At 43.3% G+C, this 57,184-nt stretch overlaps 1 protein-coding gene and 1 long non-coding RNA gene across 2 annotated transcripts; both read right to left on the bottom strand.

The window, feature by feature from the left end:
- Positions 1-26,170: 26,170 nt before the first annotated feature.
- LOC137356516 (histone H2A-like) lies at positions 26,171-26,576 on the bottom strand. The gene has a single exon (XM_068022403.1). It carries the CDS (start codon positions 26,574-26,576, stop codon positions 26,187-26,189), a length of 390 nt encoding a protein of 129 aa, XP_067878504.1. The 3' UTR covers positions 26,171-26,186.
- Positions 26,577-28,701: 2,125 nt separating this feature from the next.
- On the bottom strand, positions 28,702-55,366 carry LOC137356377 (uncharacterized). Its single transcript, XR_010971041.1, has 4 exons — positions 55,287-55,366; positions 48,465-48,548; positions 39,821-39,904; positions 28,702-28,931 (listed from the first exon to the last, which is right to left on the bottom strand). It is a non-coding gene; the product is annotated as an uncharacterized lncRNA (long non-coding RNA).
- Between the last annotated feature and the right edge of the window lie 1,818 nt (positions 55,367-57,184).

Here is a 57,184-nt window from a genome sequence, read left to right as displayed (position 1 = left end):
TTCTGAGTCCCTCTTCCTCATCAACCATTTCTATTTTGCTAGTTCGAACTCGTCTCTTTTTTCACTCTCGATAGTTCCCTTCCTTATCAGGATGTAGCGCCCCTCTGCACTTCCGTCCATCAACAGGACCGAATCGTCCAGTATAGTGGGTGTCAGATACATAAATGATTTGGAGGAAAGTATAGGTGGTCTGATTAGCAAGTTTGCAGACGACACTAAGATTGGTGGTGTCGCAGATAGTGAAGGGGACTGTCAGAGAATACAGCAGAATATAAATAGATTGGAGAGTTGGGCAGAAAAATGGCAGATGGAGTTCAATCAGGGCAAATGCGAGGTGATGCATTTTGGAAGATCCAATTCAAGAGTGAATTATACAGTAAATGGAAAAGTCCTGGGGAAAATTGATGTACAGAGAGACTTGGGTGTTCAGGTCCATTGTTCCCTGAAGGTGGCAAAGCAGGTCAATAGAGTGGTCAAGAAGGCATACGGCATGCTTTCCTTCATTGGACGGGGTATTGAGTACAAGGGTTGGCAGGTCATGTTACAGTTGTCTAAGACTTTGGTTCGGCCACATTTGGAATACTGCGTGCAGTTCTGGTCGCCACATTACCAAAAGGATGTAGATGCTTTGGAGAGGGTGCAGAGGAGGTTCACCAGGATGTTGCCTGGTATGGAGGGCGTTAGCTATGAAGAGAGGTTGAGCAGATTAGGATTATTTTCATTAGAAAGACGGAGGTTGAGGGGGGACCTGATTGAGGTGTACAAAATCATGAGAGGTATAGACAGGGTGGATAGCAAGAAGCTTTTTCCCCAGAGTGGGGGACTCAATTACTAGGGGTCACAAGTTCAAAGTGAGAGGAGAAAAGTTTAGGGGGGATATGCGTGAAAAGTTCTTTACACAGAGGGTGGTGGGTGCCTGGAACGTGTTGCCAGCGGAGGTGGTAGACGCGGGCACGATAGCGTCTTTTAAGATGTATCTAGACAGATACATGAATGGGCAGGAAGCAAAGAGATACAGACCCTAAGAAAATAGCCGACATGTTTAGATAGAGGATCTGGATCGGCGCAGGCTTGGAGGGCCGAAGGGCCTGTTCCTGTGCTGTAATTTTCTTTGTTCTTTGAGTGGGGCAAATGCGAGCATTGAAGTGCAAGTCCTTATCTCCATGTAGCGTGCCAAATAAGGTTGGTCAGCTGCAGTCAAAAGTAACCACATGAAAGATTTATATGACAGCGCTTCTGATATGTCTTCCTTTTTCCTCAACCGAGGATACCCATGTCCTCACTTTCCACCCCATCAGCCTCCACATCCAAAGAATCATCCTCCGCCATTTCTGCCACCTCCAGCGTGATGCCACTATCAAATACATCTACCCCTCCCTTCCCCTGTCAGCATTCCGAAGGGATCATTCCCTCCGCGACACCCTGGTCCACTCCTCCATTACCCCCACCACCTTGTCCCCTTCACACGGCACCTTCCCCTGCAATCACAGGAGATGTAATACCTGCCCATTTTACTCCTCTCTACTCACAATCCCAGGCCCCAAACACTCCTTTCGAGTGAAGCAACGATTTACTTGTACTTCTTTCAATATGGTATACTGTATTCGCTACTCACAATGTGGTCTCCTCTACATTGGGGAGACCAAACATATACTGGGTGACCGCTTTGCGTAACACCTCCGCTCAGTCCGAAAGCATGACCCCGAGCTTCCGGTTGCTTGTCATTACAACACTACCCCCTGCTTACATCTCTGTCCTGGGATTGCTGCAGTGTTCCAGTGAACATCAAGGTAAGCTCGAAGAACAGCATCTCATTTACCGATTCGGCACAATGCAGCCTGCCAGACTGAGCATTGAGTTCAATAATTTCAGAGCATGACGGGCCCCCCAATTTACTTTTATTTTTAGTTATTCTTTCCTTTTTATCTTTATTTTTATATTTATTTTATTTTATATCACCTCAGTTGGTTCAGTTTGCTTACCCACTTTTTTTCATATTTGTACTTGCGGCTGTTCAATTTTCATCCATTAACACCCTATCTGTACGAATGCTTTGACTTTCAACACACCATTAACATAATGTTTGCCTTTGCTCCATGACCTTCTGGTCAGCTATTCTGTGACATTTTCCTTTCTACACCTTCTCCCTTGTTATCTCTTGCCCCACCCCCGCTTTACTTGCTTAACACTTTTCACATTTCTAATATTTACTAGTTCTGAAGAAGGGTCACTGACCTGAAATGTTAACTCTGCTTCTCGCTCCACAGATGCTGCCAAACCAGCTGAGTATATCCAGCATTTCTTGTTTTCATTATGAAAGATTTATATCGTGACCATTACATAATTCTGGCTGAAACTAGGCGAGGCAAGGGAACTTATTATTACTGGCGACAAATATTCAGGAAAGACAGGTCTGAAAAAATATGGAGGGTTGTGGAGTTGAAATAATTGATCAAATATAATATGATAACACTGGCAGGGATGATGTTTTTGAGGTGTTAACAAAAGAATCTATTTGGTCACATATGTGGAATATGGCAGGAGGAAATGCATAGACATTCTGGGTCGTGAAATATTTGTCCTTCCCTGCCGGACATGTGAGTGTGGGATTCATTCTGTGCCCATCAGTACGTGATATTTACCCGTGGCTTTTACTCCATATCTGTCAATCTATGGTCAATGATTTGGTCATTTCATTCAATAATTTCAATCTTCAATAGGTGATTCTGTTTTATTTTTCTCCGTAACATTCAGTTTCTAAATGGGTGATGATGGGTTTTGTTCTGTGAGTGTGGGTTTTGTTATGCATCTGTTAATATCTGATTTTGGAGTCTGGGCATTTCTCTTTATCTGTTAATTTCTGAATTGTGAATTTGGATTTTAATCTGCACCTGTCAGTTTCTGGTATAAAAGGCTGTTTGATTTTGTCTCTGTACCTGTTAGTAAGTGGCATTTTTGTGTAGCTTTACACTGCACATGTTAATTGATGACATGCCAGCGTTGTTTTCACTCGACATGTCAGTCTCTGGTTTGGAGACCTCAACTGTGTTCTGTACCCATCAGATGTCTACATATAAGGATGGGTTTTAACCTGTTTCTTTCAATCTGTTGTATGTAAGTACTGTTTATTATCTGTATCTGTAAGTTTCTGATGAACGAATGTGGACTGTATCGTCTCCCTGTTAGTGGTTCATTAAGAGATATTTTACACTGTACCTGCCCGTTCTGATATGTGAGTGTGGGTTGTGATCTACATCTGGCCGTTTCTGGTATGAGACATGAGCATTGTTTTCACTCTGTGTACGTTAGCCTCAAGTGTCAGAAGCTGGGTTTAGTCATACATCTCATTCTCTGCTGTATGATTGTGGATTTACATCTGTACAAGTTCGTTTCTGATACGGGCGTGTGAATTTTATTCTGTATGCCAATTTCTGGTATGTGAGTGTGTGTTTTTTCTGTCCTGTCACTTTCTGCTGAACTGGATGGTGGATTTGCTTTGGATCTGTGAATTTCTGCTATCTGAATGTTGGCTTTCCTTTACATTTGTCATAGAGTTATACAGCACAGAAACAGGCCCTTTGGCCCACTGTGTCTTTGCCTCCCATCAAGCATGAATCTATTCGAATCACATTTTCCAGCACTTGGCCCATAGTCTTGTATGCTATGACGTTTCACGTGTTCATCGAAATCCTTCTCAAATGCTATGAGGGGTCCTGCCTCTACCAGCCCTTCAGGTAGTGTGTTCCAGATTCCAACCACACTCTGCGTGAAATATTTTCACCTCAAGTCCCCTCTAAACCTGCTGCCCATTACTTAAATCTATCTCCCCTGGTTGTTGATCCCTCCACTGAGGGAACGTTTTCTTCCGATCTGTACTATCAATGTCCCGTGTAATTTTGTATACCTCAATCAGTTCCCCCCTCAGCCTTCTCTGCTCCAAGGAAAACAACCCTAGCCTATCCTGTCTCTCTTCATAACTGAAATGCCACAGCCCAGTAAACATCCTGGTGAATCTCCTCTGCACGCTCTCCATTGCAATCCCGTCCTTCCTTTGGTGAGTTGACCAGAACTGTACACAGTACTCCAGCTGTGGCCTAACTAGCATTTCATTCAGCTCCCTCATAACCTCCCTGCTCTTATATTCTATGCCTCAGCTAATAAAGACAAGTATCCCATATGTCTTCCTAACCACCTTATCTACCCGTGCTTCTGCCTTCAGTGATCTATGGACAAGTACACCAAGGTCCCTCAGTCCCTCTGTACATCTTAGGATCTGGCCATTCATTGTATATTCTCTTGCCTTGTTAGGCCTCCCAAAATGCATCACCTCACATTTTCGCACTTCTCTGGATTAAATTCCATTTGCCACTGCTCCACCCATCTTACCAGCCCATCTATATCATCCTGTAATCTAAGGCTTTCCTCCTCACTATTTATGACACCAATTTTCGTGTCATCTGCGAACTTACTGATCATCTCTACTACATTCACGTCTAAATCATTCATGTACACTACAAACAGCAATGGTCCCAGCACCGATCGCTGTGGTACACCACTGGTCACAAACTTTAACTCACAAAAACAACGCTCGACCATCACCCTCTGCCTCCTGCCACTAAGCCAATTTTGTATCCAATTTGCCAAATTGCCCTGGATCCCATGGGCTCTTACCTTCTTAACCAATCTCCCATGTGGGACCTTATCTGAAGCCTTACTGAAGTCCATGTAGACAACATCAACTGCCTTACCCTCATCTACACATCTAGTCACCTCCTCAAAAAATTCAATCAAGTTTGTTAGACACCATTTTTTTTTTCAAGTCACCTCCTCACTCTGCTTATTATTAAATATTTTTATTAATTACCACCTCCCCCCTCACCCACTCCCTGACATTTTCTATACTCCTCTGGCCTCCGCTGTTTTCTGCCCTAAGCCTCTTTTTTTTTCTTATCCAATCCTCTATATCCCTTGACATCCAGGGTTCCCTGGATTTGTTGGTCCTACGCTTCACCTTTATGGGAACATGTTGACCCTGAACTCTCATTATTTCCTTTTTGAATGACTCCCACTAGTCTGATGCAGACTTTCCTATAAGTAGCTTCTCACAGTCCACTTTGGCCAGATCCTGTTTTATCATATTGAAATCGGTCTTCCCCAAATTGAGTACATTTATTTCTGGTCCCTCTTTGTCCTTTTCCATAACTTCCTTAAATATTACAGAGTTAATGCCACTATCCCCGAAATGCTCCCCCACTGACACTCCTCCCACTTGTCCGGCTTCACTCCCTAGGATTAGGTCAAGCACGGCTCCTTCTTTGGTCGGACTTTCTACCTGCTGGCTCAAAAAGATCTCCTGTATGCACCTTAAGAATTCTGCCTCCTTTAAGCCATTTGCACTAAGACGATCCCAGTTGATATTGGGTAAGTTGAAATCCACTACAATTATTACCCTATTATTTTTAAACCTCTCTGAGATTTGCCTACATATCTGCTCCTCTATCTCTCACTGACTGTTTGGAGGCCTGTAGTACACTCCCAGCCAAGTGATTACCCCCTTTTTGTATTTATGTTCTACCCATATGGATCATTTGAGGAATGTTCGAAGATATCATCCCTCCTTATACAGTAATTGACTCTTTGATCAACTGTGCACTGCCACCTCCTATTTTATACCCTCCCCTGTCATGCCTTAAGATTCAATACCCTGGAATATTGAGCTACCAGTCCTGCCCTTCGCTCAACCATGTCTCCGTGAAAACAATAATATCATATTCCCATGTGTTAATAAATGGCCTCAATTCATCTGCCTTACTAGTAAGATTCCTTGTGTTAAAATAGATGCAATCCAGCCTTGCAGTGTTAGTTTGTGTCTTAACATGTCTGCAATTTTGCTGCCTTCCAGACTGACTCAGTTTCTCTTCTATATTTGACTGTGCATCAACCCTTACTGCACCTCCCCTCTGTATCCCACCCCCTTGCCAAATTAGTTTGCAACCACCCCTCACCCCCCTCCCCCAAAAGCACGTGCAAACCTCCCAGCAAGGCTGTTGGTCCTGATCCAGTTCAGGTGCAATCTGTCCAACTTGTACAATTCCCACCTTGGCCAGAAACAGACCCAGTGATCCAGGAAATTAAAGCCCTCCCTCCTGCACTATCTCTTCAGCCACACATTCATCTGCTCTATCCTCCTATTCCTATACTCACCTGCACGTGGCAGCGGGGGTAATCCAGCGATTACAACCTTTGTGGACCCCTTTTCTTTAATCTGCTACCTTGCTTTTGAAGTTCATGTTGCATGACCTCATCCCTCTTTGTAACTGTCAGTTTCTGGTATGGAATAAAGATCTTTACTCTGTACCTGCTAGTTGCTGGCAAGTGATTGTGACATCAATCCATATCTGTCAGAGTGTGATGTTACTTCAGATTTTACTCTTCAACTGTCAGTTTCTGACATGTGAATATGGATTTTCCTCATTCTGGTCACTTACTGCAATGTCAGTCGCTCCTTTATTCTGTGCCTGTCAGTTTCAGGTCTGGAAGAAAGATTTTTTTCATTACCTTTTATAATCTGGCAACTGAATGTGAGATCACCCTGTATCTGTCAGTTTGTGACATATTACTGTGACTTTTACTCTTCACTTGTCAGTTTCTGATACGTGAATGTGTATTTTATTCTGGGTACCTGTCAGATACTAAAATGCAAGTATGTATTCTATTCTGTTCTTGTTTGTTACTTGTAATTAATTGGAGTGTTTACTCTTGATCTGTCAGTCTCTGGAATGTGAATGTGGCTCTTACTCTGTGTCTGTCTGTATTGGATTTGCCAGCAAGTGTTTTTCTTTGCCTTTCTGTTCCTGACATGTGAATGTGAATTTTACTATGTACCTCTCAGTTACTGGTATGTGATTGTGGTTTTATTCTGTCTCCACGAACCTATGATTAATGATTGCAGCTTGTGTCCAAGGCATGTCAGTATCTTGTTTGCACATGACCATTCTTATGTGCATGTTGCTTTATGGGAAATGACTATAGGATTTACTCTTTTTTCTGCCATATTACTTCTATGGCTTCAAGGGCTGGTCAGAGACTGGGAATTCTGTGATGAGTAACTCATGTCCTAACTTCCCAAAGTCTTTCCACCACCTAAAAGCCACAAGTCAGAATTCTGATGGATTACTCTCCACTTGCTTGGTTGAGTGCAGCTCCAAAAACACTGAAGAAGCTTGATACCATCCAGGACAAATCAGCAGGCTTGATTATCTTACCATTCACCAGGTTATGTATTTACTCCCTCCACCCACCAGTGCACAGTGTGTCCCATCTAAAAGATGTACTGCATCAACCTGAGGAAGTACCGTACAACAGCACCTTCCAAACCCATGACATCTGCTACTGACTGGAACATGGGCAGCAAGCTTATAAGAACATTACCACCTGCAATTTCATCTCCAGTTTGCACAACATCCTGACTTCAAAAATATAACACCATTCCTTCATCATCACTCAGCCCAAATTCTGGAACTCCCACTTTTATGAATGACATTCATTCTGTAGCTGTTCATCAATGGTACAGTCTGAGTGTAGAACTTATTCTGCATCTGCCACTCTGAAAGACAGGATCTGTTTGTTTATATTTAAGGAACAATGAAGGATCTCTTACACACCTAGATCTGTCTAAGTATCTGTCCCTCTTTGTATGGTATGTGTGTGAGGGATTCATTCTTTATCTCAGAATGTGGAATGTGACTATATTTATCTCTGTCACTTACTGATATGTGCATGTGCACTTTTCACTCTATCTGCCAGCATCTGATGTGAGTGGATTTTTTAATGTACCTTTCATTTACTGATGAATTGAACGGTGGTTTTGGTTTGAATCGCTCACTTTCTGTTTACATGAATATGAGTATTCCTTCGTACTTGTCAATTACTGGTATTGAAGTAAGATCTTTAAACTGCACCTAATACAAAGCAAAATACTGTTAATGCTGGAAATTGGAAATAAAAGCAGAAAATTCTGTAAATACACAGCAGGACTGCCAGCATCTGTGGAGACACAAACAGAGTTAGCCTTTCAGGTCAATGACCTTTCATCAGAAAGGTCTGTCCTGATCAAAGGTCATTGACCTGAAATGTGAACGGAATTTCTCTCTCCACAGGTGCTGCCAGACTTGCAGAGTATTTCCAGCATTTTCCATTTACACTGTACATGGACATGTACATGTTCTGGCAAGTGAATGTGGGATCAATATTTAACCTTTCAGTTCTGATACGCAAATGAGGATTTTACCCAGCATGTTGTCAGTTCCTGCAGTGCAATTATCTGATTTATTCTGTAACTTTATGATTGTGGTAATTGATTGTGGGTTTGACCCTACACCTACCAGTCTCTGTAATGTGAATGTGGCTATTACTCTGTATTTATCGGTGTACAATTTGTGAGTGTGTGTTTTGCTCTCTGTGTCTGTTTCTGACATGTAAATGTGGATTTTGCTATGTACCTCAGTTACTTTATGTGTATGTGCTTCATTCTGTTTCTGTCCATCTGTGGTGAGCTTCACATTTTCCCTGTACCTATCAGCATCACACTTCTTTGTATGGCCATTATTCTGCACTTGTTGGTTTATGGTAGTGCTTGAATTACTCTTTCCCTCTCATTCCCTGATATGCTACTGTAAATTTTCCTCTGTACTTGTAAGATTCCACTCTGTGATAATGTTGTTTTTCTGTCTGTCTGCGTCTGGTATGCTATTGTAAGATTCACTGTGTGCCCATCAGCTTCTGGTATTTAAATATGAAGTTCACATTGTAACATTCAATTTGATCTGTGTGAATCTGCTTCTACCTTGAACTGACAGTTTCTATTCTGTGAGTGTACATTTGCAATTGCACTTGTTAATTTCTGCTAAATAACTGTTTGTTTTACTCTGTGCATGTCAGTTGCTGCAATGGGAAGATGGGAAAGGTTTTTAATTCTGAAAATGGCAATTACCGATAAGTAAATGTGGGTTTTACTCGGTAACCCTCATTCTCTGGTATTTGAGTTTGTGTCTTTTTATTCTGGTTAGCTGTCACACTCACTTCTCTGAAGTAAACATCTCATGAACCGTCTCCAACACATTTACTTCCTTCATTAAATAAGGAGTCCAAAACTGCACACAGTATTCTAGATTGGTCTCAGCAATGCCCTGTATAACTGAAGTACAACAGGCTTATTTTCATTTTCAATTCCTCTCGTAATACTGGATAGCATTCCATTTGCCTTCCTTCTGTCTTGCTGTAACTGCACCCTAACTTTTTTGACTCATGCACTAGAACACCTAGATCCCTCTCCAGAATTCTGCAGTCACTCAGCACTGAAGTATTTTTTAATCTTCCTGACAAAGTGAACAACTTCCCATTTTGCTTTTATCCCATTTTCTCACGTTGTACATCATCTGCCAGATTCCTGCCCACTCACTCAACCTATCGAAATCAGTCTTCAACTTCCTTATGTCCTCTTCACAACATACATTCCTACCTATCTTTGTTTCATCTGCAAATTTAGCTGCCATGTCATCACTCCCCTCATCTACGTCATTGATATAAATTGTAAAAGGTTGAGGCCCAGCACTCGTCACATCCTGCCAATCAGAAAAGGACCCATTTATGCATTCTGTGTGTTCTGCCAGCCAGTCAATCTTCTATCCATGCCAATATGTTACCCATGAGCTCCTACTTTGCACAATAACCTTTTATGTGGCAACTTGTCAAATGCCTTCTGGAAAACCAAGTACTGTATGTCAAACAGGTTCCCCTTTATCCACAGTGCATGTTAGTCCTTCAAGGAACTTCAATAAATAGGTTAAACATGATTTCCCCTTCACAAAACCATGCTGACTATTCCTGATGACCTTATGTTTTTCAAAATGCCCAGCTATAGCCTCCTCATCGATCAATTCTACCACCTTCCTCATGACAGGGGTCAAGCTAACTGGCCTATAGTTAATGTTAACTTTGCATCTCTCTCCACAGATGCTGCCAGACCTGAGTATTTCCAGCACTTTTTGTTTTGTTTCAAATTTCCAGCATCTGCAGTATTTTGCTTTTATATTACTGTAGTTACCCTGTCTCTGCTTCCACACCTTCTCGAATAGAGGGATTATATTTTCTACTTTCCAGTCTGATGTAACCCAGTTCACTTCAGCTAGCTCAACTTTCATGCCCACATAGCTGTCCTTATTTAAGTTTAAAATACTAGTCTTAGATCCACTCCTCTCATTTTCAAACTGGATGCAAAGCTCAATCATATTGTGATCATTGCTACCAAGAGGTGCAGATACTCTGAGGTCATTAATTAATCCTGTCAAATTACACAATACCAAGTCTAATATAACCTGCTCGCTGGATGGTTCTAGAAGATGCTGCTCAAAGAAACTATTTCGAAAGCATTCTATGAACTCCTCATACAGGCTTCTATTACCAATCTGATTTTTTCCAGTTTTTATGAAGATTAAAATCACCCATGATTATTTCCATCTCTTTATCACAAGCACCCATTAGTTATTCTTGTAGACTTCATCCTACATTGTGATTACTGTCTGCGGGCCTGTAGACTACTCCCACTAGTGCCTTTTTTCCCTGACTGTTCCTCATCTCCAGCCAAACCAATTCTACATACTGATCTCCTGAACCAAGGACATGTCTAACTATTGCACTAATGCCATCCTTGATTAACAGTGCCACCCCTCCAACTTTACCTCGCTTCCTATTCTTCTTGAATGTTACACATCCCTCAATATTGAGGACACAATCCTTGTCATCCTGCAGCCATGTCTCCATAATGGCTATTAGATCATATTTATTTACTTCAACATGTGCTATCAGTTTCTTTACTTTGTTATGAATGCTCCGTGCATTCACATACAGAGCCTTTAGTTTTATCTTTTTGTTATCCTTGTAACATCTAGTGTTGACTGTTGGTCTGCTCTTAGTTTTTTTTTCCTCTGTGTCCCTTCCTGCCATTCTCTGGCTTTCATTTCCCCGGTTTCTATTCTGTTTTCCTGCCTTGACTTTATCCCTTGGTTTGTTACATCTGCTAAAGCTTGTTCCCCTCCCACTTTGTTTAGATCAAGTAACTCTCTACATCCCTAGTTATACGGTTTGCTCGAACACTGGTCCCAGCTTGGTTCAGGTATAGACTGTCCGAATGGTACAGCCTCCACTTTCCCTAGTACTGGTGCCAGTGCCCCACAAACTGAACCTGACTTCTCCCACACCAGTCTTGGCAGGTGTAAATTTCACTGTTAATCTCTCAATCCCTAGTCTACAATTTACCTCTGTTATTTTTGGATTTTGAGTGTGGCTTTATCTGTACCTGTCAGTTTGTTTTGTGTGAGTAACGCCTTTTTCAGTACCTTTCAGCTTCAGTTGTGTGTGTGTTCTGGCTTGTACTTTGTCCCCATCAGTATAGTGTATGTGAGTGTGGATTTGACAGTTAATTACATTTTTGTGGCTATGAGTGGGAGTTCACACTTTATCTTTGATTGTCTAGTAGCCAATTTAAGGTTTAACCTGTGCCCTTAAATGTCTCATGTGTAGCTGTGGTTTTTAACCTCTCTCTGTCACTGTCTGATATAACAGTAAGGGTTTCAGTCTGCTATTTGAGTGTGGATTTTACACCACATCTCTACATTCTCTCGGATGTGAATGTGAATTTTAATCTGTACATGCCAGTTTCTGACATGTGGCTGTGAGGTTTAGTTTGTACATTGTCATTTTCTGATATGTGACTGACAATTTTATTTTGAACCTGTCAGTTTATTTTCTGTCTCTGTGAGTTTTAACCTGTATTTGTCAGTATCTGATATATGACTCTTCTTAATTATGTGTGTGTTTTTCTGTATCTGTCAGTGTCTGGAGTGCAATTGTCAGGTTTACTTTGTACCTGTCAGTGTCTGTTATGGATGAGAGGCTTTCACTCTCTAACTGTTAACTTCTTGTAATTTATTATGGATTTCACTCTGTGTCTGTCAGTCTCTGGTAGTTAAGTGCGGCATTTATACTATATCTCCTCATTTCTGATATGTCAATGTAGATATTAATGTGTACCTGTTGATTTCTCCTATGCGAGTCTGGGCTAAAATATGTTTCTGAAAGTTTCTCTTATGTGAGGGTGGCATTTATTCAGTACCTGTTACTGTCTGAATTGTGGGAAGGTTTTAATCTTTCTCTGTCAGTTGCTGGTATGTTAATGTGGGTTCATTCTGGATCTTTCAATCTTTGGAATTTGAGTCTGTGCTTTACCCTATTTTGTTTCTGTTAAGTGAATGAGGGATTAAATCTGTACCTGCACATTGATAGTAAATGAATGTAGTTTTTAGTCTGTACCTGTCAGTTTATGAAAAATGAAGGTGGTTTTATTTCTCTATCTGCCAGATTCTGATATGTGACTGTTGTTTTATTCTGTACCTGTTATTTTCTGGGATATGATTGTAGTTTTTGATCTGTATCTCTCAGTTTCTATTACTTGAGTGAGTTTTACTTTGCACCAGTTGTCTTCTGGTATGTGTGTATCGGTTTTAAGCTGGACCCGTAAAGTTAAGGTAATATAGTGTGGGTTTATTCTGTATCTATCAAACTCTGGTGTGTGACATGGGGCCTTTCTCTGAATCTGTCGATTTCAGCTCTGTAACTGTAAGTTTTAATCTGCAACATACAGTTCCTGATAGGTGTGTGAGCACATTTTCTTTTCTTCTGCAGCTATCAATGTCTGGTACAGAGGATGTGTGTTATTCCTATCTTTCGATTTCTGTCATTGAAGAATTGCTTTTCCTTTGAACATCTCAGTCTCTGCAATGTGTCCATGGGTTTTACATGGTAACTGTCTCTGTTAAGTGACTCTGGTGTTATTCTCTATCTGACAGTCTCTTGCATGTGAGGGGTTTTATTTTCTGCTCTGTATCTGTCAGTTTCCCTTCAGTGGCTGAAGGTTTTAATCTTTACTTAAACTCTTTAATAATTTGTAAATGTGAATTTCACTCTGTGTCTGTCTGTATAAATTCTATGAATTTTGTAAACATCAGTTTCAGGTATGTGAGGGTGAGATTCTCTGTCTCCAGGATGCACCCTCTTGTGAAATTGACAGAGTGCTTTTTAATCTGATAGTGGGTTCTGCTTTTGAACTTTACCTAACTTTCATCAGTATTGATTTGGAATGGATTGGATACAATGTCTGTCTCTTCTGCTTTGTTTGATTGCTGAATCGGAAATGTGTCTCTGAACTTGGGATCAGTGAGAGTTTCACTACATCTGCTCCTTGTGACTATGACATGAACCGAAGGCCTATGGGAGTGGTACTGTACCTTGTCTGTGATGGAAGGAGCCGACTGCATTTGCCCTTGTGCCTGGGAATCATCACATTCATTCTGCTCCCTTGAACTATTTGCCTACAGAAAGGAAGAAAACTATGTCTTGTAAGTCACGAGCAGTTGAGGTGGAAACTAGAAAAGAGGTTAATGTAACATTTCAATTAATAATCATTATGACGAATCACAAATGCTAACCAGAAATACAAAGACTGTCACTGTCTGATTCCACTGCAGCTCTCAGCATCTGCTGACGAGGTGTGTTGGCAGTTTCACAGCAATTTTGAGACATCCAGAAACAAGCCAACATCTACACTGCTCCAAGATTGGAACGACCTGATGGAGCAGGGATATTTGTGCAGGTCAGGTTTCTATTTCCATCTGGCATTATAATGTAATCACCTAAGAACTAGGAGCAGGAGTCAGCCATTCAGCCTCTCCAGCCTGATCCACCATTTAATAAAATCATGCCTGATTTGATCTTGGCTTCAGCTCCATTATCCTGCTTGGCTAAAAACCCATTACTCCCTTGTAGATCAAAAAATTAACTCATCCTCGAATATATTTAATCATTCAGCCTCCACTTCTCTCAGGGGTAGAAAATTCCATAGATTAATGACGCTTTGAGAGAAGAAATTCTTCCTTACCTCCGTCTAAAATGGGAGACCCCTTATTCTGAAACTGTGCGGCGTGGTTCTTGATTCCCTCAAGAGGGGAGATATCTTTGCAGCATCTACTCTGTCAAGACCCCTCAGAATTTTACATTTTTAAATAAGATTAGCTCTGATTAATACAAACTCCAATGAGTGTAACACAACCTGCTCAACCTTTTCCTCATAACGTAAACTCTTCATCGCAGGAAGCAACGGAACGAACCTTGCCTGAACTGCATCCAATGCACGTATACATCCCTCATGAGCGAAGGAGACCACAACTGTATCCAGTAATCCAGGTGAGGTCTCAACAACACCCTGCAGAGTTGTAGAAAGACTTTCCTACATTTATATTCCATCCCCCTTGCAATAAATGCCAACAGTCCGGCTCTGTTTTCAATATTCACTTGTCAATAACAACAAACAGCGTGAAATAGGAGCTAAACCAGGAACAAGCATTACAAGTTTGAGGATAAAAACAGCCATGCATTTCAACAGCAGCTTCTTCACCTTTTGTCTCACCAACGCAGTGCACACGCAGCCCAAGAAATGCCTCTGCCTTCCGCCGCTCACTCCATGTTACCGGATCACTTCCTGCCTCACTCTGTCTCTTGCAAACAACTCGCAACCCTCCTGAACTTGCCCCAAAGTCAATGACGATCTCTGAGCCAGATTGCGGACAAGTTTCCCCAAACAAAGTGCTGCTGGAAGGAGACTGCTGTTTGCTGACTTACCCCGATACTGTAATATCTCCATTCCCTCTGTTAAAAACAAACACTTTCCCCTCTTTGAATAAATGCCGTTCAATTGCCTTGCAGGCACAGGGGAGCGCATGCGCTCTGTCGGTCATCAACCATCAGAGGTGTGGGCGGGGCTTTACCGCGCATGCGCTTCTTTCGGCAACGCTTTGAAAAACAAAAATACAAACAATTGGAACTTTATTCAGTTCAGTTTTATCACATTGTGAGCAATGGAACAGGGGCTGCGGGTAAGATTAGAGAAGGTTCCCATCTGGGAGATTACCCCTTTATAAAGTTCAATTTGAGATTATTCTCTGCAGTATGTTTGCCCAGTTTCTCAAAGCAATCCTTGGAGGGAGTCGGTGTGTTTGCTGGGATCGCGCAGGATTTAATATCTGACAGTAACAGTCCTAGATTCATGTAATCACATTGAAAATGCCGGTCACTGAGTGTCAGAGTGAACGGTTCGAGCTGAAACATTGCAGAGACCTCAACAGGGCAGAAAAAAAGTTACATTTGGGACATTGTGTGACTCACTTTCGGAAACGTCCTCAGATTGTGAGATTAATAATGTGGCTGCTTGTGGCACCAAATAAGTGAGAGATAAGTTTGTATCGTCAGTCTCCCCGGGTGGATCTTTCGAGATAAAACGAATCTGACATTTCAGCCTACAACACAATAATTACAGGTCAGTCAGTCTAACCTCAGTAGTGAGCAAAATATTGGAATCATTCTGAGAGACAGGATAAACTGTCACTTAGAAAGGCAACGATTAGTCAAGCAGAGTCAGCGTGGATTTGTGAAGGGAAGATCTCGTCTGACCAACTTGATCCAATTTATTGAAGAAGTAACAAGGAAGTTGGATGAGGGCACTGCAATTGATGCGGTCTGCATGGAGTTTAACAAGGATTTTGACAAGTTCCCACATGGGAGACTGTTTCAAAAAATAAAATCCTGGGGGATCCAGGAAAATGCAGTAAGCTGGATGTAAATTAGGTTTAGTGGCAGGCAACAAAGGGTAATTATTAACGGGTGTTTTTGCGATCGGAGGGCTGTTTCCATTGGCGTTCCGCTCAGTACTGGGTCACCTGCTCATTGTGGTATATATTAATGATTTGGACGTAAATGTAGGGGAAATGATCAAGAAGCTTACAGACGACACAACAATTGGTCGTGTGATAGAAAGCGAGGAGGATTGCTGTAGGCTGCAGGAAGATATTGATGCTCTGGACATATGGGCAAAAAAATGACAAATGGAATAAAATTCGGATAAGTGTGAGGGAGGTCAAACAAGGCAAAGGAATACATGATTAATGGGAATATACTGAGTTGTGTAGAGAATGTGAGGGACCTTGGAGTAAATGTCCACTGACCCAGAAGGTAGGAGGACAGGTCTACAAGGTGGTTAAGAAGTCATGTAATTGCTTTCACATGCATTCAAGTCCTGGGAAGAAGGAATTTTCCTCCACACAAGATCAGGGGGCAGGTTGTTCAACCTTGCCCGTCTAAGAGCGAAGTCCAAAGTACGGAAAGTCCTCATCAGGGAACTCCTCTTTGCTGATGATGCTGCTTTAACATCTCACACTGAAGAGTGCCTGCAGAGTCTCATCGACAGGTTTGTGGCTGCCTGCAATGAATTTGGCCTAACCATCAGCCTCAAGAAAACGAACATCATGGGGCAGGACGTCAGAAATGCTCCATCCATCAATATTGGTGACCACGCTCTGGAAGTGGTTCAAGAGTTCACCTACCTAGGCTCAACTATCACCAGTAACCTGTCTCGAGATGCAGAAATCAACAAGCGCATGTAAAAGGCTTCCACTGCTATGTCCAGACTGGCCAAGAGAATGTGGGAAAATGGCACACTGACACGGAACACAAAAGTCCGAGTGTATCAAGCCTGTGTCCTCAGTACCTTGCTCTACGGCAGCGAGGCCTGGACAACGTATGTCAGCCAAGAGCGACGTCTCAATTCATTCCATCTTCGCTGCCTCCGGAGAATACTTGGCATCAGGTGGCAGGACCGTATCTCCAACACAGAATATTTTTAAGGCAGTGTAAATAGTTTCTTGATGAACAAGGGAGTGGAGGATTACCGGGGGGTGGTGGAAATGTGAAGTAATCAGTAGAGACAAAAACTTATTGAATGGCATGGCAGAGCAGGCTTGAAGGACCGAGTGGCCTACTCCTGATCATAATTCGTATGTTCGTACATGAGGATCGAGCTCCCAACAACAGCAGAATTGTACTCAACTGCAAACTATAATTTCATGGCCCGGCATATCCCCCACTCTACCATTACCATCAAGGCAGGAGACCAAACGTGGTTCAATGAAGAGCACAGCAGGGCATGCCTGGAGCAGCACCAGGCATACCTCAAAATGAGGTGTCAACCTGGGGAAGTTACAACACAGGATTATTTGGGGGCCAAACTGTATAAGCAGCATGCGATAGACCGAGTCAAGTGATCTCATAACCAACAGATCAGATCTAAGCTCTGCAGTCCTGTCACATCCAGCCATGAATGGTGGTGCACAATTAAAAGACTAACTGAAGGAGGTGGCTCCACAAATATCCCCATCTTCAATGATGAGGGAGCCCAACACATCAGTGCGAAAGATAAGGTTGAAGCATTTGCAACAATCTTCGCTCGAGGTGCCAAGTTGATGATTCATCTCAGACTCCTCCTGAATGCATCAGCTATTTCGATTCACTCCGTGTGACATCAAGTAATGACTAAAGGCATTGGAGATTGCAAAGGCTCTGGGCTCCAACAATGTTCTGGCAATAGTTCTGAAGACCTATTCTCCAGAACTTGATCTGCCCCTAGCCAAGTTGTTCCAGTACAGCTACAACATTGGCATGTACCTGACAATGTGGAATATTCCCCAAGTATGTCTTTGACACCAAAAGCAGGTCATGTCCAAGCTGGCCAATCAGCCTACTCTCAATCATCATAAAAGTGATGGAAGATGTTATCAACAGTGCCATCAAATGGCACTTGCTTTGTAATAACCTGCTCAGTGACGCTCAGTTTGGGTTGCGCCAGTGCCACTCAGCTCCTGACCACATTGCAGCCTTAGTTCAAACATGGACAAAAGAGCTGAATTCAAGAAGTGGAGAGAAAGTGACTGCCCTTGACATCAAGGCAGCATTTGACCGAGTATGGCATCAAAGAACCCTTGCAAAACTGGGGTCAATGGGAATCAGTGGGAAAACTCTCCGCTGGTTGGAGTCATACCGAGTGCAAAGGAAGATGGTTGTGGTTGTTCGAGGTCAATCATCTCAGCTCCAGGACTTCACTGCAGGAGTTCCTCAGGGTAATGTCCTCGGCCCAACCATCTTCAGCTGCTTCATCAATGACCTTCCTTCAATCATAACGTCAGAAGTGGGGATGTTCACTGATGATTCTCCAATGTTCAGCATGATTCGTGACACCTCAGCTACTGAAGCAATCCGTGTAGAAATGCAGCAAGACCAGGACATTATCCAGGCTTGTGCTGATAAGTGGCAAGTAACATTCGTGCCACACAAGTGCCAGGCAACTACCATCTCCAACAAGAGAGAATCTAACCATCTCCCCTTAACATTCAATGGCAATTAGCATCGCTAAATCCCCCACTATCAATATCCCAGGAGCTACCATTGACCAGAAACTGAACTGGAGTAGCCATATAAATACCGTGGCTACAAGAGAGGATAGGAATCCTGCGATGAGCAAATAACCTGCTGACTCCCCAAAGCCTCTCCACCATTTACAAGGCAGAAGTCTGGAGTGTGATGGAATACTCTCCACTTGCCTGGATGTGTGCAGCTCCAACAACACTCAAGAAGCTCGACACCAGCCAGGACGAAGCAGCCCACTTGATTGCCACCCCATGCACAAACATTCACTCCCGCCACCACCGACACACATCAGAGCAGTGTGTAACATTTACAAGATGCACTGCAGCAACGAACCAAGGCTCTTTCGACAGCACTTTCCAAACCCGCGACCTCAACCAACTAGAATCTCAAGGGCAGCAGATGCATGGGAACACCACCACCTGCAAGTTCCGCTCCAAGTCACACATCATTCTGACTTAGAATTATATTGCTGTTCATTCACTGTCACTGTGTCAAAATCCTGGAACTCCCTTCCTAACAGCACTGTGGCTGTACCTACCTCACATGGAGTGCAGCAGTTCAAGAAGCCATTTCACCACAACCTCCTCAAGGGCAGTGAGGGATGGGCAATAAATGCTGGCCGAGCCAGCAACACCCACATCATATGAATGATTTTGAAAAAAAAGTGTGTGGTGGTGTTCTGGAACTCACTGCCTGAAAGGGGAGTTGAGGCATAAACCTTCAACTCATACAAAAGAGGTCTGGATATGCATCTCAAGTGCCGTAATCTGCGGGTTACGGACCAAATGCTGGCAGATGGGATTAGAATAGGTGGAATTCTTTTCGGCTGGCACAGACACGATGGGCCAAGTGGCTTCTTTCTGTGCCATAAAATTTCGATGCTTCTATGATTCTAAGTGAATACATATCTCTCTATCTCACCATCCTCCAAGCCTCTCCCCCAATCCAGATCTTTCTCTCTCTCTGCCTTTTTCTCGCTATTGATGCTGTCTCTCTCCCTCTGCCTTTGGTGCTGTATCTATGTTGGAGATACAGTTACTGAGTGTTATATGTATGCATTCTATTGTAGTACTGATAGTCTCTCTCTCTGAATATTCAGGTGAAGGTGAAATACTGTTATTCAGTGTGAAAGGGACACACAGTTGGAAATTGTAAGACTGAAACGGTCTGTCTCCCTCCCTCTCTCACCCCTCTCTCTCTTTCACTCACCCTCTCTCTGTTGCTCTGTTGTTGTATATGAAAGAGGAATGAAGTTATTGAGCGTGTTATGGACACGCTGAAGAGACGTACGGTATTGGAACAGTGAACACGCCACCGGTGCCGCAGGTGAGACGGTCACTGTCACTTCTCCGCTCGGATGTTCGAATCTGACGGTGTATTTATCCATCTTCAGTCCTGAATCTAAGCACGGAGAGAACCAGCCTGTCACTGCCTGGAACAAAATAAAAACACTGTGTATGAATGTGGGATTATTGTGCAACTGGACGTCTCTCCTTGAGAATGGGATGTCTGGGACACCTAGAAAAAAATATGGATGGAATGTAGGGACAGACAGGGCATAATTTGTATTTTCACCGTCAGGAAACATGCTTGTGTGTGATCAATATAATAACATCAAAGCCGATATTGGTTTGAACAGATTCAAAGCTGTGATTGGCTCTTGACGCCAAATCTGGGAAACAGACAACATTCGCAGAGCCAGTCTCAGAGTGTTTAACACTTGCTGAGCCTAGAAAATACAAATACCCACCGTGAATCCGCAGCACAGGCCGAGCGGAGGGGAAATCCTGTCCTGGGAACGCTAAATTGAGCGAACAGTTCGGCCTGAGATTGTGTGGATGTGAATATTGTGGAAGAGAGTGTATTAAAAGGGCGGGCGCGTTAGTCTAATGCCACTGTGTTTGTGGGTCTGGTCTCATCGCCGGATTTCCGAGTCCCTCTTGCGTAAAAAAACAAGATTTTCCAGTTAAAGAAGCACTTTGCTCCCCTTCTAATCCTCAAAGTGGGAATGGAGTGTTGTTTGTTTGTTGATTTCAAGATTTTAATCGAAAAGTATGGAACATGTCAGCGATCGGCTGAGAGAGAGTCATCAGTGCAGCAATGAAACGGGTTTCAGTCGAAAATGGAGTCTTTACTTCAAGTGAAACCTTTGTGACAGCAAACATTCTGATGTCAGAGACAGGAAGGTTCTAGCCTGGGACTCTGGAATACCCGAATTTCAGTGGAATTGGAGAGTTTAGGACCAGAGAGAAACACAGAGAGGCAGCAGGAGCCGGGAGCTGACAGCAGGTTGTCTCCGCCCCGTCCGCTCGCTGCCTTTAAGTTGCTCAGTGCCGCCACCACCAGCTTCATTTCTGACCCAGTTCTGACTGACAGAGAGACTTTGTGCAGAGTCCTGGACATGACCGATACTGCAGCCGCCGAAACGGCTCCTCCAGCCGCCGCTGCTCAAGTCAAGACTCCCAAGAAGAAGAAGGCGGCTCCCCGGAAGGGGTCAGGCGGTCCCAAGTTGGGCGAGCTGATCCTCAAGACTGTGGCGGAATGCAGTGTCCGCAGTGGGATGTCACTGCAGGCAATAAAGAAGGCTCTGCGTGTTAAAGGTGTCGATGTGGAGAAGGGCAAGTTCCAAATCAAGCAAAGTATCAAGCGGCTTGTGGCGAAAGACTTCCTGGTGCAGACGAAGGGCACGGGGGCCTCCGGCACCTTCAAAATCGCGAAACAGGAAAAGAAGGGAAATGTGGTGAAGAAGATTAAGACAGGAGCAGCCAAGAGATCTTCAGTGAAGAAAACAGCTGCCAAGAAACTGATAACAAAGAAAACAGCCAAGAAATCCCCAGGGAAGAAAATAGTCTCCAAGAAAGTGAGCAGCAAGAAGACAGCAGCCAAGAAAGTGAGCACCAAGAAGGCGGCAACACCAAAGAAGGCGGTAAAGAAAGCAACGCTTCCAAAAAAATCTCCAGCGAAGAATGCCAATAAAGCCAAGAGGGCCACGGGCGGAAAGCCGCCCAAGAAAGTTCAATCATCAAGGAGCGGGAAGAAGCCGAAAGCAGCAAAGGCTCAGAAAGCAGCCCCTGGAAAGAAGTGAAAGAGCACGGGAAACTTGTAGACATCTGAACCCAAAGGCTCTTTTCAGAGCCACCCACGTCTCTCAGGAAAGAGCTGATCCCCCGATCAAATGATCCCTGTCCCGCAGTCGTGTGCACATTTCACCTAGAAATGATTTGAAGTAAATCCAGGTTCCCTGGTGACTCTCAACCCAGCCCTTCCTCACTCTGCAACAAATCAGGGATGTCCGGGCCTCACTGTACCCGGGTATATGTTCGGTGAAGTCTCAGTTCATGCCCGTTTCAGGGCGACAGCCTGTAACACAGTAACACGGGCGAGATACCCCACGTCACATCTCAAACCCCAATACATGATTTTCTATAATTCAGCTGGGGTTCGGTTTCAGTAAACTGCTCAATCCGTCTGGGAGGAGAGGTGTGCCGAAATAGGTTGACTAGTGATCGGCGCACTGACACGGAACACAAAAGTCCGAGTGTATCAGGCCTGTGTCCTCAGTACCTTGCTCTACGGCAGCGAGGCCTGGACAACGTATGCCAGCCAAGAGCGACGTCTCAATTCATTCCATCTTCGCTGCCTTCGGAGAATACTTGGCATCAGGTGGCAGGACTATATCTCCAACACAGAAGTCCTTGAAGCGGCCAACACCCCCAGCTTATACACACTACTGAGTCAGCGGCGCTTGAGATGGCTTGGCCATGTGAGCCGCATGGAAGATGGCAGGATCCCCAAAGACACATTGTACAGCGAGCTCGCCACTGGTATCAGACCCACCGGCCGTCCATGTCTCCGTTATAAAGACGTCTGCAAACGCGACATGAAATCGTGTGACATTGATCACAAGTCGTGGGAGTCAGTTGCCAGCGTTCGCCAGAGCTGGCAGGGCTAAATTGTGGCGAGTCGAAGAGACTTAGTAGTTGGCAGGAAAAAAGACAGAGGCGCAAGGGGAGAGCCAACTGTGTAACAGCCCCAACAAACAAATTTCTCTGCAGCACCTGTGGAAGAGCCTGTCACTCCAGAATTGGCCTTTATAGCCACTCCAGGCGCTGCTTCACAAACCACTGACCACCTCCAGGCGCGTATCCATTGTCTCTCGAGATAAGGAGGCCCAAAAGAAAAAAGAAGTGATCGGAAGCACTGCACTTAGGCGGGTGTATTACGAACTTTTAATTGTAACAGATCCTTATTTAAAGCGCTAATTTCTGTTATCAGTGACTATCAATGCCGAATCTCCATGTTTTATGCTGAGCTCTAATGTCGAGAACTGTTTTTTCTTGAATTGGCGGTTCGAGCAAGTGGGAGGCGGAGCGAGAGGATCAAAGACATTTCTCTGCTCTGTCTGTCACTCATTTTCCTCCAGACCCGCCTCTGGCTCTCTGTCTCTTTCTCAGTCAGGTCGGGGCAGGCTGTATAAAAAGGCAGCAGAAACTACTCGTTTCTCATTCAGAATCGGTTTGTCTGAAGAAGCGTCATGACAGGAAGAGGTAAAGGAGGCAAAGGACTGGGCAAAGGCGGAGCAAAGCGGCACCGCAAAGTGCTTCGTGATAACATCCAGGGCATCACCAAGCCAGCAATTCGCCGCCTGGCTCGCCGTGGCGGAGTGAAGCGCATCTCGGGTTTGATCTATGAGGAGACCCGCGGGGTGCTGAAGGTTTTCCTGGAGAATGTGATCAGAGATGCGGTCACCTACACTGAGCACGCCAAGCGCAAGACGGTCACCGCCATGGATGTGGTGTACGCTCTGAAACGCCAGGGCCGCACTCTCTATGGATTCGGCGGCTAAACAAATCGACCCTGTCTACCAAAAACAAAAGGCTCTTATAAGAGCCACCCAAAACCTCATATAGAGATAAGTGACCTTGAAACTGCAGCGGGGATGTCTTGGGATGTGAAATTGTTGTAGCTCATCCAATGTTATGTGGACTTTATCAGATCAGTATTGCATTCTCTTATAGTCACTTTACGTCTCGCATATTTTTTCACTGTCTTCTTCTGTTCCATGTTTAATAACCGCGTCATGAATTAAAAGGTTGCATTTGATAATGTCCATTGCCGACCTGAACTGCCGGGAAAGATGTAGAAAAGGATTTACTCCCGTTAGAGTAAGAAATGGCCGGAGCTTTATTCCCGCCAGAGACCGAACAGGGAATGAATCCCTATTCAAACCGTGTTGGAAGACACAGAGGGGGATCTAGGGCGGAAAAAAATCACGCGAAAAGCACTGAGATTTTATAATCGCTCCCGCCAAATTAGGTTTTCTTTCATCTTTGCGTCGTTTACTAATTTGAAAATGGCGGGCTTTTTGAAATTGATTCAATTTCAGTTGCAGTTCAACCGGATGTTGCCGGGACTGGAAACAATGCAGCTATGAGGAAAGATTGAATGGTCCGTGGTTGTTCTCTGTGGCACAGAGAATGCTGAGGAGAAATCTGATTGAATTGGATAACATTTTGAGAGGCCTGGATAGAGTGTCGGTGAAGGGCCAATTTACCTTAATACAGAGGTCACTGACTAGGGGTCAAAGACTTAAAGCGTTTGGTAGAATGATTAGAGGGAAGATGAGGACAAGGTTTTTTTCCCTCTCATCTAGAGGATGGTGGGGGTCTGAAACTCAATGCCTGAAAGGGTAGTTGAGGCAGAAATCTTCAAATGATTCAAAAGAAGTCTGGATATGCACCTCAAGTGCATATTCTACAGGATTACAGACCAAATGCTGGCAGGTGGGATTAGAATGGGTGGAGAGCTTTCCGGCTGGCACAGACACGATGGTCCAAGTGGCTTCTTTCTGTGCCATAAACTTTCAATGATTTTCAGAAAAGAGAAGGCTGAGGGGGGACATGATTGAGGGATCCAAAATTATGAAGGTCATTGATAGGTTAGACAGGAGGAAACTTTTTGTTTTTCCTTTGCGGAGGGATCAATAAGTAGGTAAGGGGCAGGAGGTTTAATGGAGATCTGAGAGAGAAAAAAACACTCATCATGTGGTTGGAATCTGGAACACACTGCCTGAATAGGTGGGAGAGGCAGGAACCCTCACAACATTTAAGAGGTATTTAGATGAGCACTTGAAACGCCATAGCATACAAGAATACGGGCCAAGTGCTGGAAAATGGGATTAGAATAGTTAGATGCTTGAAGAAATACTTGCAGGTTTATAGGTAAATTGCCCCTAGTGTAGGTAGATGGTAGGAGAATGGTGGGGATGCCGTAGGGAATATGGGATTAATGTAGGATTAGTATAAATGGGTGGTTGTTGGTCGGCACAGACACGGTGGGCCGAAGGGCCTGTTTCTGTGCTGTGTAACTCCATGACTCTATGTTTAGTTATCGCGTCATGAATTAAACGGTTGCATTTGACAATGTCCATTGACGACCTGAACTGCCGGTGAAGATGATGGATTTATTCCCGTTAGAGTAAGCAATGACCGGAGCTTTATTCCCGCCTGAGACCGAACAAGGAATGAACCCCAATTCAAACCGTGTTGGAAGAAACGGAGGGGGAATCGAGGGCCGTAAAATGAAGCTTCAAGCAATGAGATTTTATAATTGTTCCCGCCGAATTAGGTTTTATTTAATCTTTGAGTAGTTTGCTAATTTGAAATTGGCGGGCTTTTTGAAATTGATGAAATTTCAGTTGCAGTTCAACCAATCAGGGAGCAGCAATTCCCACCGCCCTTTTCCATCCCAGACATCGTTTCAAATTGGATGATTGACGATGTTTCATCCAATCACAACATTAAGGCGGTCCTTCGACTGTCTTAAATAGGCAGTCCCTGAGCAGCTTCAGCATTAAACGCGACATTGTGTAAGGTCTCCGTAGATAATGGCCAGAACCAAGCAGACAGCGCGCAAATCGACCGGAGGGAAAGCTCCCCGCAAGCAGCTGGCTACCAAAGCGGCCCGCAAGAGTGCTCCAGCCACGGGCGGAGTGAAGAAGCCTCACCGTTACAGACCCGGCACTGTGGCTCTGAGGGAGATCCGCCGCTACCAGAAATCCACCGAGCTGCTCATCCGCAAACTGCCCTTCCAGCGCCTGGTGCGGGAGATCGCACAGGACTTCAAGACAGACCTGCGCTTCCAGAGCTCTGCCGTCATGGCCCTGCAGGAGGCCAGCGAGGCTTACCTGGTGGGGCTCTTTGAGGACACCAACCTGTGCGCCATCCACGCCAAGCGAGTCACCATCATGCCCAAAGACATCCAGCTGGCACGCCGCATCCGCGGGGAGCGCGCCTAAACTGACCCTGCCCTGAACTGAGTTCGGCATCAAATACCACAACGGCTCTTTTAAGAGCCACCAAATCGACAAAAGAAAGAGTTGTGATCTCTTGTTCATTCCAGCACATAAACGTCTCAGAAGGATTTGACCATTTATTTACTCAAAGCCGGGAGACACAATTACTTATATCTGCATCCGGTAGCTGGAGATTTCATGACGTGTCAGTTGTAAGATCGAGAGTAGCGATACCAATGTGCACAGCGCATTTTAATAGACCGGCGATCGTTTTAGGACTGAACAAATGTTTGTGATACATAAAGGGTAGAATGGTAAAAGTGCCTTTCTAATAGGGTCTGAGGGAATTAGAATGTATTTCATCTGATGAGCAACTAAATGCCAAAATCCAGTACACTTCATTCCAACACAAAACAACGATAACAGTGTAATATTACAGTCTTTCAGACAGTAACCAGCCCTTTCACAGATAAAGTGGGTGGCTCTGAAAAGAGCCTTTGGGTTCACAGATTCAAGTCAGGCCGCTTCACTTGCCCTTCGTGCTCGGAGCGCTGGTTTTCTTGGGCAGCAGCACGGCCTGGATATTAGGCAGCACCCCGCCCTGAGCGATGGTCACCCCTCCCAACAGCTTGTTCAGCTCCTCGTCGTTGCGGACGGCCAGCTGCAGGTGTCTGGGGATGATACGGCTCTTCTTGTTGTCCCGGGCCGCGTTGCCGGCCAGCTCGAGGATTTCAGCTGTCAGATACTCGAGCACAGCAGCCAGATAGACCGGGGCTCCGGCACCCACCCGCTCAGCATAGTTCCCCTTTCTGAGGTGGCGGTGAACACGGCCGACCGGGAACTGCAATCCAGCCCGGGAGGAGCGAGACTTGGGTTTGGCCCGAGATTTACCACCGGTCTTCCCTCTTCCAGACATTGCAACAATCTCACAAACACTTTCACGAAGAATGCTGAGATCCGCCCACATTCCTCCTCCTTGTACCTTCTGGAGGAATGGTGTTGGGGACACTGCTGATTGGTCAGTCAGCACTCGGTGTCATTGTGCTGTACATGTAACCAATCAGAGAGCTGCTCAATTCACCAATCACAAGAATTGAGAGCGAAAAATCAGAGCGTGAATTTGTCAGCCTCCCAACGATATTTCACATTTGAAAAGCCCGCCAATATATTTGTAAAACAAGGGGCGGCTTCAATGTTGAATATTACATTTATAGGTCACATTGTTTTCCAGAAAACATTGTAAAAACTTTTAATTTTTTTTATTCCACATTTTGTCCCTGATTGTTCCAGATTCGCTTTTGTAATCCGCCATGTATTCTGCTTTATTCTTTTCTTTTTATGATACTGTCTGTAACCAGCGGCTGAAAGCCTCATTCACAGTATCCTGCAACCGGACACTTTTCAGGTCAATTTTCATAATAATTCTACATCACTGATTATAGATTGATCCCTTTTCGTGGAGGACAAAAGAGGAGTAGAGATATTCTGTGTTATGTGCCAAAAAACCTATCTGCCGACATCCCTGACCTTCTGACTCCCTCTGTTACTGTCTCTTCAATTATTTCAATTTTGTTGGAACTGGCCCGTTACTTTTTCATTCTCTACCTATCATTCCACCGCACATCTATTTAGGTCCAGGCAGACTAGGTGGTCGGGTGGTTAACGTGATTGACAACTAATTCATTGAGCTCTGCCTGCGTGGCTTCAAATCGTTTGTCTGTGAAATGTTTCTCTTAGCTGGTTGTCACTGAAGATCACCGACTTCAGATGTCTTTTTAAGAATGTGCTGGGTCTTTCATTCTGAACAAGAACAAAGAACAGTACAGCACAGGAACAGGCCCTCCAAGCCTGCGCCGATCTTGATGCCTGCCTAAACTAAAACCTTCTGCACTTCCGGGGTCCATATCCCTCTATTCCCATCCTATTCATGTATTTGTCAAGTTGCCTCTAAAACGTCTCTATGGTACCTGCTTCCACCACCTCCCCCTGCAACAAGTTCAAGGCACTCACCACCCTCTGTGTAAGGCTCTTGCCTCGCACATCCCCTCGAAACTTTGCCCCTCTCACCTTAAACCTTTGTCCCCAGGAAACTGACTCTTCCACCCTGGCGTAAAATCTTCTGATTATCCACTCTGTCCATGCCACTCATAACTTTGTAAACCTCTATCATGTCGCCCCTCCACCTCCGTCGTTCCAGTGAAAACAATCCGAGTTTATCCAACCTCTCCTCATAGCTAATGTCCTCCAGACCAGGCAACATCCTGGTAAACCTCTTCTGTACCCACTCCAAAGCCTCCACGTCCGACTGGTAGTGTGGCGACCAGAATTGCACTTGTGGCCTAACTAAAGTTCTGTACAGCTGCAGCGTGACTTGCCAATATTTATACTCTATGCCCCGAATGATGAAGGCAAGCATGCTATATGTCTTCTTGACTACCTTATCCACCTGCGTTGCCACTTTCAGTGACCTGTGGACCTGTACGCCCAGATCTCTCTGCCTGTCAATACCCCCAAGGGTTCTGCCACTTACTGGATAATTCCCACCTGTATTAGATCTTCCAAAATGCATTACCTCACATTTGTCTGGATTAAACTCCATCTGCCACGATGGAATACGAGAAAGAACTTTTTATGTACTGAATGGTAATGACCTGGAACTCACTGACCACAAGGGTGGAAGAAGCTGAGGCAGTTAATGACGTCGAGGATATTGGGATGGCATCTGAAGGAAATAAACTTGCAGAGCTACAAGGATCGTGTGGGGAAATGAGTGTGACTGGATTCATCTATGGAGAGCTGGCATGGAGTCGATGGGCCCAATGGCTTCCTTCTGTGCTGGAAATATCTGTATGTTTACTATTTGTTTGAGACTGAAACCTGATTATTTTAAAGGCTTTTTCAATATATAGTAGCCATAAAAAGAACCCACAGGTCCATTTTATGTGAGAACTGCATAGATGATGAGAATTTTATCAATTGCTCTGACATTTTTAGATAGTTAAATTCAAGTTCCAGAATTAAAGCCTGACATTCAACAGGGCAATAAAGATGGTCATTGTGATGGCCAGGAATCAAAACTAACTCAACTGCTTGGAAAGCAGCTTTGCTCACCACTATAACAAGATTGCTTCTGGAAACAGGCCCCTCAGGCTTCATTTATGGAGCAACTACACACAATAGCCTTCTGATTAATCAAATGCTTTGCAAGCATTTTAATCTGAAACTTTTAGTTTATGTTCATCAAAAACAAAATACTGTGGATGCTGGAAATCTGAAATAAAAACAGAATGTAATGTAAATACTCTGATGTAAGATCACAGACCTGAAACGTTAAATCTGTTGCTCTCTCTGCAGGTGCTGCCAGCCCTGATGGGTATATCCTGCACTTTGTTTTCATTACCACGTTTATGTTACCATTGAAGGATAGAATCATTGAATGGTTGCATCACAGAAAGAGGACATTCGGCCCATTCTGTCTGGGCCAGGTTTCTGCAAGAGTATCTCACCTAGTCCCACTCCACGGCCTTTTCTCCATAGCTTGGTAATTTTGATTTACTCTTCATATCATTATCCAATTCTCTTTGGAAGGGCTCCATTGAATGTGTCATCACCACACTCTGTTATTTCTCTCCAATTAAAATAGATACAAATGAATGGTTCTCTCGTTGCACAACTCACTTTCGGCCAGAAGATGGCACCAGCCACAATCATTTGCTCCTTCCGGTTTTTGGATGCACGTCTCCATTGCGATGGGCCTGTTGCTGCCTGGGGAGCTTGCCAAGTCCACCATGTCGAAAGGGACAAAGGCAGTGACCAAGCACAACAGCTCCTTGTAGATCTCCACAATGTACAGAAATAAAGCACCAAGCACAACGGCTCTTTTAAGATCCACTGACAGCCTCTCTGAAATAATCGATTTGCTGAAGTGATTTCAATACCAACTGTTCAAATTTCAGCCAAGTTAACTTTGAGTTCTCAAACAAGCACGTTCACCAACCGGTTCAAACATTGTGTCACTTATTAATTCCCTGCCCTACAAACTAAATATCGTCCAGTGATCGCCATTGTACCTGACAGTTTCTGGTACGGGAGTATTGATTTAGTCTGTATCTGTCAGTTTTTGGAGTATGATGTGGGGTTTACACTGTACCTGTCATTCTGTGGTGTGTGAATGTTGGTTTTATTTTCTGGTATTTAAATATGTATTCTGTTCTGTACCTGTCAGTTTCTGGTATGTGTGTAGTTTTCACTTCGTGTTTTGTCAGTTTCTGCGATGGGAGTATGGGATTTACTCGACATTTGTCTGCCGCTGAAATGTGAGTGTGCGTTTGAACCTTTAATTCCTTTGTGCCTTACAGTATTGATCTTTACCTATCAGTTTCTGCAGTGTGTGTGGGGTTTGCTTCATGCTTCTCTCTTTCTGGTATGTTTGTATAATTTTACTCTGCTCTCACAGGTGAGTGTTGTTTTCTTGTCTATTTTGCTGTATCATTCAGTTTCTGGTATGCAAATGTAAGTTTCACTCTATAATCTCTCAATCCCTAACCTGCAATTTGTCTGTATCTGATTGTGAGTGCAGGTTTTTTTTCTGCTCCTGTCTGTTACAGGGAATGCAGAGTTTATAGAAAGGGAAGAACTTAAAACAATCATCATCACTAGGAAAAAAATACTCAGCAAACCATTGGGATTGAAGGTAGACAAGTCCCCAGGGCATGATAGCCTTCATCCTAGGGTCTTAAAGGAAGTTGCAGCAAGATAGTGGATCCATTGGTTATAATATTTCAAAATTCCCTGGATGCAGGAAAGGTTCCAGTGGATTGGAAAAATGCCAATATAACGCCCTTCTTCAAAAAGGGAGGAAGGCAGAAAGTAGGAAACTATAGACCAGTTAGTTTCACATCCATCTATATTGGGAAATTGTTAGAATCCATTATTAAGAATGTAATAACAGGTCATTTGGAAAGTCAAAACGCAATACATCTGAGTCAGCATGGTTTTATGAAGGGTAAATCGTGTTTGACTAATTTGCTAGAGTTCTTCGAACATGTAACAAGCAAAGTGGATAATGGGGATCCTGTAGATGTAGTATATCTGGACTTTACGAAGGTATTGGATAAGGTGCCGAACAAAAGGAAAGATCACATGTGGTTAGGGCCAATTTATGGGCTTGGATAGAGGATTGGCTAATCAACAGAAAACAGAGGTTCAGTATAAATGGGTCTTTTTCTGGTTGGCAAGATATAACTAGTGGGGTGTCACAGGGTTCGGTCCTTGTGACCCAGCTATTTACAATCTATATTAATGACTTGGATGCAGGGACAGAAGGCACTATAGCCAAATTTGCTGATGACATGAAAACAGGTTAGATAGTAAGTTGCAATAAAGAAATAAGAAATTTACGAATGGATATGGATAGCTTAAGTGAATGGGCCAAAATGTGGCAGATGGAGTTTAACGTGGATAAGTGTGAGGTTATCCATTTTGGTCAGAAGAATAGAAAGTCAAATTATAATCAAAATGGAGAGAAACGTCAGAGTGCTTTGGAACAGAGGCATGTTGGCGTTCTCGTGCGTGAATTGCAGAAAACTGGTATGCAGATGCAGCAGGTATTAGGGAACCCAAATGGAATTTTGGCATTCATTGCGAAAGGAAAAGAGTATAGAAGTAGGGAAGTGTTGCTGCAACTGTACAAGGTATTAGTGAGACAGCACCTGGAGTATTAAGTACAGTTTTGGTCCCCTTACTTGAGGAGGGATGTAGTTGCATTGGAGGCAATTCAGAGGAGGTTCACTAGACTGATTCCAGAGATGAGGGGTTCGTCTTATCAAGAAAGATTGAGCAGTTTAGGCCTTTGCTCTTTAGTGTTTAGAAGAATGAGGGGAAATCTAATTGATGTATATAAGATGATTCAGGGATTGACAAAGTAGACAGAGAGGATGTTTCCTCTTGTGAGACAATCTAGAACGAGAGGCCATAGTTTCAGAATAAGGGGTAGCAGATTTAAAACAGAAATGAGGAGAAAATACTTCTCTCAAAGGGTCGTGAGACTGTGGAATTCACTACCCCAGAGTGTGGTGGATGACGGGACGTTGAGTAAATTTAAGGAGAAGATGGTCAGATTTTCCATTAATATTGGGTTGAACGGTTATGGAGAACGGGCAGGAAAGTGGAGTTGAGGCCGAAATGAGATCAGCCATGATTGTATTGAATGGCGGAGCAGGTTTGAGGGGCTGAATTGCCTACTCCTGCTCTTAGTTCTTATGTTCTTTTATGTGAGAAACATCTTAGTCTGTATTTTGAAGCCTCAGATATATCTGCGTGTAGCTTGAACTCTGTCCTTGTCAGTTTCTGGTCTGTGAGTCTATTATTGTGGGTTCAATCATTACCCAGAGCTCAGTTTAACTGGTGAAATTTACAGGCTCCATTTTTTTTTTTTGCTCTCTTTAACAAAGATCTTTGCCATTGTTTCTGACTGAGAACTCATTTATCAGTTTAAAGGCTGTGCTTTGGTTAACATAGTTCTCATTGAAAGAAAACTGAAGCTCAGCTATATGGGAGCTGCACATGGATGATGAGAGTATTTTGTCAATTTTATTTTGGAAATTACATTGACAATTAAGGTATCAATGCAGCTGGATGGTATTAGAATTGATACCTGACCTGCAGGAAGGAACCGAGGGCAGCACAATGGCACAGTAGTTAGCACCGCAGCCTCACAGCTCCAGCGACCCGGGTTCAATTCTGGGTACTGCCTGTGTGGAGTTTGGAAGTTCTCCCTGTGTCTGCGTGGGTTTCCTCCGGGTGCTCCGGTTTCCTCCCACAGCTAAAAGACTTGCAGGTTGATAGGTAAATTGGCCATTATAAATTGCCCCTAGTATAGGTAGGTGTTAGGGGAATATAGGGACAGGTGAGGATGTGGTAGAAATATGTAGTGATTAGTATAAATGGGTGGTTAATGGTCAGCACAGACTCGGTGGGCCGAAGGGCCTGTTTCAGTGCTGTATCTCTAAATCTAAAAATCTAAAATCTCAACTGCTTGGAAGGCAGCTTTGGTCAGCATTAAACCACCATCACTCAATGAGTTTGACACATGTAAACATGCACTTTATTCAGTAACATTTATTTTCTATTTTGTGATTATATCTGGTTCCAATTCATAATTTCAGGCTCCAGTACTCTGTGTGAGGTGGGATTAATGTGGTGTATGTCAGTTTCTGCTACTCCCTGTGAGTATGAATATACTTATGTACCAATCAGTCTGTCAAACTGAATATGTGTACGGATAAATTCAGTTTTCATCAGTAACTGGCACTGACAGTGAGCCTGAGATTCATTCAATATCTCTGTCTCTGGTATTGTAAGTGAATTTGTTGTTTATTCTGTGACTCTCATTGTGCTTTTTATTCTCTACTACTCTATGTCAATGAAATTTGCCCTGTGTCCATCAGTTTCATGGACTGTAATTGAGTATGGGATGCATTATATAGCTGTCATTCTCTGATGTGCCAGACAGATTTTTGATCTACAATGGAATAAAGGGTTATGGGGGAAGCCAAGAAATTGAAGTTCAGACCACAATCAGATCAGCCATAATTTTAATGAATGGAAAGCAGGCAGGGGGGTCAAATGGACTAGTCTTGCTCCTGTTTCTTATGTTATTTATTTCAGAACCTAAGAACATAAGAAATAGGAGTAGGAGAAGGCCATTGCGCCCCTCAAGCCTGCCCCACCATTCAGTAAGATCATGGCTGATCTGCCTCAGACCTCAACTCCTCTTTCATGCTAGCTCCGCATAGCCCTCAACTCCCCAATTTTTCAAAAATCCATCTCCCTGCTCTTTAAATACTTTTAGTAATCTCACCTCCACAACTCTCTGGGGTAGGGAATTCCAGACACTCACTACCCTCTGAGAGAAGAAATTCCTTTGCATCTCAGTTTAAAATGAGTGTCCCCTTATTCTGCAATTATGTCCCATAGTTCGAGATTCCCCCACTCGTGGAAGCATCTACCCTGTCAAGCCCTGTCAGAATCTTATACGTTTCAATAAGGTCACCCCTCATTCTTCTATACTGTAATGAATAAAGGGCTAACCTGTGTAGCCGTTCTTGATAAGTCAACCCCTTCATCTCAGGTAGAAGCCGAGTGAATATCTTTTGAACTGCTTCCAATGCTCGTCTATCCTTTCTTAAATACGGGGATGAAAACTGTACACAGTACTCCATGTGCAGCCTCACCAACACCCTGTACAGTTGTAACAAGACGACCCTATTTATAAACTCCAACCCCCTCGCAATAAAGGTCAAAATTCCATTTGTCTTTTTAATTGCTTGCTGCACCTGAATACTAACATTTGTGTTTCAAGGACAAGAACCCAGATCCCTCTGTGCTGCACTTTTTTGGAGTTTCTCTCCATTTAAATAATCATCTGCCTTTTGATTCTTCCTGTCAAAGTACATGACCTCACACTTTCCTACATTAAACTCCATCTGCCAAGTTTTTGCCCACTGACTAAACCTATCTTTCTCCTTTGCAGATTCCTTACGTCCTCATGACAGCATGTCTTCCCACCTATTTTTGGATAGTCATCAAATGTGGATATATTACACTCTGCCCCCTCCTCCAAGTCATTACTATAGATAGTAAATAATTGAGGGCCCAGGACTGATCCTTGTGGCACTCCACTAGTTAAATCTTTCCAACCTGAAAAAGACCCATTAATCCCAACTCCGTCTTCTGTGTGTCAACCAATCCTCAATCCATGCTAATACATTATTCCCAATACCCAATGAGCTCCTGTCTTGTGCTGTAATCATTAATGTAGCTCTTTATCGAATGCCTTCGGGAAATCCAAATACACCACAGCACCCGGTACCAGTTTATCAACTCTGCTTGTTATACCATCAAAGAACTCTGGCAAATTTATCAAACATGATTTCCCTTTCACAAAACCATGTTGACTTGGTTTGATTGCATTAAGCTTTTCTAAATATCCTGCTATTTCTTCCTTCACAATGGACTCCAGCATTTTCCCAATGACAGATGTTAGACTGACTGGCCTATCGTTTTCTGCTTTTTTGTCTCCCTCCCTTCGTGAACAGGGGCATCACATTAACGGTTTTCCAATCTGCTAGGACCCTCCTGGAATCCACTGAGATCTGGAATATTTTGACCAATGTTTCCATTACCTCTGCAGCCACTTGGTTTAAAACTCTAGGATGTAGGCCTCAGGTCCTGGCGACTTGTCTGCCTTTAGTCCCATTAGTTTGTCAAGTACTTTGTCCCTCGTTATAGAGACAGTTACAAGATCTTTCTTCCTATTAGGCCCTTGATTATCTGATATCTGTGGGAAGTTTAAACTGTCCTCCACTGTGAAGAGAGATGCAAAATATTGGTTTAAATTATCTGCCATTTCCCTGTTCCCTGTGATCAATTCTACAGTCACATCCTCCAAAGTCCCACACTCCCTTTAGCTACTCTCTTTTTCTATACCCATAGAAGCTCTCACTGTTTGTTTTTATATTTGTTGCCAATTTACTTTCATAATCGTTTTTCTCCCTTTTTTGTCATCCGCTGCTGGTTCCTAAAAAAATTCCCAATCGTCCGGCCTACCACTAATCTTTGCCACTTTGTATGCCTTAGTTTTTGATTGGATACTCTCCTTGACTGAATTTGTTAATCATGGGTGGTTCATCCTTCTCTTTTTGACTGGGATTAATTTTTGCTCAGCATTATGAACTATCTGTTTAAATGCCTGCCACTGCTCATTCACTAACTTTCCCCTTACGCTATTTTCCCAGCCCACTTTAGACAACTCTTTCTTCATACCACTGCAATTGCCTTTTTCAAGTTAAGGACACTGGTTTGAGACCCGAGTTGCTCGCCCTCAAACTGAATTTGAAATTCTACCATGTTGTGATCACTACACACCAGAGGATTCTTAACTACGATATCTCTTATTAATACTACCTTATTACACATTGCTAGATCTAAAATACCCTGTTCCCGGGTAGGTTCTGCAATGTATTACTCTAAGTATCAGTCCCTGATGCATGCTACAAATTTGTCTTCAATGTTACCTCTGCCAATCTGATTTGTCCAGTCAATATGCAGATTAAAATTACCCATAACAATTCTGCCACCCTTCTTACATGGCACCTTTATCTCCCGATTTATACTTTGTCCGACAGTGAGACGACACGTAAGGGACCTATAGTCGAATCCCACCCGTGACTTCTTCCCCTTGCTATTCCTAATTTCCACCCAAACTGATTCTGCATCATGATCTATTGCACCTATATCACCACTCACCACTGCACTGATACCTTCCTTTGATAACAAAGCTATCCTACCTGCTTCTTTTTGTCTATTTTTCCAGAACGTTGAATATTGAGTTTCCAGTCTTGGTCACCCTGCAACTACGTCTCTGTAACAGCTATCAAGTCACATTCATTTATTTCTATCTGTGCCAACAACTCATCTACCTTTTTCCAAATGTTGGGTGCATTCAGTTCAAGAGCCTTAAGCTTTGACTTTTTACCATTATTAGTCATTCTGGTTTGAATTGTTGCTGCACTCTTCTGCTAATATTTTCGGCACCTTCCTGTCACACTTTGATTACCATATGTCTCTTCACTAGCCTGCACCAGTGCTTTCTCATTTCTTTTTGATTTTTTAAACTTCCCTACAATTGAAACCTTCCCCACACTAATTACTTTAAAGTCATATCTACAACCCTAGTTATACGATTCAACAGGACACTGGTCCCAGCATGGTTCAAATGAAGCCCATCCCAATGGAACAGCTCTCTCCTTCCCCAGTACTGGTGCCACTGCTGCATGAATTGGAACCCATTACTCACACACCAAACTTTGAGCCACACGTTTACCTCTCCAATCTTATTTACCCTATGCCAATTTGCACATGGCTCAGGTAGTAATTCGGAGAGTATTACCTTTGATGTTCTGTTGTTTAATTTAACCCCGAGCTGTTCCTTGTACCTCAGCAGAACCTCTTTCAAGTCCTACCTACGGCATTGATATCTATGTGGACCACGACAACTGGATCCTTCCCATCCCACTCCAAGCTCCTCTACAGTCCAGAAGAGATGTCCTTAATCTTGGCACCAGGTAGACAGCACAGCCTTCAGGACTCCCTGTCTTTGCTGCAGAGACCGGTATCGATTCCCCGAACTATACTATCCCCTATTACTAAACCCCCCACTTGAATGGCACTCTGAACCACGGTGCTGTGGTCAGTTTGCTCATCCTCCCTGCAGCCTGTGCCCTCATCCACATGTGGAGCAACAACCTCATACCTCATGGATAAGGGATAAGGATAATGATATGACTGTGGACCACATTCTGTACCTTTCAGTCTCTGATCCTGTGTGTGAATTTAGGCTTCATTATGAATTTGACAGTCTCTGGTACTGGATGTGTGTTTGGAATTCATTCCCTTTGTGTTTGTCTCTAGGGGATTCTGTACATGCGTGAGAAATTCTGTATCTGCCAGTATCTGTACTGTGCACACATGTTGGACTCATTCAATATATGTAAGTTACTGATAATGTGTCTGTATTTGTGATTCATTCTCGATCTCTGAAGCTCTTGTTCTCTGTTTGAGTGTAGGATTCATTCTGTATGTAGTTGTCTATGTGCTGTATGTGAGTGTGGGATCCTGCTGTATTCATAGAAACATAGAAAATAGGAACATGAGAAGGCCCCCAAAGGGCTTGCTTCACCATTTAAATAGGGATCATGGCTATTTGTCCAATTCAGTGCCCTGTTCCCACATTCTCCCCATATCAGTTGATCCCTTTGGCATTAAGAAATATATCTATTTCCTTCTTGAATATATCTAATGACTTGGTCTCCACTGCCTTCTGCGGTAGACAACTCCATAGGTTCACCACCCTCAGTGAAGAAATTTCTCCTCATCTCAGTTCTAAATTGCATACCCCGTATCCTGAGACTGTGACCCCTGGTTCTGGACTCCCCAGCCATCGGGAACATCCTCCCTGCATTCAGCATGATTAGTCCTTTTAGAAGTTTATTGGTTTCTATGAGATCCCCTCTCATTCTTCTAAACCAAAGTAAATGTAGGCCTACTTGACCCAATCTCTCCTCGTACATCAATCCTGCCATCCCAGGAACCAAGGCGAGAACAAAATTCCTAAGATAAATAGACCAAAACTACACACAATATGGTGGCACAGTGGTTAGCACCACAGCCTCTCAGCTCCAGCGACATGGGTTTGGTTCTGGGTACTGCCTGTGCGGAGTTTGCAAGTTCTTCCTGTGATCATGTGGGTTTCCGCTGGGTGCTCTGATTTTCTCCCACAGCCAAAGACTTGCAGGTTGATAGGTAAATTGGCCATTGTAAATTGCCCCTAGTATAGGTTGGTGGTAGGGAAGGTGGGTAGAGGTAGGGAATATGGGATTAATGTAGGATTAGTATAAATAGGTGATTGTTGGTCGGATGGGGTTAATGTAGGATTAGTATAAAAATGGGTGGTTGTTGGTCAGCACAGACTCGGTTGCCCAAAGGGCCTGGTTCAGTGCTGTATCACTCTATGACTCTAAATACTCCAGATGAGTCTCACCAAGGCCTTGTATAACTGCAGTAAGACATCTGTGCTCCTGTACTCAAATCCTCTTGCAATGAAGGCCAACATACCATTTTCCTTCCTAATTGCTTGCTGCACCTGAATGCTTGCTTTCAGCGACTGATGTACAAGGACACCCAGGTCTCGTTGCACCTCCTCCTTTCCCTATCTATCACTATTCAGATAATAATCTGCTTTACTGTTTTAAAACCAAAGTGGATAACTTCACTTTTATCCTATATATATTTCATCTGCCACACAGTTGCCTACTCACCCAACTTGTCCAAATCACATTGGAGCCTTTTGCATCCTCCTCACAGCTCACAATCCCCCCCCAAACCCCACCCCCAGCTCTGTGTCATCTGCAAACCTGGAAATGTTACATTTACTTCCCTCACCCAAGTCTGTAAGATATATTGTGAATAGCTGGGGCACAAGCACAGTTTCCTGCAGTACCCCACTGGACCCTGCCTGCCACCCAGAAATATACCCATTTATTCCTACTCTGTTTCCTGTCTGTCAACTAATTCCCAATCCCTGCCAGTATATTACCCCCAATCCCATGTGCTTTAATTTTGCACACTCACCTCTTATGTGGGACCTTGTCAAAAGCCTTCTGAAAATCCAAATGCACCACATCCACTAGTTCTCCATTATCGAGTCTGCTAGTTACATCCTCAAAAAAACTCCAGTGGATTTGTTAAGCATGACTTCTCTTTCGTAAAACTATCACATCCTTTATAATAGACTCCAGCATTTTCCCCACGACTGATGTAAGGTTCACTCGTCTGTAATTCCTTTTTTTTCTCTCCCTCCTTGTTTTAAACAGTGAGGTTACATTTTCCACCCTCCAATCTGTACGAACTGCTCCAGAGTCTACAGAATTTTGGAATATCCGGTACTTCATATGTATCTCAGGCATTGTGGTGACAACTCTTTGTTTCACACGTTAATGTATCAATATGTGTTTACTTTTGTTTAATTTAAAATATGGATTAACGATGTTTTATTGCTGTAGGTTTTATTCAATTCTTGTTTGTGAGTTGTAGCTTTTTATCCAATTTGTATCTCTGCAAAAGCAATTGTGAATGACAATCTTTCAATTTTAGAGTATGATCTGACATGTAATGTCAAATTCCATCGGTTTGTAGTAAATTAACTAATCCTGTATGTTTTTGTCTGACCCTTAGTGACATGTTTACACTGGTATGTAATTTGTAGCTCAGTTTATATTGTGGGGTGTGTTATTGGGATTCATTCTGTAGCTTTCAATCAGGTACATTTTGTCTGTTCTGTTTAAGATTTGGTATTTGAATTGTAGCCAAGGTGACACAGTGTATTTAAATCAGATAATGTGTGTGTTTTTGGACTGTGATTCATGTATCTACCAGTCAGTTGGAGAGAAATAGAAACAAATACTATCTCTATGCTCTGTTTGACTATTGGATTGATAATGGGTCTCTTTGGGATCAGTCTGGGTCTGACTACTTCTTTTGTTTGTTACAGTGGAAATGATGACCTGACCGTGTCACTGTGCTTTGTGAGTGATACTGTACCTAATATGTGTTGGAACGAGCTGGAGGTACTTTTCCATCTATTGATGAGTCATGACTTTCATTCTGGTTCCTTCGAGTGTTTGCCTGGCAGAAAAAAAAGGTAACTCTTACACTTGAAGAACAGGTGAGTGAGAAGACACAAAAGTAATCAATGTAATATTTTCAATAATAATCATTCTGAGCAATCACAAAAGGAAAGTTCACACATAAGCAGTGTCAGTGTCTGAGTCCACTGCAGTACTGCAGCACTCTGCTTCTGTTTCCCAGGTATTTGGAGCAGTTTTACAGCAATTTTGTGACATTCAGAAAGAACCCATGCCCCGCAGTGCTCAATGACATGGACGACTCAATGGAGAAGTGATATTTGCACAAGACAGAGTTCTATTTCCATGTCCAATTGTTCAATGGACAAGAAGTAATAACTGTTTAAAAAAGTGTCCTTAATCTCCTCTCCTGATCCTGCAATTGACAGTCTTTGAAAATCTGCCATTCATCGAGAGATACAGTACCTGAACAGGCCCTTCAGCCCATCGAGTCCTTCCTGACCACCAACCACCCATTTATACCATTCCTATATTAATCCCATTTCTACCTGTAAAGTCCCCACTATTCTCCTACAACATACCTGCACCAGGGGCATTTTGTTTTTTACAATGGCTAATTTACCTATCAACTTGCAATTCTTTGGCATGTGGAAGGAAACCAGAGCACCCAGCGGAAACCCATGCAGTCACAGGGAAAATTTACAAAATCCACACAAGCAGTACGAAGAACCGGACCAATGTCACTGGAGCTGTGAGGCTGCGGTGCTAGTCACTGTGCCACTCTGCCACCCAATTCACTATCCAACAACAACAAACAGTGAGATATTGAATCCAAACCAGGAACGTTCATTACAGTTTGGAGAGAGAAATCAGCAATGATTTTGAAAAGGGAGTTCATCATATTCTGTCTCTCTCTCCCTGTCCAGACAGTGCCCGAGAAAGACCTCTCCCTTTCCCCTGGCTCAGTCCATGTTCCTGGACCAGTTCCTGCTTCACAGTGCATATTACAAACAGTCCCCCAGTCCTGCTGAATTAGCAGAAGTAGACCATTCAGCCGCTCGAGCTTGCTCCGCTATTCAATTTGTTCATGGCTGATCAATTTCTGAGTTGAATTCCACACTCCCATCTATGCCTGATAATCTTTGATTCCCTTGCCTAACAAGAATCTATCTACCCCTGCCTTAAAAATATTCAATTACCCCACCTCCACCACCTTCTGAGGCAGAGAATTCCAAAGTTGCACAACCCTCGGAGAGAAAAAAATCTCATCTCTGTCCTAAAATGGCGACCCCTAATTCGAAAACAGCACCCCCGAGTTCTGAACTCATCCACAAGAGGAAACATCCTTTCCCCATCCACTTGTCAAGACCATTCAGGATGTTATACACTTCAATCAAGTCTCCCCTCACTCTTCAAAACTCCAGTGAAGAAAAGCCCAGTCTGTCCAACCTTTCCTCATAAGACAACCCACTCATTCCAGGTATCAATCTAATAAACCTCCTGTGAAACGCCTCCAACACATTTACTTCCTTCCTGAAATATGGAGACTAAAACTGCACGCAGTATTCAAGATGTGGTCACACCAATGCCCTGTATAACTGAAGCATAACATTCTTCCATTTATTTTCAATTCCTCTCATGATAAAGGATAGTATTCCATTTTCCTTCTTGATGACTTGCTGTACCTGCATACTAACTTTTCATGACTCATGCACCAGAACACCTAGATCCCTCTGCACCTCGGAATTATGCAGTTGTTCTCCATTTAAGTAATAATTTGTTTTTTTAATCTTCCTGACAAAGTGAACAACTTCACATTTTTTCACATTATACTTTATCTGCCAGATTTCTGACCACTCACTCAACCATCTATCAAGGTCTGCAACCTCCTTATGTCCTCTCCACAACACACTTTCCTACCGATCTGTGTGTCATCTGCAAATTTAACTGCCATGCCATTGCTCCCCTCATCTAGGTCATGGATATAAATTGTAAAAAGTTGTGAGCCCAGCACAGACCCCTGTGTTACTCCACTTATCACATCCTCCCGATCAGAATGTTTTCTGTCAGCCAGCCAATCTTCTATCCATGCTAATTAAGTTACCCACTACACCATGAACTCCTGCTTTGCACAATAACCTTTCATGTGACACCTTGACAAAGGCCTTCTTGAAAACCAAATACTGTATGTCAATGGGCTCTCCTTTATCCCCAGTGCATTTTCCTCCTTGAAAGAACTCTAATACTTTGGTTAACTATGATTTTCCTTTCACATAGCCATGCTGAACATTTCCAATGACCTTGTGTTTTTCTAAATGCCCAGCTATAGCCTCCTTAATGATCAATTCTAATGCCTTCCCTGAATCAGGGGTCAAGCTAACTATCCTATAGTTACCCAATTTCTGCCCCCCCACCTTCTTGAATAGAAGGGTTATATTTGCTACTTTCCAGTCTGATGGAACCTTTCTAGAATCTTGCAAATCTTGAAAAAATAACGAGTCAACTATTTCAGCAGCCATAACTTTCAGGACCCGAGGATGAAGCCCATCAGGACCCAGAGACTTGTTAGCCAGCAGCTCCATCAGTTTACTCAGTACCACTTCCCTGGTGATTGTAACTTCACCAAGTTCCTCTCTTCCTTCCACCTCCTGATTTACTGCTATTACTGAAATATTTTGTGTATCCTCTAGTGAAGACAGAAGCCAAATAATTGTTCATTTCAACCACCATTTCTTTATTATCTACTATTAACTCCCCATTCTCATTTTCTAAAGGACCAACACTCACTTTACTTACACTTTTCCTTTTTAAATACCTATGGAAACTCTTGCTATCCGTTTTTACATTTCTAGCTAGTTTGCTGTCATAATCTAATTTATTTTCCCCTGATTAACCTTTCAGTCATTCTCTGCCATTCATTATATTCTGACCAATCATCTGACCTGCCACTCGTCTTTGCTCAATTATATGCTTTTTCCTTAAGGTGGAGGCTATCCTTAACTTCTTCAGTGAACAATGGATGGTGGGTCCTCCCCTTAGAATTTTACTTTACTGTTGGTATATACTTCCTTTGAGTATTCAGAAATATCGCCTTCAATGTCTGCCACTGCTTCTCTATTGACTTTTCTCCTAGCCTAGTAACCCAGTTCAATTCAGCCAGCTCAGCTTTCATGCCCACATAGTTGTCCTTATTTAAGTTTAAAATACTTGTCTTAGACCCACTCCTCTCAATTTCAAACTGGATGCAAAATTCAGTCATATTGTGGTTGCTGCTACCTAGAGGTGCCTTTACACTGAGGTCATTAATTAATCCTGTCAAATTACACAATACCAAATCTAATATAACCTGCTTCCAGAATGTACTGCTCAAAGAAACGATCTCAAAAGCATTCTATGAACTCCTCGTCCAGGCTGCTATAACCAATCTCATTTTTCCAGTTTATATGTTGAATAAAATCCCCATTATTATTTCCATCCCTTTATCACAAGCACCCAAAATTTGTTCTTGTATACTTCACCCTACATTGTCATTATTGCTCTGTGGCCAGTACACAACTCCTACTAGTGACTTCTTTCCCTGACTATTCCTCATTGTCACCCAAACCGATTCTACATCCTGATCTCCGGAACCAAGGTCATCTCTAACTATTGCACCAATGCCATCCTTGATTAACAGTGCAACCCCTTCACCTTTATCTAACTTCCTATTCTTCTTGAATGCTGTATACCCCTCAATATTCAGGACCCAACCATTGTTAACTTGCAACCATGTCTCTGTAATGGCTATTATATCATATTGATTTACTTCAATGTGCACTATCTGTCCCTCTACCTTGTTATGAATGCTATGTGCATTCACATACAGAGCCTTATATTTTTGTTATCTTTGTAACACCTCGTGTTGACTGTTGCTGTGTTCTTAGGTTTTTTTCTCTCTGTCCCTTCCGCCATTCACTGGTCTTCATTTCCCATATTACTATTCTGCTCTCTTACCTTGACTCTGCCCCTTGATTTGTTGCACCTACCCAAGCTTGATCCCTCTACCCCTTTGTTTCATTCAAAGCCCTCTCTGCTTCCCTAGTTATGCAGTTTGTCAGAACACTGGTCCCAGCACGTTTACCTCTCAATTCCCTAGTCTACAATTTATCTCTGTCAGTTTCTGATTTTGAGTGTGAGTATATCGGTACCTGTTTTATGTGAGAACCGTCTTATTCTGTATCTTTCAGATTTTGATGTGTCTGTGTGTCTGGCTTGTACTTTGTCCCCATCAGTTTAGGGTATGTGAGTGTGGATTTGACTGTTAATATTCCATTCTTGGGAATATGAGTGGGGGGTTCACTCTTCATCTTTAAGTGTCCAGTTAGGCCAATTTAAAGTTTAATCTGTGCCCTTAAATTTCTAATGTGTAGCTGTGGTTTTTATCCTGTCACTGTCACTATCTGTTATAAGAGTAAAGGGTACATTCTGGTTTTTGATTGTAGATTTTTCACCACATCTCTACATTGTCTCGGATGTGAATGTGATTTTTAATCTGTACATGCCAGTTTCTGACATATGGCTCTGAGGTTTAATTTGTACATGTCATTCTCTGGTATGTGACTGCCAATTTTATTCTGAACCTCTCAGTTTCCTTTACCTGCGTGCGAGTTTTAGTCGGTATCTGGCAGTATCTGGTATATGAATCTTCTTCCTTATGCGTATGTTTTGTTCTGTATTTGTCAGTGTCTGAAGTGCCAATTGTTAGGTTTTCTTTGTACCTGTCACTCTCTGTTCTGCATCACAGACTTTCCCTCTCTAACTGTAAATTTCTTACAATTCACCGTGGATTTCACTCTGTGTCTGTCAGTCTCTGGTAGTTCAGTGTGGTTTTTATACTTCATCTCCTAATTTCTGATATGTGAATGGAGATGTTAATCTGTACCTTTTGGCTTCTAGTGTGTGAGTCTGTGTTTCAATCTGTATCTACCAGTTTCTCATATGTGAGGGTGGCATTTATTCTGTACCAGTTACTTTCTGAAATGTGTGAAGATTTCAATCTTTCCCTGTCAGTTTCTGGTATGTGAATGTGGGTTTATTCTGGATCTTTCAATCTTTGGAATTTGAGTACATGCTTTATCCTATACCTTTTTGCTTCTGTTAAGTGACTGAAGGATTAGATCTGTACCTGTCCATTGATAGTAAATGACTCTCTGTTTTAGTCTGTACCTGGCAGTTTATGGCAAAGTAAGGTGGTTTATTTCTCCACCTGCCAGATTCTGATATGTGACTGTTGTTTTATTCTGTACCTGTTATTTTCTGTGATATGATTCTGGTTTTTGATCCGTACCTGTCAGTTACTGTTACTTGACTGAGTTTGACTTTGCACCAGTTGGTTTCTGGTATGTGAGTGTCAGTTTTAATTTGTACCTGTAAAGTTAAGGAATGACAGTGTGGGTTTATTCTATATCTTTCAAACTCCAGTGTGTGACATGGGTTTTTTTTCTCTGAATCTTTTGATTTCTGGTCTGTAAGTTTGTGTTCTTCTCTGCATCTTAGTTACTTTTCGGTGTCTGTGCGCACATTTCCTTTTTCTGCAGCGATCAACGTCTGCTGCGTGAGTATGTGTAATGTGTGAAGACCAAGGCAAAATTTTGGTATAAATTATTTGCCATTTCCCTGTACCACATTATCAGTCCCCCAGTTGCATCCTCTGAGGTCCCCTCACTCACTTTAGCTACTCTCGTTCTTTTTATATACCCGGAGAAGCTCTCGCTGTTTGTTTATATATTTCTTGGCAATTTACTGTCAGAATCAATGTTCCCCCTCTTTATTCACTTTTTAGTCATCCGTTGCTGATTCCTAAAATATTCCCAATCCCCTGGCCCACCACTAGTTTTTCCCTCTTTGTTTGCCTTAGTTTTTAATTGGATATTCTCCTTGACAGACTTTGTTAATCGCAGATGCTTCATCCTTCTCTTTTTGACTGGGATAAATTTTTGCTCAGCATTATGAAATATCTGTTTAAATATCTGCCACTGCTCATCCACTGACCTTCCCCTTAGTCCATTTTCCCAGCCCGCTTTAGACAACTCTTTCTTCATACCACAGCAATTGCCCTTGTTTAATTTGAGGATACTGGTTTGAGACCCGAGTTGCTCGCCTCAAACTGAATTTGAAATTCTACCATGTTGTGATCACTACCCCATAGAGGATCCTTAACAACAATATCTCTTGTTAATCCTATCACATTACACATTACTAGATCCAAAATAGCCTGTTCCTGGGTATGTTCTGCAATGTATTGATCGAAGTAACAGTCCCTGATGCACTCGACAAATTCACCTTCCATATTACCTCTGCCAATCTGATTTGTCCAGTCAATATGCAGATTAAAATCATTCGTGACTATTGTAGCACCCTTCTTACACAGCTCCATTATTTCCGGATTTATACTTTGTCCTACAGTGAGACAGCTCTTCGGGGGCCTATGGATGACTCCCACCCGTGACTTCTTCCCTTTGCTATTCCTTATTTCCACACAAACTGATTCCACATCATGATCTATTGCACCTATTTCACTACTCAACACCACACTGATACCTTCCTTTATTAACAAAGCTACCCCACCTCCTTTTCCTTTTTGCCTATTTTTCCAGAGCATTGTATAACCTTGAATATTGAGTTTCCAGTCTTGGTCACCCTGCAACTACGTCTCTGTAATAGCTATCAAGTCACATTCATTTATTTCTATTTGTGCCGCCAACTGATCTATCTTGTTACAAATGCTGTGTGCATTCAGATAAAGAGGCTTTGACTTTTTATCATTATTATTCATTCTGGTTCTAATTTCTGCTGAACTCTGCTGCTTATATTAGCTGCACCTTCCTGTCATACTTTGATTACCGTTTGCCTTTTCACTACTCTGCACCTCCGTTCTCTCGTTCCTTTTTGATTTTTTAAACTTCCCTTCAATTGAACGCCACCCCCCACCCCACACTAATAAATTTAAAGTCCTATCTACAACCCTAGTTATATGATTCGCCAGGACATTGGTCCCAGCATGGTCCAAATGAAGCCTGTCCCAGTGGAACAGCTCTCTCCTTCCCCAGTACTGGTGCCAGTGCCCCATGAATTGGAACCCGTTTCTCCCACACCAATCTTTGAGCCATACGCTTACCTCTATAATCTGATTTACCCGACACCAATTTGCACATTGCTCTGGTAGCATTCTGGAGAGTATTACCTTTCTGGTTCTGCTTTTTAATTTAGCCCCGAGCTGCTCATAGGCCCTCAGCAGAACCGGATTCCTTGTCCGACCTATGTGGACCAAGACAGCTGGATCCTTCCCCTCCCACTCCAAGTTACTCTCCAGTCAAGAAGAGATGTCATTAATCTTGGCACCAGGTAGGCAACGCAGCCTTTGGGACTCCCTGTTATTGATGCCAGAGAATGGAATCTATTCCCCTAAATCTGCAATCCCCTATTACTATTCCGTCCACTTGAATAGCGCTCTGAACCACGGTGCTGTGGACAGTTTGCTCATCCTCCCTACAGCCTGTGCCCTCGTCCACACAGGGAGCAAGAAGCTCATACCTATTGGATAAGGGATAATGATATGTATATGAATGTGGGCCACATTCTGGACTTTCAGTCTCTGGTCCTGTGTGTGAATGTAGGGTTTATTCTGAATTTGAGAGTCTCTGGTACTGAATGTGTGTTTGGAATGCATTCCTTATGTGTCTGTCTATGGGGGAGTATGTAAGTGTGGGAGACATTCTGTATCTGCCAGTATCTCTACTGTGCACACAGGATAGACACATTCAATATATGTAAGTTACTGATACTGTGTTTGCATATGTGATTCATTCCTGATCTGTGAGGCTCTGGCACCCTGGTTGAGTGTAGGATTCACTCTGCATCTAAGTGTCTTTGTGCTGTATGTGAGTTGAGATCCTGCTGTATTCAGGATTTAATATATATTTCAGGCATTGTTTTGTCAACTCTTTGTTTCACACGTTAATGTATCAATATGTGTTTACTTGTGTTTAATTTAAAATATGGATTAACGATATTTCATTGCTGTAAGTTTTATGCGATTCTTGTGTGTGAGTTGCAGCTTGGTATCCAATTTGTAGCTCTGCAAAAGCAATTTTGAATGATGATCTTTCAATTTTAGAACATGACCTGATATGTAATGTCAAATTACATCTGTTTGTAGAAAATGAATTAATCCTGTGTGTTTTTGTTTGACCCTTAGTGTCATGTCTGGATTGGTGTGTAATTTGTAGCTCAGTTTATATTGTGGGGAACGTTATTGGGATTCATTCTGTAGCTTTCAATTAGGTACATTTGTTCAGTTCTACTTAAGATTTGGGAACTGAATTGTAACCAAGGCAACACAATGTATTTAAATCTGATACTGTGTGTTTTTGGACTGTGATTGATATATCTACCAGTCAGTTGGAGTGAAATAGAAACGACTACTATCTCTAATGCTCTGTTTGACTATTGAATTGATAATGTGTCTCTTGGGATCTGTGTGGGTCTGACTACTTCTTTTGTTTGTTACAGTGGAAATGATGACCTGACCGTGTCACTGTGTTTTGTGAGTGATACTGTACCTAATAGGTGTTGGAACGAGCTGGATGCACATTTCCTTCTGTCGAGGAGTCATGCCTTTCCTTCTGGTTCCTTCAAGTCTTTGCCTGCAGGAAAAGAAAGGTAACTCTTATACTTGAATAACAGCTGAGTGAGAAGACAGAAAAGTGATCAATGTAATCTTTTCAATATTAATCATTCTGAACAATCACAAAAGGAAAGTTAACAACACAAATAGTGTCAGTGTCTGAGTCCACTGCAGTACTGCAGAACTCTGCTTCTACTTGCCAGATATTTGGAGCGGTTTTATAACAATTCTGTGACATTCAGAAACAACCCAAGCCCCGCACTGCTCCATGAATTGGAATACCCGATCGAGTAGTGACATTTGCGTAAGCCAGATTTCTATTTCCATGTCCCATTGTTCAATGGACAACAAGTAAGCACTGTTTAAAAAAGTGTCTTTAATCTTCTCACCTGGTCCCTTCAAATCTGCCGCATCTTTATTGTTCAGCCAGATTTTCTGCTATTCACTATCCAATAACAATAAATAGTGAGATACTGGATCTGAACCAGGAACATTCATTACTGAAGAAGGGTCACTGACCTGAAACGTTAACTCTATTTCTCTCTCCAAAGATGTAAACAGACCTGCTGAGTATTTACAACATTTCTTGTTTTTATTTCAGACTTCCAGCATCTGCAGTATTTTGCTTTTTATTGTAACATTCATTACTGTTTGGAGAGAGAAATCAGCAATGATTTTCAATAGTGAGTTCATCATATTCTGTCTTTCTCTCCCTGTCCAGACACTGCCTGAGAAAGACCTCTCCCTTCCCCCCCGGCTCACTCCATGTTCCAGGACCAGTTCCTGCTCCAGCTCCACAATGCACATTACAAACTGTCCCCCACTCCCGCTGAATGTACCCGGTAATCAATGCTAATCTATCAGCACATCGGCAGACACGGGCCCAAATCTGTTGTACTGCTGTGAGCAGATACTGTTTGTTCACTTACCCCAGGCTTGTAATGTCTCCATTTGCAGCTGATTTAAACAATCACAGTGAATGGCGCTCAGAGGCAGTGCTGGGGGATGGGGTGCGCATGCGCTCTTCTCTGCATTATGACGTCATATTCGACAGGCCTATATCGCGCGTGAGCAGATCTCTGCAGCGAGAGCGGGAACAGGCGAGAGGAGCCGGGAGATAAAAGGAGCCGAAGCCAGAGACCAGAAGCAGCAGCGAGAGCCGCTCGGTTCTGTTCTGTGGACCTGCTTGACCAGCAAAAGGTGAAGTGTGATGTCACAGGAGAGCTGCTCAGTGATTGGTGGGTATTTCTTTCTTCCATTTGAGCAGTGGGAGTGGTGAGAGTGCGAGCCAGGGGGCAGCCGGGAAGGTAAGTTTCACTATAAAGTACTTACCTCGTGATTGGGCGGACACGGACACGGGGACTGCTGGGTAAGTGAACTTATATATTCAGGCAGTGGCTAAACCTGAAACACTACACGTGTAGTGTCTCCCACCCATCCTCCTCCTGTAACCAAAAAAAAAGGTCTCTTGTGTGGAGGGTTCGGTAAGGTAAGTTTTTTCCTTAATTTTTTAAAATCTCTTTTGTCAATTTAGAGTGGAGGGGATGGAAGCTCGGGTAGTTGCATGCTCCTCTTACAGGATGTGGGAGGTAAGGGTCACCACTTGTTTAATATAGGCAGGCATCAAGATCGGCGCAGGCTTGGAGGGCCGAATGGCCTTTTCCTGTGCTGCACTGTTCTTTGTTCTTTGAGGCAGTTCAGAGGAGGTTCACGGGACTGATTCCAGATATGAAAGGTTTGTCTTATGAAGAGAGATTGAGGAGTTTAGGCCTTTGCTCTCTCGTGTTTAGAAGAATGAGGGGAGATATAATTGAGGGATATAAAAGATGATTAAGGGGATTGACAAAGTCAATGAGGGGATTGCCTCATGTGAGGCAATCTAGAACGAGAGGCCATAGTTTCAGAATAAGGGGTAGCAGATTTAAAACAGAGATGAGGAGAAATTACTTCTCTCAAAGGGTCGTCAGACTGTGGAATTCACTACCCCACATTGTGCTGGATGACGGGACGTTGAGTAAAGTTAAGGAGGAGATGGTCAGATTTTCAATTAATAATGGGTTGAAGGGTTATGGAGAACGGGAAGGAAAGTGGAGTTGAGGACGAAATGAGATCAGCCATGGTTGTATTGAATGGCGGGGCAGGTTTGAGGGGCTGAATTCTTCCTCCATTTCTCACCATCTCTTGCTCTCTCACTCTCTCCCTCTCACCTATTTTCTCTCAGTCTCTCCATCTCTGTCCAATTGAGGAAATTCTTCCTCCATTTCTCTCCATCTCTTGCTCTGTCACTCTCTCCCTCTCACCTGTTTTCTCTTCGTGTCTCCATCACTCTCTCTCCATCTCTTGCTCTGTCACTCTCTCCCTCTCACCTGTTTTATCTCAGTCTCTCCATCACTCTCTCTCCATCTCTGTCCAATTGAGGAGATTCTCCCTCCATTTCTCACCATCTGTTGCTCTCTCACTCTCACCTATTTTCTCTCAGTCTCTCCATCTCTCTATGATTCTTTCAAGCTCAGTCCTTCCTCTCTCTCTCCCCATCACTCTCTCTTTTCTATTTCCGTCTCTATTACTTGCTCTCCAACTGTCTTGCTCTCTCTGTCCATGTTGGGTCCTTTTAAGAGTTTGGGACAGTTCTGGTGGTGCAGGGTCCCTTTAAGAGTTTGGTGCTGACCCCCTCCCCCACCCCGAGGGTGGGGTTGCAAGTCGCCCAAACCGCGGCTGCGCGGAGGCTGGAAGCACTTTTTGACTCCTTGACCTCCAGACACGTGGGGCTAGGCAGCCAATGAGACCTCATTGACGCCAGAGCGGGAGGGAGGTGTCATCGGCCGCCATGTTTGCGTGACGTCACCCGCCTGCTACTTATTTCCGCAAACAGCAGCTGAAAGGAAAAGGAGAAGCGGCTTCAGCTGTCGATCTCAATGGAGGAAAGTTGAACGTCTGAGCCGGGGGAGAATATAAAAAAGCTGCGGTTAACGCTCTTGTGGAGATGCGCATGTGTGGAGCATCCTCCCAGAGTGCAGCGCGGCCTGTTCCGCAGAAAGGGGCCGTTCCCAGTCGCGCGGCATTGTGGGAGCCGTAGCACGCCATTGCCCCCTCATTAACTCAGTCAAAATTAACTCATTCCCTCTCTGCTCTCTATCCCTCCTTTTCATATTGCAGGCTGACATGGGCTTTTTTGGCATTCATTACACCATCCCGGGTGTGATCAGATACTCTGTCCCTTCGTAAACGATTTCCTGTCCCTCCAACAGATTGTGCTTGTTATTGGCTTTTCTCCTACTGAAATGGTTGCTGAATTTGTTGGTCTTTTTCTCCTGGCTTCATAGCTAACCCTCTCTCCCTCTGTCTCTCTCCTAGTGTCAAAGATAGCAGGAAGGAGAGAGAGAGGAAGATGGAGAAAGGCACAGAGAACAACCCCAGCTTCTCCAATCTATCCACGAAACTGAAGTCCCTCATCCCTGGAACCTTGCTCGTGAATCTTTTATGCATCCTCTCTACAGCCCCCACATCCTTCCTAAAGTATGGTGTCCAGAATTGGACACTATACTAGATGAGGATGAAGCAGTGTTTTATAAAGCTTCATCATAACCTCCTTGCTTTTATACTCTCAGCCTCTATTTACAAAGCCTGGATCCCATATACCTTTTAACCACTTTCTCAACTAGCCCTGCCACCTTCAATTTGTGCACAGACATCCCCAGGTCTCTCTGTTCCTGCACCCACTTTCTTCTCTTCTTAGGTTCCCATGACAGAGAGGGACAGGGAGGTCTAGAAATAAGGAGGGAGAGAGAGAGCAAACAAACAGGAAACACATATGGGAACACCACCACCTGCAAGTTTCCCTTCCAGTCTCACACCATCCTGACTTGGAACTATATCACCATTCCTTCACTGTCACTAGGTCAAAATCCTGGATCTCACTTCCTAACAGCACTGTGGGTGGATCTACCCCACATGGACTGCAGCGGTTCAAGAAGGTTCAACGGCAATTCGTGATGGGCAATAAAATGCTGACATAGCCAGTAATGCACACATCCAACAAATGAATAAAAAATAATAACAATTTGGCACCAAGTCACTAAAGGGGAGACCAATGGAGGGACAGAGACAGAGAGAGAAGGGGAGAGATGGAGTGACAGGGAGGGAAGGACAGATGGAGGGATAGAGGGAGAGAGTGACAGAGAGAGAGGCAGAGACAGAGATAGAAGGAGAAAGACAGAGAGACAGAGGGAAAGACATATGGAGGGTGAGAGAGAGAGACAGAGATAGAAGAAGTGAGAGGGAGTGTCAGGAAGGGAAAGACAGATGGAGGGACAGAGTGAGAGACAGACAGAGAAGGAGAGAGATGGAGTGTCAGGGAGGGAAAGACAGATGGAGGGATAGAGAAATAGAGAGAGAGGCAGAGATTGAAGAAGAGAGAGGGAAAGACAGATGGAGGGACAGAGAGGGAAAGACAGATGGAGGGACAGAGAGGGAAAGACAGATGGAGGGAGAGAGAGAGGCAGAGATGGAAGGAGAGAAAGGGAGAAATAGACAGGGAAAGACAGATGGAGGGACAGAGAGATACAGAGATAGGAGAGAGAGGGAGTGTCAGGGAGGGAAAGACAGATGGAGGGACAGAGAGAGAAGGAGACAGATGGAGTGACAGGGAGGGAAGGACAGATGGAGGGATAGAGGGATAGAGAGAGAGACAGAGATAGAAGGAGAGAGAGGGAGTGACAAGGAGGGAAAGACAGATGGAAAGACAGAGAGAGAGAGACAGAGAAAGAAGGAGAGAGAGGGAAAGACAGATGGAGGGACAGAGATAGAAGGAGAGAGAGGGAATGACAAGGAGGGAAAGACAGATGGAAAGACAGAGAGAGAGAGACAGAGAAAGAAGGAGAGAGAGGGAAAGACAGATGGAGGGACAGAGAGAGAAGGACAGAGAGGGAGTGACGAGGAGGGAAAGACAGATGGAAAGACAGAGAGAGAGAGACAGAGAAAGAAGGAGAGAGAGGGAAAGACAGATGGAGGGACAGAGAGAGAAGGAAAGAGAAGGAGAGAGAGGGACTGTCAGGGAGGAAAAGACAGATGAAGGGACAGAGTGTTCCGTGCTGTATCACTCTATGACTCTAAATACTCCAGATGAGTCTCACCAAGGCCTTGTATAACTGCAGTAAGACATCTGTGCTCCTGTACTCAAATCCTCTTGCAACGAAGGCCAACATACCATTTTCCTTCCTAATTGCTTGCTGCACCTGAATGCTTGCTTTCAGCGACTGATGTACAAGGACACCCAGGTCTCCCCCTTTCCCTATCTATCACTATTCAGATAATAATCTGCTTTACTGTTTTAAAACCAAAGTGGATAACTTCACTTTTATCCTATTTATATTTCATCTGCCACACAGTTGCCTACTCACCCAACTTGTCCAAATCACGTTGGAGCCTTTTGCATCCTCCTCACAGCTCACAATCCCCCCCCAAACCCCACCCCCAGCTCTGTGTCATCTGCAAACCTGGAAATGTTACATTTACTTCCCTCACCCAAGTCTGTAAGATATATTGTGAATAGCTGGGGCTCAAGCACAGTTTCCTGCAGTACCCCACTGGACCCTGCCTGCCACCCAGAAATATACCCATTTATTCCTACTCTGTTTCCTGTCTGTCAACTAATTCCCAATCCCTGCCAGTATATTACCCCCAATCCCATGTGCTTTAATTTTGCACACTAACCTCTTATGTGGGACCCTGTCAAAAGCCTTCTGAAAATCCAAATGCACCACATCCACTAGTTCTCCGTTATCGAGTCTGCTAGTTACATCCTCAAAAAACTCCAGTGGATTTGTTAAGCATGACTTCTCTTTCGTAAAACTATCACATCCTTTATAATAGACTCCAGCATTTTCCCCACCACTGATGTAAGGTTCTGTCTCTAATTCCTTTTTTTTTCTCTCCCTCCTTATTTTAAATAGTGGGGTTACATTTTCCACCCTCCAATCTGTACGAACTGCTCCAGAGTCTACAGAACTTTGGAATATCCGGTACTTCATATGTATCTCAGGCATTGTGGTGACAACTCTTTGTTTCACACGTTAATGTATCAATATGTGTTTACTTGTGTTTAATTTAAAATATGGATTAACGATGTTTTATTGCTGTAGGTTTTATTCAATTCTTGTTTGAGTTGTAGCTTTTTATCCAATTTGTATCTCTGCAAAAGCAATTGTGAATGACAATCTTTCAATTTCAGAGTATGACCTGACATGTAATGTCAAATTCCATCAGTTTGTAGTAAATGAACTAATCCTGTATGTTTTTGTCTGACCCTTAGTGACATGTTTACACTGGTGTGTAATTTGTAGCTCAGTTTATATTGTGGGGTATGTTATTGGGATTCATTCTGTAGCTTTCAATCAGGTACATATTGTCTGTTCTGTTTAAGATTTGGTATTTGAATTGTAGCCAAGGTGACACAGTGTATTTAAATCAGATAATGTGTGTGTTTTTGGACTGTGATTCATCTATCTACCAGTCAGTTGGAGAGAAATAGAAACAAATACTATCTCTATGCTCTGTTTGACTTTCTTCTTTTGGGCCTCCTTATCTCGAGAGACAATGGATACGCGCCTGGAGGTGGGGAAAAAACAGACGCTCTGTTTGACTATTGGATTGATAATGTGTCTCTTTGGGATCAGTCTGGGTCTGACTACTTCTTTTGTTTGTTACAGTGGAAATGATGACCTGACCGTGTCACTGTGCTTTGTGACTGATACTGTACCTAATATGTGTTGGAACGAGCTGGAGGTACTTTTCCATCTATTGATGAGTCATGACCTTCGTTCTGGTTCCTTCGAGTGTTTGCCTGGTGGAAAAAAAAGTTAACTCTTACACTTGAAGAACAGGTGAGTGAGAAGACACAAAAGTGATCAATGTAATATTTTCAATAATAATCATTCTGAGCAATCACAAAAGGAAAGTTCACACATAAGCAGTGTCAGTGTCTGAGTCCACTGCAGTACTGCAGCACTCTGCTTCTGTTTCCCAGGTATTTGGAGCAGTTTTACCGCAATTTTGTGACATTCCGAAACAACCCATGCCCCGCAGTGCTCAATGACTCGGACGACCCAATGGCGAAGTGACATTTGCAAAAGCCAGAGTTCTATTTCCATGTCCAATTGATCAATGGACAAGGAGTAATAACTGTTTAAAAAAGTGTCCTTAATCTCCTCACCTGATCCTGCAATAGAGAGTCTTTGAAAATCTGCCGTGTCTTCATTATTCAGCCATTTTTCCCCCACCATTCATCGAGAGATACAATACCTAAACAAGCCCTTCAGCCCATCGAGTCCATGCTGACCACCAACCACCCATTTATACCAATCCTATATTAATCCCATTTTCCCTCTCACGTCCCCACTATTCTCCTTCAACATACCTACACCAGGGGCATTTTATTTTAACAATGGCTAATTTGCCTATCAACTTGCAAGTCTTTGGCATGTGGAAGGAAACCAGAGCACCCAGCGGAAACCCATGCAGTCACAGGGAAAACTTGCAAAATCCACACAAGCAGTACGAAGAACCGGACCAATGTCACTGGAGCTGTGAGGCTGCGGTGCTAGTCACTGGGCCACTCTGCCACCCAATTCACTATCCAACAACAACAAACAGTGAGATATTGAATCCGAACCAGGAACATTCATTACAGTTTGGAGAGAGAAATCAGGAATGATTTTGAAAAAGGGAGTTCATCATATTCTGTCTCTCTCTCCCTGTCCAGACAGTGCCCGAGAAAGACCTCTCCCTTTCACCTGGCTCACTCCATGTTCCGGGACCAGTTCCTGCTTCACAGTGCATGTTACAAACAGTCCCCCAGTCCTGCTGAATTAGCAGAAGTAGACCATTCAGCCGCTCGAGCTTGCTCCGCTGTTCAATTTGTTCATGGCTGATCAATTTCTGAGCTTAAGTCCACACGCCCATCTATGCCTGATAATCTTTGATTCCCTTGCCGAACAAGAATCTATCTACCCCTGCCTTAAAAATATTCAATTACCCCACCTCCACCACCTTCTGAGGCAGAGAATTCCAAAGTTGCACAACCCTCGGAGAGAAAAAAATCTCATCTCTGTCCTAAAATGGCCACCCCTAATTCTAAAGCAGCACCCCCGAGTTCTGAACTCATCCACAAGAGGAAACATCCTTTCCCCATCCACTTGTCAAGACCATTCAGGATGTTATACACTTCAATCAAGTCTCCCCTCACTCTTCTAAACTCCAGTGAAGAAAAGCCCAGTCCGTCCAACCTTTCCTCATAAGACAACCCACTCATTCCAGGTATCAATCTAATAAACCTCCTGTGAAACGCCTCCAACACATTTACTTCCTTCCTGAAATATGGAGACTAAAACTGCACGCAGTATTCAAGATGTGGTCACACCAATGCCCTGTATAACTGAAGCATAACATTCTTACATTTATTTTCAATCCCTCTCATGATAAAGGATAGTATTCCATTTTCCTTCTTGATGACTTGCTGTACCTGCATACTAACTTTTCATGACTCATGCACCAGAACACCTAGATCCCTCTGCACCTCGGAATTATGCAGTTGTTCTCCATTTAAGTAATACTTTGTTTTTTTAATCTTCCAGACAAAGTGAACAACTTCACATTTTT

Source organism: Heterodontus francisci, chromosome 45 (assembly GCF_036365525.1).
Source record: "Heterodontus francisci isolate sHetFra1 chromosome 45, sHetFra1.hap1, whole genome shotgun sequence".
Classification (NCBI taxonomy): domain Eukaryota; kingdom Metazoa; phylum Chordata; class Chondrichthyes; order Heterodontiformes; family Heterodontidae; genus Heterodontus; species Heterodontus francisci.
This window is presented reverse-complemented; position numbering and strand designations above follow the sequence as displayed.

Excerpts from the sequence above, each read along its gene's own strand:
- LOC137356516 (XM_068022403.1), bottom strand. The coding sequence starts at position 26,576 with ATGTCTGGAAGAGGGAAGACCGGTGGTAAATCTCGGGCCAAACCCAAG.